The 70,246-nt window shown below is 37.7% G+C and overlaps 3 protein-coding genes across 3 annotated transcripts; 1 reads left to right on the top strand and 2 right to left on the bottom strand.

Moving 5' to 3' along the window:
• The first annotated feature begins 39,325 nt into the window (after positions 1-39,325).
• On the top strand, positions 39,326-39,898 carry LOC145776822 (kelch-like protein 3). The gene has a single exon (XM_082588044.1). The coding sequence runs from the start codon at positions 39,326-39,328 to the stop codon at positions 39,896-39,898; it is 573 nt and encodes a 190-aa protein (XP_082444170.1).
• Positions 39,899-41,823: 1,925 nt separating this feature from the next.
• Positions 41,824-48,413, bottom strand: LOC145777544 (DNA polymerase subunit gamma-2-like). Its single transcript, XM_082588950.1, has 8 exons — positions 48,144-48,413; positions 46,462-46,596; positions 46,136-46,232; positions 45,868-46,032; positions 44,430-44,530; positions 43,876-43,978; positions 43,313-43,492; positions 41,824-42,470 (listed from the first exon to the last, which is right to left on the bottom strand). The coding sequence occupies exons 1-8, from the start codon at positions 48,305-48,307 to the stop codon at positions 42,411-42,413; spliced, it is 1,005 nt and encodes a 334-aa protein (XP_082445076.1). The 5' UTR covers positions 48,308-48,413; the 3' UTR covers positions 41,824-42,410.
• Positions 48,414-57,590: 9,177 nt separating this feature from the next.
• On the bottom strand, positions 57,591-68,803 carry LOC145777664 (uncharacterized). The gene is made up of 13 exons (XM_082589096.1): positions 68,680-68,803; positions 67,666-67,787; positions 66,961-67,123; positions 66,225-66,385; positions 64,364-64,463; positions 63,534-63,679; positions 62,772-62,872; positions 61,780-61,887; positions 61,193-61,434; positions 60,865-61,023; positions 60,188-60,294; positions 58,993-59,121; positions 57,591-58,247 (listed from the first exon to the last, which is right to left on the bottom strand). The coding sequence occupies exons 1-13, from the start codon at positions 68,765-68,767 to the stop codon at positions 58,128-58,130; spliced, it is 1,746 nt and encodes a 581-aa protein (XP_082445222.1). The 5' UTR covers positions 68,768-68,803; the 3' UTR covers positions 57,591-58,127.
• Between the last annotated feature and the right edge of the window lie 1,443 nt (positions 68,804-70,246).

The raw sequence follows: 70,246 nt of genomic DNA, 5'->3' as shown, positions 1-70,246 counted from the left end.
ACAAAGACGGTTATTTTTCTTAAAATGTGTAACAAAAGAATTGAATCACAATTTTGTAAGAAAATACATATTGTAAGACTAAACTCGCCACCAGAACCAAACAACTTGCGGTTTGCCAGTCTGGCTATAAAGTGGAACGACACAAGCAACTTTGGAACGACATAAAGCACAGTTTTGCCTTCCAAAGTATGCGTAAGGAAAAGAGCATCTAGGAAAGAAAAGAAGGCACGATAGCTGGATGCATTTTTGCATCTTCCAGTTTGTAAGGCAAAACTACACTTACGAGAGGTCGAATATTACACCAGATAAAGGACGTTGTGGGTGCGCCTCTGGTTAAAGATGGATAGCCTACGATCTAAGTTCAATCAATCATTTTATTTTTCGTCATTAACGCGTCCGGGACAAAAAAGATACTAACTACAAAAATCGATATAGACTTACCAGCACGTTAATGAACGGGAAAAGGTGGCAAAATCTTGAAAGGTTTAAAACGTGCCTGAAGGAAAAATTATGTAGTAGGCTATATATCAGTAGTTAGCACGGCCACAAAACCCAAATTGACTTGACCAAGTTGACTTTGATGGAGATCGCATTTAACTCAACAAGGATCCACGTTTGAAAGATTTTATGGGTTTGGTTTTGAAACTTTTTTCCTCGGACTGACAAAGCCTTGATGGGTTATTCTTGGTAGTTTCGCATACATGTAAAGGCTTTTGACGCAAAAACCAGTTACTGAGATTGACAGAGCAAAGCTTCTGATTGTTGAAATGTTGTTGCCTGGTATTCCATCCACTAGGTGCCGCTAAATGAAAAGCATTCCTGAAATGCGTTGCTGAAGTGCACACCTCCAGAGCCGAACCAGCACTGCTTGATCTTTAGTCGGGCGGGCAACCACTGATCTAATGGGCGTTAATTATTTGATGTTATTTTATAATAAACTGATGTTATCCGTTAATTGTTTATTACATGGTTGACTTGTGTGACGACGACAAAGTATCAACGATAGACGACGTTGTATCAACGTAAACTTCAATGCTGCCGATAATGAAGTTTCAATGTGTTGTTAGCAAAGGATTGTGACGACCAGCTTAGAGGTCAAATGGTGATCACTTTTGGCTCTAGTGCTGATGGATCTGAGATAGATTCCAGGTCGAGTCAAACCGAAGACTTTAAAAGCGGTAGCCTACCAATTGTGTTCTTGTATAACGCAGTGAGAATAAGTCGCGTAATAATGTGATGACATCGTAAACCTGATATAAAATTAAAAATGAGCTCGGTCGCTAAAAGACTGTAGCTATTGTGGAGTGACAATAGCCTAAAGAAAACTATAACAGTATTATTATTAGCGCTGGGGGATAACCTCTACTTGAAGGTCTCTTCTACGTCTCTTCAACGACATCTAGTGTTGTGAATCAACACCCCTTCTTTATGTTCTTCAGCTTGAGGGAGAGGGGGGTAAGAACATCAATAAAAGTACAGTTTGTGTTGTAGTTTACATTACTTTACGTTAATTAGTGAGTAAAAAGATTATTCGAAGCTGCAGCTGAATGCTGTGCATGGAAAGGTTTTTTGTCAACTAGTTGGCTTAGGGGTTAGGGTTAGGGCTAGAAAGTAGTCATTTCATTGACGCGGGTTCGATTCCCACTACTGCTATTGCTCTTTTTCTTCTGTAATTACCAAATAAAGTTCAAAACAAGCATTAACTCTCTGGATGAGTGCTAGAAGGGTCACAATTGAACGGTAGCCTCTTATAACATGTTGTGATTGGTTGGCGGTTGCATTGTAGTCATTCGCAGTGGCAGAATTTCGACTTGTTAAAGTGGCTACCCACTCAAATGCACACTCCGAGAAACGAACCAGCTCCCTTTAGTCTTGTCGTTTCCTTTTAAATTCGGTCGCTTAACCAGCTGGGCTATCGGGCGGGCTGGTATTTAGCATTAAAGGGTGTTGCTCAATCGCCTTCCTCGAGAGTTGAACCCTGTCGTTGAGTGCTTGGTGAAAGAAGGAGTTGTTTTGTAGAACTAAAAATAAAAACTATTCACACGGCAAAACTTACTTCCAATCGAAGACGTAACCACGGGGAGGCTAACCACGGGGAGGCTTGGTGAAGCAATCGTCTACCACAGCATTTCTTCTTGCTCACTCAAAAAATACGTTTTTAATGCTATTACAATATTTTAATCTTCTTCTTCTTTCCTTTGAGACTAGATCAAATTTCAGGGCAGGTGGTGGACAGCCAGGTGAGTGTAGCTTCGTCCAGCGTTGCTATGCCATGCGTTCCATTTGGTGCCTTGTAGATGGGACATTCGAGAACGACATGGTCAGCAGTTTTGTTCCTCCGCGCCGCATTCACAGGCCGATGTGGGAGCCAGACCCCACTTGTGCATGTTGGAATGGAAGCGACCGACTCCGGTTCGGATTCTGTTGAGCTTGACCCAAGTTGGCCGAGGCAGGTCCATGTCAGGGGGGCGCGCCACCGGGTGGGGTATGAAACCATGTAACAGCATTGAATCTCCGGAATCCTCAGGAATCTCCTCGGCAACGAAAGTCAAGACACCCCTCTGTGCCAGCTGCTGTTGAATTACTACATCCATTCAGCGATCATGCCATCAGCGCAGCACACTTCATGGAAGACACTTGGAATGCAGCGTGGTGCGCCATCGACACAGCATTTTAATAACATTGTAGGCTATTACACGTTCAATGAAATGTCATAAATGTTTGGCTGCATTTAGTAGCTATATGGACTTATATATGGACTACGCTACTCTACAATGCAGAAACATGGACACTGTCATCACAGATGGTGAAACGACTTGAGGCATTTGAAATGTGGATTTATAGAAGAATGCTTAAAATTTCATAGAAGGATAAAATCACAAACAAAGATGTACTATCCAGAATACAAACCAACATGGAAGTTCTACAAACAATTAAATCAAAAAAATTGAAATATTTTAGCCACATGATTTGCAATAATTCTATTCAAAGACAACTACTAGAAGGAAAAATGAACGGCAAACGAAATAGGGGCAGACCACCAAGAATTTGGACTAATGATATTGAAGACTGGTCAGGACTTAACTACAAAACTGCAGTAGAAAAATCTTACAACAGAGAAACTTGTCGTCTCATTGCTTTCAACCCTCGACGAGAGGAAGGAACTTAAGGATGATGAGTAGCTATATTTTTAAGCAAACTCTTTATTTCAAACATTAAAATGTTTGCCCCTCAACAATTGCTTTTGGTCCCTCAACAAAGTCTTTCTACCTACGTCAAAACTTCCAATTGAGACACGACTAAATTTGCTTTTGAAAACGACATATATTTTTAGATCTGCTAAAATTAAATTGATTTCAAAACTATTAGTAGCCTACTGTTTGTTTCCATGTTGAGGTGACAATTTATAGTTTGTACTGATCTTAGTTAATCGGATTCGTTACAATGAAGAAACCTATTGCTTGTGAATTGAAGCTTGTCTGAAGATTAATTGTAGAGCAATTACAGCAATATGGTAATTATCAAATGTAGAGCACGAATTGCTTGAATTTTGGTTGATAAAATAAACCATTGTTAAAGATGTTTTTAACCCTAAAACTAACCAACAAACTACCACACGAATTATATTTGTCAAATTTATAAACAATATTCGGCTGATGTTATCATTATTGACATATAAATATCATTTGAATAAAACATAAAAAAGCAAAAATTGTTTTTTCTTTTGCCAACCGTTTTGTATATAAAGCTGACGACCATTCTTCGGAATCATTCAAAGCAGTCGTAGCAGTGAGAAAACATATCACAAGAACAAACATTGAAACTGTCCAACATTGAAAAGATGAATTTCCAAACGAAGATGATCAACTTTCTCCTTGTACTTTTCCTTGGAAGCTTGGCATGTGGTAATGAATATACGCCATCTTGTGGTGGTAAGTGAGATTACAATAAATTCAAATGTTTGAAAACGAAATGGTTTTGGTTTTTGAATCTTTATCCTCGGACTGACAAAACCTTGATTGATCATTCCAGGTAGTTTCGCATACTTGTAGAGGCTTCTGACTCAGGCCCGATTACCGAGATTGACAGAGTGAAGTTTTCGATTGTTGAAGTCTTGTTGCCGGAAAATTATTCCATTCACTAGGCAGGCCCGTAGCCAGGGGGGGTTCTCAGGGTTCCCGGGAACCCCCCCTTGAGCCGAAAAGGTCAACATTTTGGAGAAGTTGTAGTGTACATACGATCACAGGATCAGCTACCTATGATCAGCTGAAACCTTCCAGATAGTTCTGAATAAACATGTTAATATATTGTTGCTTGTTTAGAACAGGAGTCGGTCCGCAAATACTTGTTGGCGCGGACCAAATTTGGCTTAAAAAGCGAGTGGACCAAACTTGGCTTAAAGAAAAAAAGAAAAAGGGACAAAGAAAAAACTTAAAGAAAAAAGAACAACGGATAAAAAGAAAAATGGACCAAATTTGGCTTAATAAGCGAGTGGACCTACTAACTGTGGTCGTCGTCGTCGTGTGAACTTCTGGGACCAAGAATCTTTTCTTTTACCACCCCAGATTCACGATGTTCCAGGATTACACTGGAAGGCTACTAGACAGCAGACAGTCATTGGTTTCACCATCTAAGACGCGCAGACCTTCCACTCCGTTCTACAGTCATTGATGACGTGGTCTGCGGTCTGTTCCTCGGCAGCACATTTACAGAAGGAGGAAGAGGCCATTCACCATTGGTGCATGTTTGAGCGGAAAAGCCCGACGCCCGTACGAAGACTGTAGAGGCGCACCCATGCCTGTCTTTGTAGTGTCAGGCCTATGGAGCATGTGTCGGCGTAGATGTTTTGTTCATAAGCTTCGTTGATCAGAAGTTGAGCTGCTGGCACGAATGGGTGTCTTGATTTCATTCGACGGAGGTGCTCATTTGGAGAGCCGAGATCTTGTGGTAGAGAAGATGGTTAGGCTCCAGTGCTCGTCGACTGAGGGACAGAGTGGCTTCTTCACAACGAAGATCAACGGGTTGGATGCCAGCGAGAATGGGGAGATTGTCTAATGGTGTGGGACGCAGGCATCCAGTCACTGTCCGCAAGGCGCTGTTTATAGCTGTGTCCAGGGGTTTTTTTAAGGTTTGGTTTGGGTGACCGCTAAGTAGTTTTAAGAGACCGCAAGTGTTTCATTTAAATACCAAAAAATAGCCATATTTGCTTAAGACATTGCGAGAAACAACCATTACTTTTCTACTGTAGTTGCAAGTCCAAATTTTGGGAAACCGCTGGAGAAATTTGGGGGACCGTTTCGGTCCCCCAAAACACCTTAAAAAAAACACTGGCTGTGTCGATGTTGTGGCAGTGAGCACTGCAGCACCAAACAGGTGCACACTGCACAGTACTCTGATGAAGAGTAGACAAGGGCTAAGGCTGCTATAGGAAAAGTTTCAGCTCTCGCCCCCCAGCTGGAGCCTGCCAGGCGCTTCAGTAGCCCAGCGCGGAACGTCAGTTTCTTGCGCAGTGACACCAAATGGTGGTGGTATGTGAGCGATCTGTCTAGTGTCACCCTAACATATTTTGGTTCGGGGCAGAAGGACAGAGGTTTTCCATTGTTCTGAACATGTAGCTCACGATCAGCTTCCCGATGTTTTAGGTGGAAAGACGAAACTCAGTGCGTCAAAGAGTATATGATTGTATTTATTTTTGACATACAAGCTATGTTTATAGTAAGTTTAAACCCTTTTGCGACCCACTGTGGATGGTCTCGCGATCCAAATTTGGGTCGCAACCCACAATTTGCGGAACCCTGGTTTAGAACCTCGCATATCGTAGAAAATTTAGGCTAAAAGCGAATAGCAGAAATTGTTACATTGCAAAATGTGCAGTAGCTTACATGACCTTAAAAGGGCATCCGCACCCTCTGCCCCCCGCTTCCGGCGCCCATGTAGATATGCTATTGTTAATGTGAAAATTGTTTGCAGCCTATTTATTTATTTATTTCGTTTTTGTAATGTTGACAATTTGAAGTTTGTTTTGTTTGTTGGCCTATATATTACGTATTGCCACTTCCTATGTTTTGATTGCTTGGGGACACACAAAGAAGAAAGTGTTACCAAAAGGTCCATGTTTTTGGATTTTGGAACCCCCCCTTGAAAATGTCTGCCTACGGGCCTGCTAGGTGCCGCTGAATGGAGAGCAGTCCTGAAATGCGTTGCTCAAGCGCACACCCCGAGAGCCGAACCAGCGCCGCGTGATCTTGAACCGGGCACGTAACCACTGAGCTAACGGGGGGGGGACGAAATGAAAGAATGTGGTTGAAGTCTCCTAGCATTGTGTCTCGTGAACCATGATTCAATACGAGGACGATTCATGTCGTTATGTGACATTATGACAACACAATGTCATCGATGGATCCTAACGATGCAAATGTAATGGTAGAGTGTTGAAGACTTTGACCCTTCCTAGCGACAAAGCAAATAAACAATTACATCAGTTTTCTTTCTTCCAGATTGTAAGGACAGCAGCGATTTCTGCCATCATGATTCTGTGAACTCGCTTTGCAATGACACGTCATTTCAAGGAAGGTTCATCAAAGATAAATGCGCTTTGACATGTGGAGAATGCAAACCCTGCCCTGATACATTGGCACCGAGGCTTTGTGTTGTAGGTGAGGATAAGTTTGTTAGAAATCTTAATTTGTTGTTTTTACGAGGTAGGCCTATTTGTTTAGAGCGGTATGAGCAGTTGAGGTAAAGGAATACAATTAGTTTTATTAAAATAATTAAGAAAGTTCTTTTCAGAAGTAGTTGAATTGCTCATTTCTTATTGCTTTTCCTAGAAAAGTTAACTTTGAAGCAAAAACAATGCAACCTGATAGGATATTTACCAGCGATGACTTGACATGTTGTTAAATCTTTTTCAGAAAAACTTTTGTTACTTTTCTGTTATTGTTATTATCTAAACGAACTTATTCAAAGTTACCTCATGCTACAAAACTGATGCGTACCAAGACATCACTCCCATAAGTTAAATCAAATCTTTGACTGTTTATTATATTTCTCAATGATGCAGAACCATGTGAGGACAGCAACAAACGATGCAGAATCTTCTCCATCTTTGGATTCTGCAAGAGAGGACCTTGGGCTCTTCTGGTGCAGAAGAAATGCAAGAAATCCTGCGGAGTTTGCAAACCAAGCAACTGCGAACTTCCATTTCCTTCGTCGTTTCTATTTTAAAAAAGAAAATAGGCTACCCAAAGGACGCAAAAACCACAGATTAGCAGTGTTTTGTCGTAGAACGTATACAGATACCTTTAGTTTTTTGTACTAATTTTATTTATATTACAGTAGTTTGGCTTTCAAATAAATGAACATACTTTTCTTAAAAACATTTTTTTCAATGGGAATAATTTTGCATTTGTCGAACTGTACAGTATATTATTGGGAACTGTTTTTAAATTTGTAACTTTTTAACATGCTGGTGTAATTTATTGCTTTGTTATAGTTTGCAAATACAACATGTGGACATTTCAACTTTGTGATGACAGTTATGGTATTATAGGCTACTGTTGCCACCTGTAGGGTCAAATAGCCCTTGTGACTACAGTGCCTAACATAAGTTTAAGACCCCTCATACACTTAAGAGTTTTGCATTACTGTATCATATTGCAGCATTTCTTTGTCCTAACTGTATAATATTTGCTGTTTTTATTTCTGACGCTTATTAGGCATATTTTTTTATTGTTATCAATACTTAAATCGATTTATTTCGACTTTTACGCAATTGAATATAGTGAAAATGGGGCACAAAAAGTAAGGGCTCAAATCGTCACCCTACATGGTGAAGGATTATTATCAGAGCGGCAGATATTTATCACAATCAAGGTCAGCAAGAGCAGTTCATCATGCAACTAAGAAATTTCAACTACACTGCTCGTATAACAGCTAGAAGAGGAAGGGAAGACCCAAAAAGACCAGCATCCAGATAATCATTTGATAAATCGGACAGTCACCACGTCGCCAATGCGTTCTGTCAAGAAATTTTGAGCTAAATCTGTTGGAAAGTTGCCTTGAAACGGTCATATGCCTCTAACCATCAATGCAGCTCAAAACTCGCTGTGATTGGTAGGGTTGCCAGAGGTTAATATAAAAAAGAGCCCAAGCTTATGCAAAAAGTAGCCCAAAAGTAGCCCAATTTTTTGGGGGGTTCTAAAATAGAGCCCAAATTGGAGCCCAAGCAAAAAAATAGGCTATTATACAAAATTCTTCAAGAACGCTTGATCATCAGTCCCAAATTATAAGTGTTTTTCCAGTTCTTCACATCTTTCAGACAAATCAATCAATCAATCAATGTTTTATTTGTCAGTAACAGGAACATAGGTACATGTTTGAAATATGCAATTAATATACACAATGCAAAGTTACACAAGTTCCCATACCGACAGGGAGACAACGAAACGACCATACGGTCTACAAGTCAATTGCCACCCTACGGAAATGACGATTTTGCCATTTAAACTAAGCTTACAAGAGAAAAATAAAACGTTAAATAGTACGGTACAATTATAAACAATACGAATAAAATAGTACCATAGCTATCTAAATACCACAACAGACAGGAAGCAGCGAAAGACTATATCAGTCATCGAGTCAGCTGCTTCCCAGTTCTTAATATTGGGTGGCGTAGCGGTCAGTGGAGTGGTGCCTCACTCTACCGGCCCGCGTTCAATACTCGGTGCGTCACGGGAAGCCTCACTTAACTCTTAAAAAGATTGGCAAATGATTGGCAACCATGCATTCACTCAACTGTTTGTTAAAATAACTACAAACAAGTACCGGTTCCACACCAAGCAACACAAAAAATGGTTTAATTGCTTTTCGTGATGAGCTAACGCATCAAGAGTGTTCCCCTCAAGACCATCAACAATTTTGATAACCCACCTTGGTCGATTAACATAGAAACTATCTTTTTTTTTACTCATATAAATTGTTAAAAAAATTTCACTAGCCTTTCTTTTCTCATCTTTCTACATTTGTAAAAACTTTATTAAGGTGTTGCGACCATGCCATAACTGATTGTCCTGCTTTGGCGTCATGCACGTTATAGCGTCCGTGTTTTGTTGCTTCTACCTTTTTCTAGACCTTGCTATGTTTGAAATATATTGTTTTTCGTTGTGATCGTCAGAAATAAAAGCAAGCTGAACTGATGTCCACTGCATTTTCATGAAAATCTGGATCACTTTAAGTGGCCAGGATTGCCAGATATTAAAGCTTAAACATGCACATTTTTGAAAATTAGCATCTTTATACGTACCAAATTGGTAACCCTGCCTGACCGAGGCCTCCAAAAACGCTACTCCTCAATGAAATAACTATGAATTAGGTAAAAATCCTAAACATAATACAATTTTTACATAAAAAGTTATATTATATTTGTAAAAAAAGTAGCCCAATTGGGCGCCAACCAAAAAAGCGCGCTCAACGCGAATTTTTGGCGCCTGGAGAAATCAAAAGTAGCCCAATTGGGCGTAAAAGCGCCCAATCTGGCAACCCTAGTGATTGGCAGAAATAAAATAAAAACGAACTGAACTGGATTTACAATAGAATACAATACAGCTTTGTTTGGTTGCTTTGTTTTCACTGTTTCATCAAACAAATAGTATTATCTAAGCACAACAAGAAGTAGCATTGCAAATAAAGGTAACAATTAATCAAAGCAATAAAGAATGATTTCTACTTTTATTGCCTTTACGTTGAACTCGCCTTACCAAAACATGATTAAGTCAACAGAGTTTCTATTTTTAAAACAATAATTGGAACTATCTTTAATATTTGGGTTGTTTTTATACTTTTTTTTATGATAGAGCTTCGGTAGAGAGTTTGTCTTGTTGAACCATAAGCATACGAAGCCGAGCAACGTGATCAAGTTTAACATATTCAAGTTTATTACATTTACAGAAACACAAAACTACGCAACGAATTAAATATCGAACGTCTTCGACATCTCAAGATGTCCTCTTCAGGAATAATAAACATACAACTTAACTACGTCTGAATAAAATACAATGGTTAACTAAATCTATAAACAGGAAAAGACAAAAACTGCACAGTACTTCTGACTAGCTCAAACTCAACGATATAGGCTCCACGAGAATCAAAGTTAACTGCATCAAAAGGTGTTGAACAGATCACATGATATGGTAGAAAGGCAAGGTGCGAAAAAACTAATTTTTTTGTGAGTAGGCTACACTAAATTGTATGTTTTGATCCTGTCTACAACATTGCGTTGTGCTTGTGTACGTCATAGCAGTGTGTTTGTGTAAGTCATATTTACGTGTTTGTAAACATGATACAGTTGGAACGACTCGCATGCAATCGCAGCATTTTCAACGACATATCGCGCCAGGAGCGAATCTAAGGTCGGCATTTCCAGTGGGATGGCAGATGCACATCTGTGACCCTTCGCAACTGTCACGCCAAACCCCAACGAATTCTGAAGGCCGGGGGCACTTTACAACACAAGGCCCTGAACAGCTTGGTATCTCCTCATTTCTGGGTTGTGGCCGGCATTGGCAGGAGCTTTCTCCCCTAGCTTGGCAAGTCCCATTTGTACAGGACGATGTGCAAATATCTGAAAACAACCAACGAATTAACAAAAGAAGTTCAACCCTTTTGGTGATACTTGTAATTACCTTTTCTTCAAGAGTATTTTGACGCAATTATCACTTGTTGTTGATATATTATTTCTAAATGGTTTTACAGTACCTAGATAACCAAATTGGTAATTATTATATTTATTGAGCGTCTGCAAAATACGTCATTAAATTGCTTCAGATTTTCAACTTAACCTTTTCCAAGTATTTCGCAAATAAACAATGCACAGGAAGTGCAACCAGGCACCTCAAAAGATTTAAAATATTCATTATTCAGTCAAACTAATTTTTCTATCATGGATATCAGCACATAATTGCTGAATTGCTTCCTCATGACCAAAAGCACATAATTCATTAAATTACCCGTTTTTCCCAAAATGTGTGATTTATTGTGCGCTGCTGAAACACAATGGCCGTACTCACCTACAATATGTCCATCTATTGCTGTTTGAACCTCATCAAAGTTATTTCCTTCCATATGGTAGTGAGCCGCAGCGAATGTTGCATTGCCTTTTTTGAGCAAGGCACAGCCAACTCTTGTTGTTGATTTCCATATTAATTGAGTGAAATAAGCTGCAACATCAACCGTAGGTGGGACTCAGCATTTAGATTAATATTGGATTAGCGTCAGCACAGAAGATCGGAAGGGCCTCGGCTCAACACCTTCGAAGGCAAGTGACTGTGCTTTTGACAAGACACTTAATGACGTGATTGAAAGTGAACACAAGAATCGACTTCTTTGCTTTCTAGTCCGCTGAATCCAAATTTAGTAGTCTATTACTCATTGCCGAAACTTGCTCAGGAAAAAAATTAAACTCTTACTATTCATTACATTTTTCGCAAAAGTTTTTTCGTTTCTTAGAACGTACCGCAGCAGCTCTGAATATCAGAAAAAAAATCGCTTTTATTTTTTGAAGTTGTTTAAACGACTAGCGGTACTTACACGTGGATGGAATAATAACTTTATTGTTAAAGTCATAATCGACGCCTTCCCCGTACCAATCTGCCACCGCGTCTCCGATCGTGTAGTCCTCATAGAGCGGCCTGCCAAAAGCCAAGTTTTCTCCGACATTTGGAGGCCTTCCGATACCTGTATTAGGAAAGACTCTATAATAGCAAACTTTATGTTATGCGGTCAAGCCTCTTTTTAACTTCAAAATCTCTGCTTGCAGTTGCAGCAAAAATTTTTCTCACATTCTTGGTAATTTTTTGTTTTGATGATCAGAAATGAAATAAATTGAACTGAACCAGTTTGTAAATGTTGAAACATGGAAATAAAAAAAGTTCTGAGTTTTCTTGACTTTAATCTTTGTTTCTTGTAAATTGCGAATAAAACGTTGCACATGTCTAGAAGCTGCAGATTTTCGTCTAACTCTCTTTAGGAGCTATCATGGAAGCTATGTGCAACATTCTACTCGCAATTTTAAAGTATTGGATCACCAATTAACTCTTTAATTATTTCATGCAGCTTACCAGGTACAGACTACTTTATGCGTTATAAGTATTCCCATCAAAGGTTCTAAATCTTTTACCTGGCTGAGAGGGGAATAGATCGTAATCGCCGCTATTTGTGACTTCAGAATTGAGTCTGACGAGAGTTTCCAAGTATTCCTGAGCTGACTCTGCAAGGCTCTCATCGTATTTCAGCTCTTCCGCTCCATGGAGACAGCGGTAGTAGTTGTGCGAGTCCAGGCATTGTTGTCTCACAGAGTCCACTCCCTTCCCGGCGTAGTCACGCACACAACGCGATGATGATGATGATATTTCAGCTAATTACAAAAACAGCTTTTATTATGTTACAAGAGTTGTTTTACTATAAACACTCGAAACAAAGCAACAATACTTTATTTATACTGTATTGTATAGTGACACAAAAATTCTGCCAACGTTTTCGTCTATAGCCACATCTTCTACTCATGTTCGGGCATTTCAAAGAATGATTTACATAGCAATGAAATAAAAATTGATAAACAATGCTTCCACCATCATTCTCACAATAGCACAGAGCGAAACGAGACGTTAGTTGCATAAATTATAAAGAACAGGAAACCGGTTTAATACTTTGAGTTTATGGAGTGTTTGGCTGAGTACCTGTTGTCCTGGGGGAAGGCCGTCTTGTAGTGGTTTGTCTGGTTGTTGCTGGTCTTGAAGTGGTTTGTCTGGTTGTTGCTGGTCTTGAAGTGGTTGTTCTTCGTGTGGTAGTTGATGGTCGTTGTGTTGTAATTGTTCTCCTTGGTGGTGTCATCTCAGACATCACTGAGAGGAGCTGTGAGTCTCCTCCTCCTCCAGAAGATTGGGATCCATCATTACAAGGAGTGCAGACTCCACAAGACGCTTGACATCTGTTCTTTACATCTTCATTAAAGAGACAGAAAAAGCTACGTGCAAGTCCTCCACATCCTTTAAATTCATCTCCACATGCTGAAAGAAAGTACAACTCAGGTTAAGAAGTCATTAAACCTGACTGTTCTAAAGCTATTTAATTTGTGGATACAGTCTGGAGTAATCAGATCAGTTTGAAAGTTTAAACATAAAATAAGTTAAGTGTTTAGCTCAAGAGCGTCTGCGCGCGTCGGAAATTTATCCATCATCGATTGCATTCAACTGTTCGTGGTGTGACACAAGCGATAGGTCACACTCCGAAGAAACAAAGCGATTCTTGCATTGTACAGTAACTGCTTTCATATAATGTGACGAATGAAAGTAAAAACTACAAATAATACATTAGCTGTATTACCAACGTTTCACGCTTAACGAACTGGCGTCGGCCGCTTTCGCTCGGACATGCACAAGTGGGGCCTGGCTCCTTCATCAGAATGCGAGTGTGACGCCACAGAACAGACCCCAGACCATGTCATCCACCACTGCCTAAGTGCCTAACCCACCGTCTTCTACACGGTGCGCATGGTGTGAGGGTCCTGAACGACAACACTGCTGAGTGACTGATGATTTCTTGCCCTTCAATCTAGCCTAGAAAGACCTGCTCATACGCCGCCGAGGCTTGACGTCAATTTGCCTGCTTAGACAATCATAAAACCCCCACTACTTCGACGTCGAATCTAGATAACTTTTATCCAAATTCTTCGTCATATAACATTATTAAAGCAGATTGCATTTTCTTTTTGCCTACTAAGACGTCATAGATTTCTCAGATATCTTTAAATGGGCTTACTCAATCAAGAGCCCTTCAGCCTTCCAGGGCTCACTCGCCATGCATCACTACCACGTTTTGGGGAAAGGTTGTAGTTACAGGATACCGGAGTCCTAGAACCTGCTTTATTTTAAACAAAGCTTCCTTGTCATGATGAAGCAGAAGATGAAGTGCTCCTTCATCTTGCCTTTTCGACAAACAACATAACCAACACATTACAGAGAAGAAATTGAAAAGCAATCAAGCTGGCCTCTTACTTGGTGAACACGAAGGAACAAGTTCACGGGCGGAAATTGTTGTTTTGCAATGGCTGGGCTTGCACAGGTTGCAAGTTTTTTTGCACTTTTTTTCAGCGATATATCTGAGGTTTGGTTGAGTACACACGTTTATTTGTTTGAATATTTCACATTTCCTGTCGTCTATAGTGTTTTCACAAGAGTATGAGCCTGTAAATATATTTTAGCAACTATTACATTCATTACTTTAGATTATTTTAGATTTACACAATATTGTTGGTTTTCAATTTAAAAGCTAAATATTAAGCCAATCAAGCCTCAACTTATAAAAAACAAGTAAGTAGGAAGAGTTAATTTTCAAAAAACTATAATGTTGTTTATTATCATCATCAATACTTGTGTCCATTAGTCGATATAGCAGTTTATACATATATTCTATTGTACAAATTGATATACCTGAAGCAATCTGAAACAAATCAGAGAAAAGCTGAAGCAAAATGGAGATAGATAACATGCACTAACGTCATATCACTGAATGTCAACGTTTTGAATGTTCCAAGGGCTGTTTCGATTCTGTCAGAATGAGCTCTGTAGTAAAAACTATGCCTAAACATTTTAGGTCCTTGCTTTTAAACTTATGTCTAGCTATGTTTTACAAAGTCTATATGGGACAGCAATTTTACTTTTCAATTGAAATGTGTTACCTGGTGCACAAGATCTAGGGGAGATATCTACACAAGGAGTACACAGACCACACGTCAAACGGCAGTGTAGCTGTATCCATCCAGCTTGGAAGTCTGTCCCGTTACACTGCCGCCTATACTGCGGAAGACTGCACAAAAACTCTTTCGTGTCCGAGCAATCTAAGAAAAGATGTAAAGATAGCTTGACATCTTCTTTAGTAAATTTTATGCAATCAAATTGAAGGTAAGTTGTATAATATACTTTTCGTATTTGGAACTAGGCATGTACTGTATGCTCTTACCACACAGTCAAGCAGTTTACAGCAACGGAAACAAATTTTAAAAATATTTAGATTAAAAGAAATTGATGAAATTACTGAAACTGTACAGTAGTTTCGTGTTTACTAAAAATTAAAGTTAGATTATTGGTTTACATTTCTGTAATACAGAACAGCTAAGATGGAACGCCGCATGAGAAATACATTATCAACCATTAAATGACCATAAAAAGCCATCATTATGACGTTGCATTCTGTAGAAACGTATCGTTGAATAAACAACATAAGCTAAACTTACCACAATCATCTTGACCAGATGCCAGGCCTATCGCCACCAAACTCAATACTATGAGAGGCTTTATCATTGTGAATTTTCTTTTCCAAAATATTGCAGTGTAAATTTGAAGAAGTTAAATTTACCAACCGTCTGTGCTATGATCTCCCTTGAGCAAGATAAGCTAAGAGTGTGTTTGCAGAGCTATTTATGCAATTAGAAAAAAGAAATAGTTGTGTCGCTAGACCTAAAGAAGCACCACAAGCCAAGTAAGCATTTACATACTAACTTAATAACTTTTAAAAATAGTGAACAAAATAATAAACAAATTCTAGACTGTGAAGATCGGCTGCCGAGAAACAAATTCTAGACTGTTGTTAATCTCAGTGACGTAACAAAAGTATGGCCTTTTGGACGCTGATTGATTGCTATTGACGCTAACTGATGGGTTGCAATTAATTGTTTCGTGCTCACTTTGGCAGGCAACGTGACAGATCTGATAATAGCGAGACATGAATGGCTTTATAAGGCTTTGTAAAAACTTGTTACTTGCCCCATTGCAGAACAACCACGTGGGGTTATCCTCACCCAAGTAGTCTGATGAAAGAAATGCCAACATTAAATGTTATAAGAGCGAGTTAGTTTTACGTAGTTTGGTAGAGACGTCGTTATGATAAATTCAAAAAATATTGTAAACGTTGTTAAAAATTTTGCATCGTATATATAATTTTTGACTACTTTTTTATTGCTGTTTTTTCGAGTAACATCGAACTACACATTGATTTGACTTGTGAAGCACGGACCTAATAAACTCAGGATCGTGGGTTCGATCCTTGCCTTGTTCAAAAAAATTCTTGCTTTTTTTAACCACCCACAAATAGAAAATAAATAAATAAATCACAAATAGCCTTCGTTATTACGTCACAGTTTATCACTGTGCTATGTCCTTGCGAAGAACGTTACTTTCTACGTCACAAAATAAACTGAAATTATGCAGAATCTGGTAATACTGACCTAACCAATAATTAAGTGTTAAAAGCTAGTATGTCTTTTGAAAGCTCTTAGGAATTGAGTGAAATAGTTAGTCTACTAACTTACAGAACTTACCAATACCCGTCCTTTTACCATTTTACACAGTTTTTGGTAATCTCTATAAGCAGTAAACTAACTTTTTTTAGAATTGGTATTTACTTCAACTTTCCTTACTTTCCAACCATCAAAACGAAAAATAATATTTGCCATAACAAAGCAGGGGTCTAGAAAAAGTGAAAGCAAAGTAAAACGGTTTTGGTTTGGTTTTAAATCTTTATCCTTGGACTGACAAAACCTTGATAGGTTATTCCTGGTAGTTTCGCATACTTGTAGAGGCTCTTGACGCAGGGCCGGTTACCGAGATTGGCAGAGTGGAGTTTCCGATTGTTGAAGTGTTGTTGCCAGGGAATTATTCCACTCACTAGGTGCCGCTGAATGGAGAGCAGTCCTGAAATGCGTTGCTCAAGCGCACACCCAGAGAGCCGAACCAGCGCCGCGTGATTTTGAGTCGGGAGCGTTACCACTGAGCTAACGGGGCGGACTGTTAAAACGGACTGTTAAAACGGATCTAACACAATCGCTATTCCGAAAAAATATGAAAAAATATCTGAGCCCAAAACCTTAACCAATAAGTCATCTTCAAACTGGAAAAAGACCCAGAGACAATCGGAATGGATTGCAATTACATTTGGTTATTGTCATTTACTATTAGTTATTATTGGCCTATTGACTTTAGCAAACGTTTTAATTTTTGCTCCATGAGCAATCTTCAATAAATATATGTTCTTATTATTATTATTAATCAGTCCATGCACTTTTGGCTATATTTTGTAATTCTATCAACATGTTCTTTTGTATGACGTCAGCATAGTAGTTCTAGGAAGCCTGCCTACTTGCAATCAGTTCCAATTATTATCTTTGGGTCTTTGTCCAGTTTGAAGATGATTAATTTGTGGGCACTAATTTGTTTTAATAAAACAAAAAATAGGCTAATGTTAAATTGTGAAACAGTTTATTTCGCAAAAATGTGACAAATTTGCTTTGACTGTCATCTCGATCTTACAAGATACTTGGCTACCACTGTTGATCACATTGAAAGTCTTGCCTTAGCCATGGCGGGGTATTCTTATAGTTAACCATGGCTGAAAGCAAGAAGTAGCGTGTAAAAGTAATTGTAGCGTCGGCTACTTTAACCAGAGTAGCGAATTCGTAGAAGGTTACTGTTCATCGATATGTAGCGAGTAGCGGAGGGCCTCTTTTTTGCGCAGTGTAGCGGCAGCAAGAAAGCGCTACGTTTAAAGCAGTGGACGGCCATCTTTGCTCTAAATCCATTTCGGAGTTTCTATAAATTTTTCAAATTTGTGCTCAAAATATAAAAAACACCTTAAAAATCTGCCAAGCTTGCAGTTTATGTGATAAGAATACCACTTTTGTTTGCTTTGAGACTGAAATTTATATTTGATTTTCAAAACATAGTTCTCCCAGAATAGCCATGTCACTCTGCAGCAACTCTTCTTTTCAGCCATCCATGTCGTCCGCATTCAAAAACTTCCGCATTGAAGTCAAATAAATTTGACGAACAACTTCACATAAAAAGAGAATGTTTTGTATGAACTTGCTTAACACAATTTAAAAAAAAAAATTCAAAACTCTTAGAAAAGTTTTATCAAAGACACAGTTGCATGCGCTCGGCACATGTTGAACCTAGCTTGTTAAGGATGCCTGGTGATTATAAAAACTCAGGTATGCAGCCAACTGTTTTAGGTATCCAGGCTTTCGCCTTGTGTTTGATGGTTTGGATCAGTGGTTCTTAGCCAGGGGTTAAGCCCCCCTAGAGGGCTTCAACTAGAGGCTTACAAAAAGTCATGAAATTATTTACAGATATGAACGAAAACCTGGAAATCCATTAAAAAATTATTTAGAAGGACAAGATAATTTTTTCTTTGTAGTTCAACCCTACAGCCAAGTAAGACTAAAAATATAACTCAATATTATCTTTCTGTTTACACCACTTGCCTCAATTCAAGCCATTCAAATACTAACAGTGTCCGGATCCATACCTTTATATGAAGCTCATTTTCTGCTGCAGTTGCTGCCAAGACCAATGGCATCCTGAGAGTTGGACTAAACCTACGTTGCACAATTTCTGGTGACAATCCTTGCATTAATAATCTAGTTGCTTATAACCAATTTCAAGCCGCAATCTCACTAATCCATAGCTTGTCGTGATGAACAAAACAAAAATGGTTTTAGCGTTACAGTTATTCAAGATTGGGGGAGGGGGCGCAAAGCATGTGGCTAAAAAAAGGCGTGTCAGAAAAAAGGGTTAAAAACCACTGGTTTAGTTTAAGTGGACGAGAAGAAAGGGAGGCCAATCTTCGTGTCCACCTTCAAGCGTGCCTTTAAGTGTCCTGCCAAAGGCGCAGCCGCGTGCTCTTGAGCGGTTTCGAACCGGAGCCCTTTCGAATGTCGAACCAGAGCTTTCAACACTCGGGTACGCAGCCGAGTTTATTCATATACAACAAATAAAACGACACAAGAAATTAGACAAGCTCCATTTGTGATGTCTTATATAGTAGATACTCACAACCCCCACAACGGCGGCCACGGGTTTGGAAATGCGAGAAGAAGCACGAAATTGTCTCTAACAAATTTTAAACATTCTCATGGTGATATCAATTTCTTCACAGTACGCATGGAATGCTCAATTCTTACTTGTTGGACCAAACTTAACAATAGCACAAATAATGTAGATTTAATCAATTTACAACCACATCACTTGTTTTACAATACAAATAAATAAATACACAAAAATAAATATGCTAAAGCATGTCAGGTGATGAAAAAAATACGTTCGCATCTCTCACTACAGGAGCGGATCTAGCATGTAGTTTTAATGGGGAGAGATTTCAATACATCGCAATGAGGTATAGATCTTGCAAATACAACGACCTTGCACTATACAATGAATACAATTACTTTTCTGCGTTATAATGGGCCATCGCCCCAATTGCCCCTCCCCTCTCTGGATCCGTAGCTGTCTCATTGTCTGGTTGAGCTCTGCAAGACGCGAAATAAGAGGAATTTCTAAATTAATTATTTCATTATAAATTAGTAAGCTGCAGTTCAATGCAATGTGCTTGCAAAAGCAAGTCTTGATCCGGCGATGACTTCACCATGAAGGCAGCCTACTCAGCGAACTCACTGCCTTGTATCAAACTCATGGGATTAAAAGTTTGAAAAAGTTTTGTATATCTATTTGCTTTATTTCTTCCTTTTTAACTTTGGTACTGGCACCATTATCTCATCGTTCCCTGCTGGTAAGTTATCGTTGTTTGCTTGCCTTTGTGTGGGACAGGTGCAAAATCCGCACGTTCTTTCGCATTCGTGCTTCATTTTGTTGTAGATGTTAGATTTTGGCGAACAGTGGCCCAGTTGGGCCAGAGGATTGCAACGGGGATTCAAATCGGTGCAACCGTCAGGAACATCTGTAAGATGAGAATATGAACTTTTCATAGAACATCGACCGGTAGTTGGTTATTTGATGTACCTCGACGGGATTCCAACCAGTAACCTAAAGAACATCCGTAGGCCACTATCACCGCTTAGCTGGTGCAGTCGACTACTTTTAATACTGTACCATCAAAGTGATTGTAACCAAATAAATGCAGGAAATTTTGTTTTGATTTTTTTAACAAAATACATTGTAGCGACATAATTTGATTTATATGACGTAACAACGTCTCATGAACCATAATTTCACTAAAACAAAATTCCAAATATAAGTTTTCATCAACCTGGACACATATCGCACGTGCTTCTGCAATACTTCTCCATCATGCTCCGCATGTGTGTACACAGCCGAAACCTCTTCAGCATGTCGCAAAAGTTAATCTTGTCGTGACACTCGGGTATCTCTGGCCAACAAATAATTTTTTTTGTAAAATTGGTTACTGGGTGGAGAGAAAATACTTTTGTAAATTTAGAGACTCTAGTTTCAGATTTACAGGCATCGTCTAGTTTTTACTAATTCACAAAGTAATTTTCTCATGTAAGCGCCATTAGCCTACACCAGATTTAAAGTTTCCAAGCTTTCCCATATATTCAGAAACAACTACTTGACATGAAGGATAGTTGATGACATGTACTTTTAACGTTCATTACGTCATACAACGCCAAAAATGGTATAAAACCAATTGAAACGGATTTTACAAATATCTGAATTTTGAATACTGAAAAGTTTGGGTGTGAATGCAAAACAGCAGTACCAAGTTTGGGTGTTCATCAGAACATCTGTAAATTTATAATCACATTATTCGTTAAAATACAATTTGTGATTACAAGACAGAACTCGTCAAACATTTTTGATTTTATCTACAGTAGTAGCCTATATACGTTTCAAACTGCACTCTTTCAGAATAGCGCTGTTATTTGGCAATTGAATCGGGTACTCAATGAAGCAAAAACTCATTCACTATTGATTGCTGATCCTAACTGAGTTTTTTTCAAAATTATTTTACTGTTACAGCCAGAGTGTAACTAGACATCGGTCTGTGGTGTCATCTGACGGTCAAGCTCATCCAAATTAAATCTTATTAATGAGTTAAACAGTATCAAATCACTAGACTCAGTTTTATCAATAAAAAACTACTGTTCAGTTTTAACACATGGACAATCTTCAATGCCATTTATACTTTTTGCAATCATTTATTGTACAATTTATTTACCTTCATATTTTTTATTGTATTCATGTAAATGTAAGTTAAGTGAAACAGAAGTCAACTTTATGTCTACCTGGAAGACAAGGAAGCCAACTTTGTGTCCACCTTCAAGCATGTCAATAAGTGTCTTGTCAAAGACACAGCCGCATGCTCTTGAGCGGTGTCGAACCAGCGCTCTTTCGAACGTCGTACCCATAGGTTCTCACCACTCAGCCAAGCAGCCGACATATCTGTAGCGAACCCTCTTTAGTTTAAAGTGTGAGCAAACTGCAAAAGGAAAGATTACAATTACCTGCTTTGCACATCCTGCATGTTCTCCTGCACTGCATGTTCATGAAGTTGGTCATCTTAGTGCACATCTCAATGAGCTCATCACACCTCTCAAATTCATCCTTGCAATCATCTGTCTCAAACAAAGTTCAGCGAATCAAACCATGCTCAACAATTGAAGCAAACTCAAAGATGAAGAAAATCGAATGTAAAAAAGTAAAAATCATTCGAGTTACAATTGAAGAAAAAAGCAATTAGATTGATTCCTCATCAAGGTTGGGCTACATCTCAGGGAAAACGTGTAGCTGTTGGACGAGAAAGCAAGGAATTCAATCTTCCCGCCGACCTTTGTTATATCTTAGTTAGCAAATCAATGGTTCTACATCACTTTTGCAGACGTTGAATTAAGCTAAAAATTACTGGTTACAAACTGGAATATCTTGATAAGACTCCAACATGCTCTTACTGAGTGTCAAACCATCGCCCTTTTTTTCACCATTCTGCTATGTATTGGATTAATGAGGTAACTCCCGGGCTGGTACAAGTTTCACGTTTCATATCTTTCAGCGTCTCCAGACGATAAAACAACGTAAAATGACGTGGTGTGCTAACTACTATAGGTTAATATCATAAATTTTATCGCTACACATGTGAAAAAGTGTTATGTTTCGTTATCAAGTAAGATAAAAATGTACAGCAATGGAATAGATTCGGGTGATAATGTACTCAGTTGCGTCTCTATACGGCTGCATTGACATTGTCTGCTTTGTAAAGCGCTGAGGATCAACGCATTCTGCGATGGATACAGCGCTATATAAAAACTAACATTATTATTATTAAAACAATTACTGTTTCAACAAAATAATCTTAATTTTACCGCAACTGTGTGCAGCAACCGGGCACCGATGAATTGCACACGTGACGATTATCATGTTCAGAATCCACTTCATGTTGCAGGGTATTGCAAGCAACAATGCTGACTTTGCTACGAGGAAACTGAGTCTAATCAAGTAGCACGTGTCTTATATACCGACTCTGTATCTGAATGCAGACTGCTGTAGTCAGAAATATCCCAGATAGCAAATCAACAGCTTTTTACATTGATTCAACGTCTGCAGACGTTGAATTGATGTAAAAAACGGTTGATTTGCTGTCTGGGATCTATTGCAAAGTTAACATCTCACAGGAAAAAGTAAAATTGCAATGGTATCTAATTGCCAAAGTGGTAGCTTTCTAGAATTTTCTTCCAATGTGATTTCCAGTTTGAGACATTAAGATAGTTATTACTAAGTAATGATAAATATGGCATTTCATTTGTTTAAATAATAATGAACGGACATGAAACTGATTAATTTAACAAAACTACCCAAGTTATATACAAGCGGTAAATAAACTTGACCTTATCCCGGTAGTTTCTGCTTGTGATACATTACCACAAGGTAACATTTATAATTGCCCATCTTAATGTTTAGGTAGCGTACTTTGGCATCCCTAGATTCGAGAATAGAGGAAATAGAATGCTAAATAATCATGAAGCAACACTGTCAAATGTCACAACTATTTTAAAATGGGCACCGTGACATTTAGCGCGTGGCTTACGTGGCAAACAGCACTTCATGTAAATAATTACTACATTGCAACTTGCTGGCTTACTTAAAACTTTAAATGTTTACTTTTCAACAAGAAGCTCGCTCAATTAATTCCACAAAACCACCGCAGTATGAGATTGTCTTCCGATTTCAAATAATTCTTTTATTACACCATAATGTCACCAACATTCGATGCGAAACCTCACCCAAAAAAGTTCGCTGTCTATTTAATGCTTCCTCTAGAATCAAATCACTGATATTTAGATAAATTGTCCGCCCCGTTAGCTCAGTGGTTAGCGCGCCTGGCTGAAGATCACGCGGCGCTGGTTCGACTCTCGGGGTGTGCGCTTGAGCAACGCATTCAGGACTGCTGTCCATTCAGCGGCATCCAGTAAATGGAATAATTCCCTGGCATCAAGACTTTAACATTCGGAAAATTCACTCTGCCAATCTCGGTGACCGGCCCTGGGACAAGAGCCTCTACAAATATGCGAAACTACCAGGAATGACCTATCAAGGCTTTGTCAGTGCGAGGATAAAGATTCAAAACCAACCAACCTAAATAACTTAAAGCAACCTACTGTACTACCAACCATACTTGATTCCACTTTCTTTAGGAGGGAATGATTTAAAACAAACCATGTGATGTAGCGGATATTTTTCATGACCTATTCTCCATAAAATCTTCCATTTTATTTCTTACAAGGAACCATCTATTTCATAGGTAATAATTTTTACAATTTCATTCGTCAACTTCACACATGGCAGCTTTAAAATTTGGCAACCATTTGAGTGTGAGTGCTAAACATTATTAATTTTAAGAAACAAGCTTGGAAGCCCTGTCCACAAACAAGACAATTTCCAAAAAACAATAAGACTCTAAAGAAAGTGTGGTATTTTCTTTGTTTTGTCCCTCTGGAAAGATACCGGGTCCCTACAATTATCCCAGGCTCCAATCCAAAAGTACCCCTTGAACCCCTCGTCACTCCTACTATTTATATAGGCTATATATTGGACAAATTATCTCGAATCATAGGAAATAAGAAACAATAAATTGGAAGTGTTAACATTTCCTGTTGAAATTATCAGGAATTATTCAAAATTGTAAATATAAGCGGCGGCTTTGCAATGTAAAGAGAACAATAAAATGACCAATTATACAAGATGTATTGATGCATACAAGAATTCTTCCAAATCACAGTGTCCAGATTTAGCATAGAAAAAATGGTTGATTACCTCTTAACATCAACAACGTTAAATCCAGGCAGCAAACTAACCGTTATTACATTGATTCATCGTCTGCATACGTTAAATTAATGCAAAAATCGGTTTTTGCTGTCTGGGAAGTAGTACAGAAAAGCCAGATACCACAGCAACAATTAAATCTGTGTTAGTTGTAATTTGATGATTACAGCACAGACACCGACAACTGTTTGCCAAACAGCATGTAGTTATGGTTCTGTGTATTTACTGCTTGGATGATGTGCGCAAGAAAATTACAACATTTTCAAAACTATTCGTATATAAACAGGGAAAAAGTTGAATGACTGTCATTTGATCAAATAGATTTTGTTCCTCTGATAACTCACCAGTTCCAAGGTTAAGTGAGAAAACTGCCAGGTGAAGTGAAAGCACTGAAGATGAAGCGTGTCGTTTGCTTAGTAGTTGCACTATGCACTCGAACTGTCTTTGTTCAAGGGTTCACTTTTTTAATGGAAAATCAACAACAGGGTTGCAGTAAGTATACTTTAAATCATTATTTGATTTTGAAAATGCTTCCTTATTTTGTATAATTTTAACGTTATACGACGTATAGGCTTTGTGTTCCAACAACAACAAAAATAAGCATGAGCTTTAGATCTGGTTTCGGAGAAATCATTTCAACAAATATGAGGTTGGTTGTGAGAATCTTTCGTTTAAGACTGAGAGAGCTTCTTTATTAAAGGGTCAAAAGATATTTTTTGATTGCAAAATAAAATCTGAGGGGCGATTGCTTCTTCAAGCCCCCCTCCCTCCCCCGTGGCTACGTCTAAAGTTGAAACAGAGATTTTCATCGATGTGTTCAAAACTAAACAAAACGGCGAGTATCACGTTGAGTTTCATAACAATGAATTTTAGACATCTTTTTATATGAATCATTTTTGCAGATCCTAACTGTAAAGATTCTTCCAATAATTGCGTGTTGGGCTTCTCCAATGTTTGCTCGAATTACTTGTTGGCTGGAATGTGTGCTAAGACTTGTGGAATTTGCAAGAATCCTTGTGAAAATTATTGCCAATCAAGTAAGTAGCCTACTGTGAACTGTTAGGCTACAAGCATTTTGTCATAGCGCTGTTCAAAAGCATGTCTACCCAAACCAGGGATTTTTGGAAGTACGGGATGCAAAACTACCTTCACAAGAGTCGAGTGCGTTAAATAATAGTGATGCCAATTGTTTGTTTTAAACTACATGCTATTCTTCACTTGCTCAAAAGTAAATTAATGCTTGTTTGTTAAATCAATTCTAAAATCAAGAAAATGAAGTATCTTCTGACAGGTGTCAAACCCACAACAATGCTTGATATGAACGACTCGGTTACATGTCTTGTAATGCAAAGAAATTTATTCTCACACGAGTCAGTTCAATCATCTAGCTAAATATTGATTTCGATCAGCTAAAAGCTAGATCATCTTCAGTTAAGCTTATTCAAATAGAATATTCGATATTTAGCTATATATGATTGAACTGACTCGCGTGAGAATAAATTTCTTTGCATCAATTCTAAAATGTTATCACTCAACTAATCAACGATTAAATTAATCTACCCCCGAGTAAAGAGAGATTCTAGGCAAAACTTTTTAACTCTAACTTCTAAGCTACAGACATCTATAGTAGTTTTAATTGGATAAATTTAGTCAAATAGAATACAAAGTGAGTTTCTAGCACAACATAACACAGGAGCACAAATTAGGCTACGCTAAGAGCAACCAAAACAAGATGAAAAAATTGCAAAAATTTTCTGCGGGTAAACCTTCCAGACCCACCGTCCACTTTTTATGTTTTTGGTAAGTTATCAATATTTACTGTCTATTTAGCTTTTTGTGTCGTTAAAATGCTGGTGCCCTTCCACTTTTATTTCAAGATTTACTACCGGTACTGGATCTAGAAAGATCTACTCGATCTAGATTTTCTAGATCCGCTTATTTTTCAAAAATCAGCCACGTATCAAAGGTAGTTTTTTTTTTGGTTCATAATTTCCTTCTGACTACATTGCTGCGACAAGGCATGTATCCAACCCAAGTCCACCAAACAAAATGGAGATAGTTCATCGCTGTTCACAGTTCAGTGTGGAAGTAATGGGGTCGAGGTCCCGGGAAATTTATATCCACTTATATCATATATCATCTTAAAATTTATATTATCATTCCCGGTCGTGACCGATGACCCAGATAATAATTACATTCATTTTTGTTTTCAGTGTGTGAAGATAGTTACCCTGAAATGTGCAAGAAGTATTCCAGTCATTGCGAAGATCCACACCAACCAGGGTTAGAGAAAGTGATGAAAATGAAGTGCCGAAAAACCTGCAACACCTGCCCTCTTTGCACCAGGCAGAGAAGCCTTCCACCTTGTGTATACCGTATGTGTAATTCCTTTGTAGACTACCGTATTTTGAGAGTTCACTTCAGTGGCGGATTCAGGGTGAGGGGAGGTTGGAGTGATAGGGTGGGGGGCGATCGCCCCCTTAGAACACAAGAAAGTAACTTTATTCACGGCGTATTTGCAAGGTCTGATTAATGTACAGTAGACTTATACAATGGTTGTGCTTGGTTGAAACCCTCCCCCTAAGGCTACTGGCTAGATCCACCCCTGGCTCAAATCCAGCAACAAATTCTTTCTTCTGTATTTCATAACAGTTTCTAATATGTAGGCTATACGCTGTCCTTGCATTAGGTTCAATCAGATACCGTACGACGGAAGATTGTCGAACGGTCTTTACACTGCAAAGAAACGTCTTGCAATGAAATAATTAAAACTACTAAGCTAAAAGATAACTCAAACGAATAGAATAAAAATCTCTAGTTTTCAGAAACAGCTCAACTGATTTCCGAAAACACTATTCTAGAAGAAAATAATAATGGTGTGGCAAGCATCAGTGCTTTTTTACCTAAAAAATAAACAGTTTAAAAAATCAAAGACAGCAGCTTTGCAAAACATTTAGCTCCAGATTATTAAGTGAAAATTTGTGTGAAAACTTTTTATTCTGACATTTGTTTAGAGGTTTTGAATGCTCTTGAAAATTGTTTGTTACCTGGCACTTTGTTGTTTACAGTTTGTCACGACAAGTTCCCTATGTGTCCGACGTTGGCAAAAGATCCAAAGGCAGGGTGTGATGGGCCCAATGGATTCAAACATGATTGCCCCGTATCGTGTGGGGTTTGTCGGAATTGTGCCCACAAAACTACAACTACAAGATACATACCAAAGCCGGTTTACACCACCCAAGCACCAACACAAAAGCCTTCCAGTACAACTAACCCACAAAGTAAGCAGCACTTTTTTTTGTTGACTAATATACTGTAATTAATTTTAAAAGGTTTTGATTTGCATAGCCCATTTAAAACAATTAGAGCATACTCAGGCAGCAAAATCCGCTACTTTTACATTGATTCAACGTCTGCAGATGTTAAATCAATGTAAAAATAATGGATTTTGCTGTCTGGGTAGTGAAACAAAAGTACCCCAAGAATGCGATACCCTATGCTATATACATTATGTTATTATTCAGATAATACGAAACCAAGGAAGTTTCCAGAAATATTTGATAAAACTACCATTCAATGTTTTATAGGCAGAGAAAACTTTTTCTCGAACCGTGAAAATTTCATGATCAGATCACCGCTTCAATGCGTGATGGAAATCTACAGATAAATCTGCATCAGGCATTGCAGAGTGCAAAAACAGTGTTGCAGAACGCGTTTTCGAATATTACATTCTCATCAGTGCAACTACGTTTATGAACGCAATAACAACGGTTAAATTTAAACTCACTACAATACATTACAAACACTATAAGGACATATTCTCAGTGTTCAATTGAATATTAATAAATCCAGAGACATCAGAAAATCACTTCCCGCATGCAATTCCAGACCGACATTACTGGCTTAAGGTTTTTTTTGTTAAAACAAACTTAATTTTCAAAGCAAAAACAGCCATCACAATGAACATCTACCGAAGTATACTAATTTACAGTACTTAGATAAGCAATAAAAATTAATAGACGGTATTGTTATTAATATCAATTCAATATGATTTCAGCGATTATAATACAATGTAATACAGTAGGGTATCCAATTAATTAGCGACGACCTATTAAAGTACACTTTAATTTGGACGGAAATAAGAATTTATCAAAAGTCTCAGTCATTTTAAAAGATTTCACCACCGGTTACAGGACCATCGATGATCCTGTAACCATAGCTCTGGTGCTGGTGGATCTTAGATCGGTTCCAGGTCGAGTCAAACCGAAGATTTTAAAAACGATACCGATTGTGTTCTATCCTGCATAGCGCAGTGAGAATGAGTCGGGTAATAATGTGATAACATCGTAAACCTGATATAAATAAAAATGAGCCCTGTCGCTAAAAGACCTTAGCTGTTGTAGAGCGACAATAAATAAAACCATAACATTATTATTGTCTTCTACCAGCGTAGATGCATACAGCCGACAGTTTAGTTTTGTTGGTATTTTGTTTGCATGTAATCTTACCGTAGTTGCAAGCTTTAGTGTGTAATCTTCTTATTTAAGGTAATACGAACTACCTTATTATGTTGATGTTAACCGCTATGTTTATGTTCAGTCATATCGTGTTTTTTGTTTATTAAGCCCTAACTTTAGAATTTGTCATGAAAGAATATGCATTCATAACAACGGGTGCATCGTGAAAGAAAGGTACTGGAAGTATTTGATTCCTTGTGGTACATATTTGCTTTTGTTTTCAGCTGTTGCAACATTGCCTCCTACAACTGCAAAGACAACGAAATCTACGACAACTACCCAAGCAGTAACTTTTAAATTGTTGAATCCAAAGCTCACCTGCCACAGAAAGAAACAAGCCGGACAGGGATTACAATCGGATTGCCTTAACGCCCACAATTACTATCGTTGCTTGCACGAAGCTCATGAGCTTGTGTATGACCAAGACCTTGCAGATACAGCACAAGCCTACGCCGTCCAATTATCAACATTATCGGAAAAGAAACCATCTACCTTGGGTAATTTACGACAGAGCTTCCCAAACTATGAGTTGCGACCCCAATTGAGGTCACAAGTCGTAACTGTGGCGCAGCCAAAAAAAATTAAAAATTGGCCTACAGTGAGTGGGGTCGCATAGAAAACTATTTTTTGAAATGGAGTCTCACATTAAAAAAGTTTGAGAAGTCCTGGTTTACGATGTATCCTACACCTGCAGTTATTTTTCACAACGCACCAGCAAGCAGATGAAAATAGACCTTGAACAAATTGCTTTATTTGTTCTTTCAATGAAGAGTTGTAAAGTAATTGTTAGTAGGCTAGTTTGTTTCTTAAAGGTTAACTATACTAGAAATTAAAAACTTTAAAACTTACTTTTTGGGTTGGAAGCACCAGCAATAGAATATTTATTCACCGATTAAGCTAATTTGTTGATTAATCAAATATTTTTGCAAAATACTTTTTTCGCATGCGCCAACTGTAATGCGTTGATTAAAATGATCGTTTATTAATCTACCAATGAACTTCTTCGCACAAACTGATCCTCGATTAAATAATCCGGTAATAAGCTTAATCGGTCGCTTGCCTTTATATACTCTATTCAATTGGTTCATTTACCCTTCAAATATACGAATCTCGGTGCTTAAATTTTATGCACGTGTTTTCTAAATAAATGCACTCATGGAGTTGAACTAATAAAGTAAATTAAAACTTATCCGGTAGAAAACTACAGCTTTAAAAACTTTAAATATTTAATAGGGTCTGCATATCGTGCTCAAGATGTTGGAGAAAATATCGCTTGGAGAGAGAATGGTCCCATGAATGTGAATGACGCTGTTGTGGAATGGTACGCCGAAGGACTGGAATACGATTTTGACAAAACAGAATATGAGACTAAATCAAGTACGGTGGCTCTTGTTGATGGTTAATATGTTGATAGTTATAACAACTCTAATGCATGTTTTCAAATTGTAAGACTTATATTATCTCAAAAAAGCAACTGCGCTGGCACAACTACTGAATTAGATCTGTTTTTACATTGATTCAACGTCTGTGGAACAGGATTAATAACTCAATCAATCAATCAATATGTAGCTTGTAGGCTATGAGCAGAGCGAGCTATGGAGAAGTTGTTTTCTGCACCTGTATTCCGTAGAATAAACTATTCTCAAAAACTTTTCTTTTAATTCCACTCTAAGAATTTTATTGTTTAAAACCTGGTGTTCAGCTATCACTCGGTCAAATCAACAATTTTTTTTTACCACATAAAAGTAAAACTAAGCATGAATTTTGACATTGAAGAAATTATCCACCTAACTTTAGAAGTAACACAGTCCTTGTAGATAAAATTGCAACGAATAAGTATGGAAGTTCCATATTGAAGGAAGTTTCTTTCATTCCACAAATAACATATTTCATTCCACATTTAGAAAACACTCAATGTTTCCTATAAGCTTCTTTCCTGTCCCTAGAACTTGTAGAAAGCTACTAGATGTTGCTGCTTTGTCGTCTACCATGTTGGAACAGTTAAAGTTGCTACTTTGGATAAGTAGAAAATTTGATAAAAAAAGATAAAAATTTCGCTCAGACAGTCAGCAAAAGTTCGCACACTCTGCAAAAACCTGCAGAATGTAACAAATTATGCATTAAAAATGCATTAAACAAGTTTGTTTTAAAAATGCAATACATTGTTTTTACCAAAATAGATTAACATAAAAAAAACTAATGCTAAAACTTAATTTGATTTAACCACTTCAGCGAATTATTTTTGTCCCAGAACATTTCACTCAACTGGTTTGGTCCAATACTGTTTATGTTGGATGTGGATTGCACAAAGATGGCGACAGGACATTTGTTGTGGCTCATTACAGTACACGAGGAAATATTAATGAACCTTCTGAAATGTACGCAAACGTTTATCCACCAATGCAATGTAAGTCTGAGAGAATGTCATTAGTGATACACACAAAATAAAGTCTGAGAGAATACCACAAAATAAATACTTTTTTATTGATACATTTATTAAGTGTATAGGCTTACAGAGATGTCGGCTGCATAGCCGGGTGGGAGAGCCCTGGAACGGCAATCGAAAGAACGTCAGTTCGACACCGCTAAAGAGCATGCTTCTGTGTTTTTGGCAAGACACTTAAAGGCATGTCTGAAGGTGGACACGAAGATTGGCTTCCTTGCCTTCCCGTCCACTTAATCTAAATCTTCAACCACCGGGCGTAAGCCTATGGATACGACGAATAAACAGTGTACTGTACACTGAAAAATTTCGGTGTTTATAAGGATAATTATCGTTTTCAGCACTAGTTGTAACATTCATTCCTTCTGAGGATGCGCAATGCCATGGTACGCAAAACGTCAGTAAACCAATAAATCAACCTGTTTGTCTTTGCTTTTACTTTTATTAGATGAACAATGCAACCAGTGCTAGAAACGATTTATTAAGTGTGTCATAAGTAGGTACAAGATGAAAGAGTTTAGCCATTTGTTTTTGTTTTGTCAGACGAAGAAGAAAAAGTCTGCACCATGGAGCAGTGCACCCTCGGAAGTTGCTTATCTTATGAAGAAAGACCCAAATGCGGATGCAAGAAGGAATCATTAATGCGAGAGTATCCGGAATGTGATGGCCAATGCGTGATTTACTGCATGCGACCCATTGGAAATGTGAATCCTGTTTGGAGGAAGACATGCGAGGGAACAATATCTTGCAAATGTGACATTGATGGAGCGGGAGCAGTTTGTGAGACTTGATTTAAAAACCCGCCTGATTGAACATTGCATCGTGATGGCTATACTCACTTTGTTGGAGGAAATAGCAAGTATCAGTTTTCAAAGATTCGTTCTACTTTGACATCACAAACCCTATTCTTCTGAGCAATCACAAGAGTCGGTTTAGATATGTTGACTATAGCCAACAGCAAAAGTTCTCCTTTCTCTAATAGTAAATAGGCAGATCGACCTGTTTTCATGAATCAATCCTAACTATGCCAACTCTACTCGGTTGGTATTGACATGCATTCGCTCCTGGTCAATATCAATTGGAAAAGTGAAAGTTAAAATATGGAAAAGAATGGAAGTTAGAATGGATTGCGCTGTATATTATTCATATCCATTAGGCCAACAATACCGTATTGTTGGCCTAATCGATATGAATGATCGGACACTGCATGTGGGATAGGTTACTAGCCTAATACAAATTACTTTGCAGCAGGACACAGCAGCATGATTTGCCTGGTGCCGGTTGAATTCCCCGCTTAAGACCGGACTATTTGACTTGTCATCTACTGTAAAACAAAGTGGGCTTGTCAAGCTTTTACTACAATATTGCACTAATCTATTTACAGCCTTTTATAGCAAGAAAATGTTACATGCTGTTATCGGCAGTGATGGGCATTATCGGCGATAATTCATCGGCGATAATTATCGGCGATAAATTTTTATCGCTTATCGTTATCGCTCAATTATTTTTTCAGTTATCGTTTATCGTTATCGCCAAAGGCAATATTTGATTATCGCCGATAATTAATCGCCGATAAATTTTATTTCGGATCAACGCACAAGTGGAAAGACCATGAAAAGTAATATTTTTACTAGCCACCTAGTTAATGATACTAAAATTAACATCAGTTCTTCATCAGTGCCTGAAGTGTGTGTGCACAGGTCGTTATCAGGGAAGGGGGCACGCCCCCCTGCAGCGACGGCCCTGACAACACAATAATTTTTAGAGTTGCAAATTGCAATGCATGCATCATACGAGGCCGCTTTTACATCGGAAACATGGTCTTTCGCGCCACCTCACGATCAACTATTTTATTCTTGTGTTTTCTTGCTTCGTTGGAAGTGTTAGTTTTTAGTAATTGTCGTAAAAAAATAAAATCTCTTTCGTCAAAACATGAAACTTACTGTTTTAAGCGCATTAAATCTTTAGATGAGTAGATTAACTAAAATTGCAAGAACTTGCCTTGAGACGTGCGGTTACGTCACAAACGCAGAATAAAAGACAAAATTTACACACAATAACAACACAAGATCGGTTATAGACTGTAAGATCGATTTTTTTTCTAGCTTGGCGATATAACTTTAATCCAAAAATAATAACCGAATGCATAAGTGCTATTTAACTTAAAAAGTTAACCCATTTGTGCCTAAAGTGAAAGTACTTAAAAAAATTTTCGGAAAATTTAAATATTGCATAATTATGACCTAAAAAACATAATAATAATTATAATCATGCTTTTATTTGCGCCCATTGCGATAACATACAGTACACTGCGATCACAGATGCGATACAACAGACGACAGGAAGCAGCGAAGTGACATATTCTTCGAGTCAAATTCACAGAGTCTTCGAGTCAACTGCTCCCCTTATTTTGGCTTGCCTTTAAGTGTCTTTCGCTGAGACACAGCCGCGTGATCTGGACCGGTGTCGAACCCACGTCCTTTCAAACGTCGCGCAGACGTTCTCACCACTCGGCTACGCAGCCGACTTATCACATATCACAATTATTTTTTTCCTAATTGTGTTTGTACTTTTTGAGAAAAAAGCCGTCCTTTATATAAGACGCTAGACAAATCCGTTATCAAATTTCACAAGTTTCTTGTGCGTAATGCTTAAGCGTTATTACATTTTACTTATCGCTCAAAGTGATAAATGGGAAATGTCTTGTTCATGTCTTGTCATGTCATTATTGTCATCGAGCATTTTATTGAAATGAAAGTTAAAAAAATATGAAGATGAAAATTAGCAAAGTAACACAACATCACTGAAACAAGTCATTGCGGAATATGATATTGCTTGAAACATTTAACATGCAGACCGACATCACATTTTTTGCATCTTGTAGTAGTTTTTGCATGACAATAGGCGCATCGAGTTGCGTGGTAAAATTATGCTAAATACAGTATAACCTTTCTCATTTACTGTAGCCTACCTATGCGACATAGCCTACCCCAATCAAATATTTTTATTCCCACTAATACAGTGCCTACATTGTAATTCTTATCTCAACAACTCAGCGTTCTGCCATTGCTTTAATGATGGTGTTCACAAAAAAAACAAAAAAAATTATCAGTAAATTACGATAATTATGTTATTGTTCTTAAACAAACACGACTAATTTGACAAGCTTGATGGATTTCACAGTATGCACATTTTTACTACCAATGACGCTTAAGATTACTGATAAATTTTCAAGCATTTTGCGTTTTTGGGAAAATTTTCAATCATTGCTGACTTTGCTGTAAACAGCTCTTTAAGCAGAAAGCAAAATACAAAGTTTGGAATTTTTTATGGTATTTTCATTTGATTTAATTATTTTGCCTACTGCATGTAGGCTAAGCGGCAGTGTAACTCAATTGATAAAAGCATCCAACTGGTACTAGAAGGTATAATTATAAGCACGGCGGTTACCTCAGTGGTTTGATTCTGGATCAAGAGGTTGAAGATTCGATACCCACTGCCGCTATTGCGATTTTATTTATGCATAACTTACAAAAAGTTTGGTCCCTTTACAGTATATTATGTTCGATTTTTCGGCATGTTGATGAAAACAGTTCGTGCTGCATGGGATGGGGCAGCGCTAATCAAGAAAAAAAATTATCGTTATCGGACATTATCGGCGATAATTTATCGTTTATCGTTATCGCTTAACTTTTTTTTGATTTATCGTTTATCGTTATCGCTTTAGGCATTTTTCGTTTATCGATTATCGTTATCGCTTAACTGAAAAATGAGTTATCGCGCCCAACACTGGTTATCGGCTACCTTACGCTACATTGTTAGTTTGTTAACGGTTTGTTTTACGTTTGTTACCGTAAGCCCTCAGAGCTTTGACATTTTATGGGCAATGGAAAAATAGCTTTTCTTCAATAAACTGCATTCTCAAAATTAAACAAATCACACGTCATAATTATGCACAACCAAAACTGGAAATTCCGCACAAGGTGCAGTAGCCTATGTATAACCTATACGGTATGCTATGTAGGCTAATGTTCTCAAATTTATTCTTAATTATCAATGCAAAAAGAATGCTTGCCATAACATGAGAACAATGGCAAATCGGAAGTAATGTTATTATATCACTTTTATGTTTATCATCAACAGTAAGTGTAGGCGATCCCAAATGAAGTATTGATGAGCTTGCCGTTTTCATCAATCAATATCCAGGCTTGCACTACCATTCTAAAATCTTTGTATGTAATTTCAATTTTTTCTTTTTGTGATTAAGTTTGTTTCGTTTCCACCGAAGAAACAACGTCATTTTGAAAAGCACAGTTTGTTATAAAGTGACAGTTGATCCACCGCCATGGTTGATCACATGAAAGATTGACTGCTCTCTAGTAATATCAACACCAGGGTTGCTAGAGGATAAACCAACAACCTGAGACGCTCTAACGGTGAAGACGAAAAGAATTCTTTACACTGTCTTTGCAAGAAAAGCGAACAGGACTTTGTTGTAATTACTTTGTTTTTACAATTTTGGTAAATATTGATTTTTTTGAACCATAAACGAATGAAACCTAACCACAAGGTATTTAACATGAAAATAAACTAAAAGTTACGAACGTTTTCGGCCATACTCATGTTAGCCCTTATCAAGCAACCAACTGACTGCTGTTTTTCATAAAAACATTTTGTGCTAGCGAAAGAAAACATCGTCAAAATATATTTATACGTTTGTTCGATGTGTACATTTGAACTTTTTTAATCAATCAACAATTTGTTCTGGTTTCAGACTTAGAGAAGATGAACAATCCATTTTACGGAGCCTCGTCTAATTTAGCACCTTCCCTTCCTGGTTCCCAAGGTCACATGACTTAATATAATTTAACATAATAACATGAAAATAAACTAAAAATTACAAACGTTTTCGGCCATACTCATGTTAGCCTCTTTCAAGTAACCACCTGACTGATGTTCTGATCTATGTTAAAAAAATTGTTCTACATACACAAAATAAAAAAAAGAAACGCATAAAAACGAAACGGCAAGGCACAGGAGAGGCAAAATCCCATGACGCTTAATTGCGCAAAGAAATACATATTAAGGACGTAAAATTACGTAAAGACATTTAGCATATAGGAAGCGCCTGCGGTGAACAGCTGCCTATTGAGGCGAGGATTGCAGGATTTTTTTGAGCAAAGCTTCTGAATTTTAGTATCAAATTTGGTGAAGTATTTACGCACAATTCTAAAAGACTCCAGGGATGGTTTATTCTTTGAACAAGTTTGACAATCGAGTATATGATCTTTAATGGCACCTTTATTAAATTGAAGTTCAACAGTGATGTTATTCCCGTGCATAAAATATTTAAAGTTGGTTATTATTTTCTGCTTAAATCTGAGACTCCTTTTTTGTGTTGAAATGTCGTATAGGCCTACAAGTTCATTTGTTCGCAGGACGCGAACTGTAGAACTGTACATACTATGGTATGTCCACGCGAAATTTGGTCATGAGAGTGAAAGAGCATTTGGATTTAGCTGTTCGCAACAGAAAAAGTGCCATTAAAGATCATAATCGATTGCCAAACTTGTTAAAAAAATAAACCTTGTTTTTAGACGATAAAATATTTTCTATAGACTGTGCAGATAAAGTTTTTCAAAAACGCTAGATCAAAAACTTTACAGAAAAAATCTTGATCGCACGCTTCGATGCGCTTGTTATGCAGCCATTGGAGTGGATCGTCTTATCCCCATGCACAGAAATTGTGTTTTCTACTTTGCATCAATGTTTTCAGATATTAGAGCGATGTAAAACAGCAACAACTTATCTTTTGCGTCAACAACCTACAAGGTTACAACATAAAATTTCTTAGCTTCACTAAATTAGAGTAAATTTACGAGCTATTTACTGGTAGATGTTTTCATGCGGTTGGCCCTACTGGTTACATTTTGGGGCTTGGGCAAATAAAATACCGTGTTAAACCTTAATAAAATTTTACATATGTAGAATGTAGATACAACAAAACGAATAGTTTTAGCCTGATGCTGTGGTAGTAGCGGTGTGCACTAGCTGCAAAAGCGAAACTCAATCTATTGCAAAATAAAATTGTTATGCTAGGGGAAAGTGGTGTAACGTGGACCAGTGTGTAATTTGGACCAGTCCCCTAACTCAAAAAATAAAAATCGTTTTGTCAGTATTTTTGAACAGCTTGAAAGAAAAAATAGTAATAGCCCGGATGTGAAAAACTCAGCTCATTAGGTTTAGAAACGTGGACGGGAGATTGGAATTTGTGGTTTTGGGTATGCTGATGTTATTTTGGGGAGTTGATTGCTAAGCGCTGAGACGTTATTGGCATGACGTTTGAGTCTGATATGATGTTGGTATTATCTTTAACCAATAAGGAGATGTTGTGCTCAATTACAAGACTTGCAACCAAGTGTGGAAGTCATAGTTGGTAATTTTTAACAGTGCATGACAGTGTGTAATTTGGACCAGTCATCTCACCTATGCAGCATCGCGTCAGTTCAAAATTCCCAAAGCTGTAGTGTTAAAACATGTCCATAACAGGCTATCAATAAATATGCTACACAAGTGTCAAAAACCATTGGTCGACAACTTGATCTTTCCGAAAATATTGAAGATCAACTGGTCAAACATGTTTTGGAAATGGAGTGAAGATTTTATGGTTTAGGGGCCATAGATTTAAGAAAGCTTGCATATGACATTGCGTCTGCCAATAATATCAATACCCGCTTCAACAGTGAAAAGGGTCTGGCTGAAAAAGATTGGCTTAAGGGATTCTTGAACCGTCATCCAGAAATTTCATTTCGAAGACCTCAAGCAACTTCAGTTGAAATTACATACTCCAATGGTCCAAAATACACACCCCAATGGTCCAAAATACACACCATATGTGTAATTTGGACCATTTTTGAACATTTTTTATAGCTTAATTATTCTGTATTTTTTTATTGTATGTGATTTATATTTTCTACACTGGTTTGCAAATACCTAGACTGTATCTGGGTGAAAAATAATACACATTGACCGGAAGTTGGCTGAGTTGTGCTTATTTTTCTTTAAGGGGTTCAAAATACACACCTTTCCCCTACTATCTAGGCAGCAAAATCGGTCATTTTTACATTGAGTCTACGTCTGCAGACGTTGAATCGATGCAAAAATGACGGATTTTGCAGCCTGGGTATGTCCCATTGCTCGACTGTTTATAACATTGGTCTAACTCTAGTTTAAGTTGTTCAGCCTTCAGTGAGTCGGTCAGCCTGCTATCAAGATGAAGCGTAACTACATATCAGCTCAGTTAGTTAGCGCCTGATTGATTTTACAAACGAAAAAAATTCAAGATCAAACGGTGCTGGTTCGACTCTCGGGGTGTGCGCTAGAGCAACGCATTTTAAGGACTGTTTTCCATTTAGCGGCACCTGGTGAATGAAATAATTCACAGACAATAACTTCATTAAACAGAAATTTCCTACGCTGACGGGCCTGCGTCAGTGGTAGGCCTATATCAAAACCTCTTTCGCAGGTAGCCTATGCGCAACTGCTAGGATTATGTTAAGGCTTTCCAAATAACTTTCTCAGTCTAACCACTTGGTGCCGTCGAAGGGAGCAGTCTTGAAATGCGGTAACGCAGAGGCGCTACACTTGCTTCAGTCATGCTTCCGCTACATTCCAATTTAAAGAGGAAAAAAATAACTATTTATAGAGATTTTTAATGGAACACTATAATAGAGCATAACCACAAAATTTCACTCAAAACGTGTTTTACATAACGACGTCGAAACGGCGGTGTAAACGAATGTGGTACTGAAAGGTTAGCCTATATCAGTCGTTTCAACGTCATTTTGACTTCACAAAGTAGGTAATTGAATAGAGCTTTCCAGTGTCAGTTCAAGAAAAAGTAGCGGTAGCGCGCTACTTTGGGTCGGAGTAGCGGTACCGCATTACTTATCATAGATTGGTAGTGAGTAGTGGTAGCTCCGCTCTTTTGGTATATTGCAGCGGTAAGGATAGAGTGCTATACTTCCAAAGTAGCGGATGCCCACTTCTACAACTAAGTAGCTTAAAGAAAATTACAAATTTTCCTGGTAACTTATAGCCTACACTCCTACAGTACCGGTAGTCTTATTCGTAGCTGACCAGTTGAGATTACTTCATATTAGTCATTGTTGAAATTTATTATATAGATTTATAGCCTACTTTACTTCAATATTGCTTCTTTCACTGTAAAAGTAAATTGTTTAAAGATGGCTATCACATTGAGTGGAAGAACTATCCTCAAAAAAGTTTCCAGGAAAAGAGTTGCCACTGCCAATCTTTTAGAATTTGCAAACGAGAACAGAAAGTTAAGTTTATTCAATGACGTCATAATTCATGCAGGGAAGGAAAGTTTTGAAGCCAACAAGATGGTTTTGTCTTGTTTCTCAAGTTTCTTTAAAAAACTCTTCACACAAAAAGCCAAAGATGAATCTCAAAAATTGATTCAGATCGAATGTGTGGATGGGAACTCTATGAAGATTCTCATCGAGTTCATTTACACTGGTGATATTGATATCACCAATGATAATGTTTGTGACTTGCTTTCAGCGTCACATATCTTGACAATTCATGACGTCAAAGAGTTTTGTTTTGATTTTCTTGCTGAAGCTCTTAATCCAGAAAATTCCTTTGTCATTCTTGGCATAGCAGATTGCTACCAAAACAATTCACTAAAAGCTCAAGCTGTTCAAATAATCGCTGATAAGTTCGATCAAGCTGCAACATCTGTTGAGTTCAAGAAGTTGACTAAAAAGCAATTAGAAGCATGCATCAAAGAGTAAGAGAAAAAAAAAACACAGCGATGTCATCTCTCTACAATGCTGTGGTTGGTTGGATCAAGCACGATCAACAAAATCGTGTCAACAACTTTCCTGATTTGCTGCAACTCATCAAACTTGAACAGACATCTCTTGAATTCTTGGAAACCGTTGTGAAAACTGAAGACATGGTTCAGAACAACTTAATTAGCATACAGATGTTGTCGGATGCTTTGACTCATCACACGAAACAATTAAAGCTGGGAAAGCACGACTGTGGTGATAGAATATTGAGTTTGGGTGGTAAGGATACCTTGACTAAAGTTACTGAAGTTTACAATTGTTTGAATGAATGTGCAAAGAATTATCCTGATCTTCCAGATGGTCGATGGGGTGGCTGCTCTGTCAAGTTGAAAGATTATTTATATTACGTTGGAGGAACAACGTCAAATGAAAAAGCAACTTCAACTGTTTGGCGGATGAATTTAACTGACGAAGCTTTAAAATGGGAAGAAGTCAAACCAATGAGCAAGGCAAGGTGTGTGATGGGAGCAACTGTTTACAATGGAAATCTTGCTGCTGTCGGTGGTGAAGAATCTGGAGAGTATTATTCATCAGTTTTTACATCATGGCAGGACATATCTCCATTGCTACAAAGCAGAAGCGGAAATGCACTTGTCGCTTGCAAAAGTGGTTTATATGCAATTGGTGGATATGGCAATGATGGATATTTATCATCTGTTGAATGCTTTCGAAGTGGAGAAGGTACATGGAAAGATGTAAGTCCCATGCAAACTCCACGACTATGGCTGGCGGCTGTTTGTTGTGATGGAATTATTTATGCCATCGGGGGACGAACTGGAAAGAAAATAAATGCTGCACTAAAAAGTGTTGAAAAGTATGACCCCTTAACTGAAGAGTGGACTTATGTAAATGGCATGAATTTCAAACGAAATCGTTGTTCTGCTTGTGTGTTGAAAGGAAAGATATTTGTTGTTGGTGGAGTTGATGAAAAAGGGAAGATAGTAAAAGAATTCGAATGTTACGATCCATTGGTTGATCGATGGAACATTGTTGGAAAAACCAATGATGGACTTAACCATCATACACTTGTTGTTGTTTGAATGTATTGCTACATCAGCGCATGTAGAAAACCCAGTCCAAACGGTAACAGTCAAAACTTCATTTATCTGATGTGTTGGTATTTCTTCATGCATCACATCCCACTGTGTTATTGAGCCGTCTTCTTAATCCTTTAATCCGTAAATTTGGGAAACGCTTCTAAAATTCTTCAGCTTTAATGCCTTTAAACGGTTATAGGCAATTGTTCGTAAGCAATTGTTCGTAAGCAATTGTTCGTAAAACAATTGTTTGTAAACTGTTTTTCGTAAAATGAAACCCGTAAAACAATTCTTCGTAAAGCATTTCTTCATATACATCAAATTTTAACTGCATGCACGAAAAAATGCTTTAGGAAGAATTGTTTTACGAAGAATTAATTTTACGAACAATTGTTTTACGAACAATTGCTTACGAACAAATTGCTTTACGAATAATTGCTTACGAACAATTTGTCGGACACCCTTTAAACTATGTTATTAAATCGTCACGCGTTGCTTATTTCTGTTGGTCTGCAGCCAGCTACAAGAGATGTTCGGAGCTACCTTTTCCATGACCTGGGAACATCTCTGCTTCTGGGCAACCCTCATACACATCATCCTCATCATTTGAAAAAAAAGCATGAGTAAATTCTAAATGCAATCAAATCACACGTAATATTTATGAACAGCCAGTATAGAAATTATGTGTGAAGCATGTGCAGAAATTATATAGAAATTATACCTTGATGTATACTTTATATTTTGGAATTTTGGCCTAAACTTTTGGCCACAACAGTCAGGTTAAGTTTCTAGTTGCAACAATGCTTTGAAGAAGATTGAATGCGCAAATAATGTACATACGTTTTCGTTTTATTAGTGTCAAGAACTAAGTAGCAGTGGCAGCATACGATGCAGTTAAAGAATAATGACGTGATTATTAAAAAATGAAACTTTAAAAACACAAACAAGACTGCCACTTTATAGGTATGGTTGCTGCAGCGCTGTGTAATCACATTCTTTTTTTTCGAAAACCAAACAACAAAAGTGTACGCATATACGAAACAAAACTTCAGCTAAACAATTATTTCAAACTACCCCATGTTGTTTGCAATTCTCATAAATTTTGACTTGGATTAAATGTCGGATCTGCCGAACTTTTAGCAATGGCGCCGAATGTCAAAAGCGGCTTTCTCAAGGGATAGCAACGTGAAATAAAGATGGGCTATAACCAGGGCTGTGGAGTCGAAGGGATTTTGACGTGTCCTGAGTAGACCAGTTATAAACCGAGGGGTCGAAGCCGCATACTTTTTCGCTCGATTCCACAGCCCTGGCTATAACCAAACGCAAAATCTGCATATGATTGAGATGCATGGCACTTGGCAGTAACACAACAGTGGGGAGTGGATATAAGAGTGACTGGAAACTTGAGATTGTTGTCATCTCGGGTTTAAGTACAAATATAGGTGATCCTCCAACTCTGATATGTGAACTTGCATCTAAAATAACAAACAACAGAAAAAGGTGAAGGTGAGTCCCATACTTGATCGGCACTAACGAGAGTAGGGTGGCCAGTTTCTTTCTCTAGGCAGTTTTCCCTTCAGCAACCACGCCCACCCAGCTTCTTGCTCCCTGGGTAGAAGTGAGCGGTGTTTTTCAACAACCAGCTGAAGCCAGGAGTCAAACCAGGATTGCATGATTGGAAACCCAACGCATTATCCGTTGCGTTATGTCCCATCCTGTTTTATTATTGTTATGAAGTAAATAAATTATTTTGCGCTGTTTCCAGATAGCCCTGTTGAGTAAAAAATAGTCCCATATTCAGTTTTGAGCTTTGGGGAATGAAAACATAATGTTCGTATCACCCTAACCCTTCGACACTAATGAGAATAGGGCGGCCAGTTCCTTTCTCTCGGCCGCTTTTCCTTCAGCAGCTATGCCCAGTTGCCCACCCAATTTATTATACCCTAGGTAGAGGTGAGCGGTGTTTTCAACAACCAGCTTAAGTCGGGAATCGAACCAGGTTTGCATTATTGGAAAGTCAACGCTTTATACGCTGCGCCATCCCATCCTGTTGAGCAGTCATAAAAATGGCAGAACATCGTGATCTAAATCTAACCGTGCGTGGCTTAAAACTATAAAGTACAATCAGATCTATGCTCTGCCCACCTTTAAGCTGTTGTCTCTATTCCGAACTAGCAGGATTCCATCATCTAACGTTGTATCAGACAGGACTACATTTTTGGCATGTTTATAAATTGGCAGAAAAGCCTATGTAATTTAAATCTAATTACGCATAGCATAAAACTATAAAGTACAATCAGATCCATGCTCTGCCCACCTTTAAGCTGTTGTCTCTATTCCGAACTAGCAGGATCCCATCATCTAAAGTTGTATCAGACAAGACCACAGTGTGCACTACGCCACATTCGTCGAGATCGTTGTAGTCCAGCTCCATCTCATCAGCGTTCCAACAAGATACGTTCATGCCGCGTAGCATGGACACCATCTCTAACGTCAACTAATGAAAAAAAATATGACAAAAACAATTGGTTTGAGGTCGCAGTTGAGACCAATCAGCAATACTGTATTTAATAGCGTGAGCAATGCCCCGAGTGTTTGTTGGATATTTGATAAAACAATACAAACATCAACCATGAAAACTGATCTTAAGTATACATGTACCATTCAAAGGTGACAAGTTACATCCAGAAAAGTATGAGGCAAATATGACATTTTGATAAGAAAATCTTGGAAAATGATTTCTAGGTCCATTTGTCAGCTTTATAGAACACGTTTTTTTTAATTTTTTTCAGCTCACCCTAACATGTACCATTCAATGGTGGCCTGCTACGTGCAGAAAAGTATGAGGCACATATGACGTTGACGTGTGGTGGCTCCTACCTGCTTCAAGGAAGTAGAATTGTCCCCTTCAACAAGCACAGCGGCCTTCACTGGGGCGAGGTAGGGATGGATGCGTAATAGGCGGTGGTGGTAGTTCGGATAACTGCATGACGAAGACATTGTGTAAACATTATAATAACGTTTGAAAAACAACAAACGTTTTTTTAATCTGCTTGAAACTTCCTTGAATAAACTGGACCTACTGAAAATCTATTGATCAATGCCAGCGCACAGCTTGTGTAGACGATTGGACAGAATGAGCTATCTTGACTAGCAGTTTTTAGCTAATTTAATTCATTTACTTGGATTATGATGCTAACTGACTTTGACTTGATTGAATGTAAGTATGGTTTGGATTTGAGTTCAATTTTCAGTTGATGCAAGTTTGGCAGTTTTGATTATCATTTTGTTTAGAAAATCTAAAAAGAATTGTTCAATATCCAAGTCCAAGAAAAGTTACTATTTTTGCAAAACCCTCTTAAATTTTCAGACATCTCTCCCGGTTTCTAGGAACCCACTTTGTCAACTTTTGTATGAGAGCTCGCGCAACTTACTCTATGACGTGGTATGAATCAATGAGCGTCATCTTCAGCAAACCAGCCAAGCTGTGCTTAATCAGGAATAGAGAACAGTTAGCTCCATTTGTGAGATCATCCTAAAAAATTCTACAAAATTAATGAGCAATTCGAAAGGAACTATAATAGGCAATGTAACTGCAATCATAACAACGCATTCATTCATTCATAGCTTGTCACGCCAGTGTCGGAGCCAGGTAAGAGCATTGTTTGTGATGTTTTTGAGGTCGTTGTCATCACATGAAGGGCTAAGGGGGCAGTTGGTGAGGATGTGCTTCATCGTCTGATTGTCTAGGCCGCAATCACACGTTGGGTCAGGAGTCATCTTCCATCGGACAGCACAGTTGATAGAGATGATCGACAATCACTAGTTGTTACGTTACATCTAATGACATCATTTGAACCAAAAAGTTCCCGAGACGGAAGATATCTAATTCTCTTTTGGACATCATAGACAACTATCAATCATGATGAAGCATGAAATGTTTTTCTCATACAATATTCAGTTTACTAGCTTTTGTAGCTCCTGCAAGCTTTACGTACATCGTTTCTACCTTCTCTGACGTCACCAATTATTGGTGCTGAAATTTGTGTGACCCTGCAGGCTCTTTATGGATCATTCCTACATTTTTCTCACGGCTTGTTTGCTCTTTCTCACAACCCTCAGGGTTGGAATTCCAGAGTGCTTGGTCGCCTTCTCACAATCGCGTTACGTATACGTAGTTTTGCGTCCATCTATGTTGTTAGTTCGTTACGTGTCGCTTATAACCAATGTGTCGTAGCCACACGTCTTTAATCAAGACGAGTTTCTTGTGTTTCACAACAATAATTCAATTCACTATGTAACAATATGTATCGACATATACCAAAGCGTATTATATTTCAGCGTATCTAGATGGCAGTATGACCGTACAACAGTATACTTGCATGCTTTGGTATGGGTATCAGTTTTTAAGTTTGATTTCTATCAGCGTTCTGAAGTTCTGTTCTGCATTTTATTAATCTTTTAATTTTAGGTGTCAGACCGGTCACTCCTCTATTTGTTCTGATGATGTCAATTCTTCTTCCTACTGGGCCATAAACTACTACGCAGGAGTGTAGACACTGTTCTCAGGTCATCCCCACCACTACCGTGCTTGGAATGTGGCTGTACTAATCACAGCTGTGTATGGGCAGATTACTGGTGACTGTGCCAACATTTATAACAAACACATGAAAGTGTACAGCAGTAAAAATGAACTAACCGTTTGATTTGCATTTTGTTTTTCCTTGAATAGTGAACACTTTGCACGAAACACTTTCAAGGTCATACAACATTCTATAACCAGGTGTTGAAAAGAACTTCAGTAGAGCATTTACTTTAACCAAAAATTTTGTTTTTGTTTAGCAAAAAATTACATGTCTTCACGTCACTCACCCAATATTTAAATTCTTTCAAATGATCTGGATGGAACAGAGAGGACTGCTGCACCTCAAATTGTGTGTCATCATGTTTATAATGCGCCGAAATGTCTCTTTTACTTGTATTTGCTTTATTATTGGCACTCCAGTGACTGACCACTCTTGCTGGCTTTCTCAAATACTAAAAGCACATTTTCAGATTATAGAACAAGAAAGCCTATAAAATAAATAATGATCGATGCAATTTCTTGCCAACCCTAGTTTGATAATAGTAAAAGCCTAACCTTCTTGATCCACTGAGTCTTTTCATAATGCCAGGTTTCAAATTCTAAATCTGATGATGATTTCTTCACAAACAAAGCGAGGACAAGATTTTCATTTCTATATTACAAAGTATGCGATGTTACTCGAGAATATGTTGAACATTTTGAACAATTGAAGCAAGTTGATGGAAAAGAGCTAATTTCATAAGCAATAAAATAAAGCAACATCACAAAAACATACAACAAGTGTGAGTGTTTTCACATAGTAAGTTTCAAAGGCATTGATACAATTGCTAATTAAGTAAGGTGCCTTATACGTCACGATAAAGTAATTGTCTTCAACTTACTCATCATGATGGACACCATCTTCTTGTACTATATTAACAGCAACCCCGATTGGAAGATTGTTTGTTAAGTTTGCTTTCATTTCTATCAAGTGTTTAAAAATTACTTTTTCACAAATTTCTTTGTCATCAAGATAACTGTAAAATAATAATAAGATCTTATAGTATTCAAATGTTGACCATTTAAATCTCCACTATAAAACATAATATCATATATATAAGATATAAACTTGAAGTTGATTAAAGAAAATAGTGAATAATGAATAAGCTACAGCTAGGGGTGTTCAATTTCGATTATTTGAATATTCGAAATTCGAAATTCAATTTATTTTCGATTTCCGAATTTCGATTTCGAATATCACAACTATTCACCACACTGCAAAATGTGATTTTATTGAAAGAAACATGAAAATTTGCTAGAAAACGCGAAAAAAAGCGATGAAAATTTGCGAAAAAAGAACACAAAATAACGTCTACAGCTCCAGGCCCATGTTGGTGTTTAAGAACACAAGCGACATGGTCACCCATCAGTCGGGATCTCAGCTTCGTGACGGTCAGGCCAGCTTTTGAAAACGATCGCTCCGCTGAAGCCGAGGTCGCTGGGATCCCAAACACTTCAAGTTCATTTTCACAGCGAGCGATTCACTGCCGTGGCATTTCACTGCAGAGGTTTCGACTCGAAAGCGACATCGAGTATGTTTTCAAGCGCATAAAGCTAAACGCACACTCCGTCTACATAGCAAATTATGTTGTTTTTGGGTGTATTCAACATCTGATGACATTGAATCGACAGAAAATGGTAGATTTTTGCTATGTCCCAGGCAGCAAAATCAGTCATTTTTACATTGATTCAACGTCTGCAGACATTAAATCAATGTAAAAATGACAGATTTTGTTGTCTGTTGTTGGATTGTAGCATCGCAACTCGTTCTAGTGATTATTTATCGCGAAGCTGTTGCGGTTTGCATTCAAAAAGTGTTTTCCTGCTGCCGATCGCTAGTTCATCTATTGTTTTATGTATCAATACAGCATAAAAAGTTGCCCCCACACAGAAATATGCGTGGGGGCCTGGCCCCCACGCAGGCCCGTAGCCAGCCGGGGGCCTCGCCCCCCTGAAAAAAATTTCGCCCCCCGTCTTGGCAAAATCTCAACATTCTCGAGCAACAGCTACAATTATAATGATTTTGCTCATTTAAATTTTTTCGGCCCCCCTAAAAAAAAGTTGACCCCCCCTTGCTGTGCGGTCTGGCTACGGCCCTGCCCCCACGGCTTAGGCGCCTGTGGATTCGGTAAAAAATGGATAAAACTGCGACAAAGCTCAGCTTACACTTTCTGCTATTGCACAACCTAGCTATCTTCATTCTTGAGAGAAATTTGGCATTAAAAATGCCAACCTGGCATCCCTGGTGCAGGACTGGCCGTTGGACCCGCGAGAGCGTGTGATAGTCACGTGATCGACGATGCGCATGCGTCGAAGTCTTTTTTCGTTTGCAAAATGTCACAAGACAGATTTCGCGCCACTCGAGTTACTTTCAACCGCGTTCAGCCGAAAGGGCGGCTATAATTTCGAATATGTCCGATACGAAAAACGAATTTCGAATATCACCTTAATCGAAATCGAAAATCGAAATTGAACACCCCTAGCTACAGCTCATCATCTATGTTTGCAAAATTATTTTTCTTACTTTTTAACAATTTGCTTGTCTTCAATACCAAGAACATGATTGCTACCAAGTATATTGCATCTCCACCACTCTGACCGCCAATTACTGACAACTTCCTTTCCCAATAGTCCAATATCACACTTCTTTTTATCAAGTGATGACAAATAACGTCTCTTGAGCAGCATTTCAAATATGTCTCTTTGAAAATCAATGTTTGAATTGCATGAAAGCCGCAGAGAATACAATCTCTGGCTTATGTGAACATATTTTGAATACCATTTTAATAACAAATTCTGCATAACTGCATTTGACAATCTATCTGATGTGATATAGATCTCTAAAATAAAATTGTAGATAAAGGAAACAGTATAATATAATATATTGTATAACAGTATAATATATATTATTTTATAATCAATAAGGCTTGCTACCGTACGTGATGACTTGCAACCACAAGGAACATGGGTAAAGTGGCAGATTTGTTTCACAAGTGAAAGGAAGAAGATAAAGCTTTCCGTTACCATTAAGTCAGTTAACCTTTTCCCTCATGTGTATCACGATCTGAATCAACTGAATAAGAAATCAAGGGTTTCACAGAAGGGGATACAAAGACTTGTAGCGATTGACTTATTCTCTCAACACTACCGGGTCGAGAGAATAAGGCAATAAGTTTGTAGCGTGTTAAACATGCCTCTTTTTTTTAATTGCAGAAAGTTTTGTAATGCAGCTGGTACAGTCAGCTACAAACGACAGTTAGCAAATGTTACGTAGAGCATATTTGATTTGAAGAATACTTGTTTGGAAAAACAGTTGAAACGTTACGAGTAGGCTGTTTTTCTATGCAGTTTCGAACAAAGCTTTTGCAGTAGGCTAGATGTAAAACAAGTATACTGGTAGCTGAATTAATGAATTAACAAGTAACCATGAGCATGCAGTGAGTATTCAAGCCTGGTGGTAACAGCGCAATGCAAGTTATCATAACAAGATTATTAAACTAATCAATGCCCATTGTCATTTTACAATAAACAGAGATTATTTACGATAAAAAAAGCCCTTCTATTGTCAGACGTAATAAAAGCCTTCATATCATCTTCTTCATTTTCTTCAGAAACTGCCAAAAACTAATATCTCTGGTTTTAGTATATATTATATACAATTTACAATCTAATGAATGAAGTCGGCTTTGCAAACAAGAAGAAAATCCTGACACAATTATTCGATTTATTCCTTTGAGTAGCATATTATTAACTGATGGTTTCACTGAACATCAGGTAGGATTTGGTTTGGGATTTCGAATTTTGATGTGCAAATGATAGATAAGTTAATGCAGTATGCAAACCGGCTTCATCTGTATCAATTGATATAGCTGTATTTTGACAGAGGTGGGCAAAGTTACTTTCAAAAGTAACTGAGTTACAGTTACAGTTACTTGGCCAAAATAGTAACTGAGTTACCGTTACAGTTACCGATTTCAAATATGTAACTAGTTACAGTTACTAGTTACAGTTACTAGTTACTTTCAGTTACTCATAAATCTCAACATAAACGCTGTAATCCAAATTTAAACAAACAATTATTTGCGGGAAGCGCATCCATTCTCCTCAACATTTATTAGTAGGGGGGTATGTTAAAATTAAAAAAATCTGAGTACCCCCCAAAATTGTGCCACTGGGTGTAAAAAAACATATTATGAAAAAATTTTGGGGTTGCCCCTCTGGGAACTCCCTGCTACCGGGGGGTCTAACGAGCGATTTCCAAAATGCATGGGATTTGACACCTAACTTTTGAATCGGTGGCCATAGAAAGCTGGGACTAGTCCTAAAAGTTTCGTCTTGAAAAGTTAAGATAGAAATGTAACAGTTTCAGAAGTTTGAGGTGTATAGTTTGGCCCGTACAAGCCCATTTTGGCCCAAAATGATCCATTTAGCCTACTGCGATGGTACCAAATCAAAAATTTGGCAATAATTGGCCTTAATGAGTTGGAAATGGGCCTAAAATTTTTGATTAATAAGCTATGATAGGGTTGCAATATTTTTGCATGAGTCATATATGCCCGACTTGACTATGCTTCAGGCACATCATTTCCTGCAAACATCAGAGTGTGTTACTTCTTTTTCGTCAATTGATATGTTCAAATCGACATTACCTAAACCAACAATTCTCAGCTCGATCGATGTTTGCTTGCAAGAACACTGTAACGAAGTTAAGAGCTTGCTTGCTCTATTCCTTCAATCTTTTGCAAAAGGCTTGGCAATTCAAAAAGGGTCTCTGTTTGGTTTTGGTCCTGCTGCAAATGAGGACACAGGATCGCTGCTGAAAATTGGATCGGCAAGTGATGATGTCCTACAGAAACTGGATAATCTACCAGTTCACAACCTGGGTGAAGAACGTAGTGTCGGATTAGTGAACTACAAGATAAATATTTATGATAAAAGAAATCTTGATACAGTCTCCAGAAGTGTAATTCTCAATAAAAGCACGGATTTACTTAAAAATATTCAGAAGATTGACAAAAAGAAATGGGAAAAATCAGTACAAGACAGCAAAGAAATTAGACTACAATGGAAGGAAAAGATGAAAGCTTATGAAGAAAAAGATTACTCTGAAAAAGAAGCTCTTAATATCAGAGCAGAGCAAAGTAAACTTGCTGATTTAGATTTCCTGAAAGCGCAAAATCCACCAGGGCCTTTCACCACTTCTGAGGAAGTGAGTGCTTACCTTCTAAGTGATGTTGTATCAGATCACACATAAAGAACAAAAGACTTTTCACTGAATTTCGCTATGCAAAGAAGACATGCCACTCCCTAAAATCAAGTGCTTCAATATTGCGACTGAAATGACACTATAAAAATTCCAGATTTGAAGACTATGGCAACAACCTTATCAGCTAGTTAGATAATCCACGTTCATGTGCAACTATAACAATGTTAGACCTCCAAAGTGTGCTTTCTGCTATTCATTTGCTTACAGAGGCAAATTCAAGCTCCACATCAAATGACCAGGAAGCTGATTCTGCAGCACCAGCCTATCAAGTTGGTGAGTTCATAGCTGCCATCTGGATTGAAGGAAGCTGATAACACTGGTACTTTGCTAACATTGTTGAAGTTGTGAATGATGATGCCTTACTACTTACATACTTCAAGAAGGTTGGCAACAGTAGACATGGAGAAATATGGATTTCCCCTGAAAATCCTGAACTTCTTGTTACTGATACTTATCAGATCATTCATAATAGCTTGGATGTGTCGTATGTCAGATCTGCCCGTATCAAATGCTATGTTTCAAATGAAACAGTTCAACTATTGAATGAAGCTCTTAATGAAAAGATAAAAAACACTAACTAATTTGATATCTAGAACTACACAATACTTCCATAACATTGGACCTTTGAAACATAACTATGATTATTCTTTATATGAGTCAGACAAAGCTGTCCATATCCAAAACAAAACAACAAAATAATACACAAACTGCAAATGCACAAACAAACAAACTATCATTTAATATTACATAGCAATAGCCTCCTGTTCTTATTATTTTATCAGTATATATACTGAATATTATATATATATATGTATTATACGTCGTATTGGTAACTGACGCGTACATATATTTATATTTTAAAAGAGCAAACATGGGCAAGAAAATTGAAAATGCTTTATGATGACTGGCTGTAATACCTATATTTCAATTTTTATGACACTACCCAAAATGTCTCTGATTTTAAACGTAATGACGTCATATAATCAATCAATTTTTTACAACTAGACATGCATATGATTCATTTGAAAGTACTAATTCGAATCACAACGTTTTCAACAAAAAAATATCCCGATTTCAAACTTATTAAGGTAAAATTTTGAATTTCATACAATCACGATAGGCCAAATACGCCGTTTTGGACCAAAATGGGCCTGTCCATACACCTGACACTTCTGAAACTGTTACATTCCTATCTTAACTTTTCAAAACGAAACTTTTGAGACTGGTCCCAGCCTTCTATGACAATCGGTTCAAATTGTAGGTATCAAATCCCATGTATTTTGACAATCGCTCATAAAACCCCCCGGTAGCGGGGAGTTCCCGGGGGGGCAATCCAAAATTTTTTTCATAATATGTTTTTTTACTCCCAGTGACATAATTTTGGGGGGTACTCAGAGTTTGTACTCAAAATTCGTATTTTAACATACCCCCCTATTATTAGATGTATCACGCACCCTGTGGTGCAAATTCTTTTCTAGTTACGCAGTTGCCTTTTCCTAATGTAGTTTGTTTTCCGTTTGTCTGTTTTCCACACTATTGCTTATAATCGTTGCGTGTTTCTTGATGCTTATAGTCAGTTAGTTATATAGTTACTTTCAAAAAGTTTAAATTTATTACAATTTATACATATTTTCAGATTCCTGATGAGAGCTTAAGTTAAGCCGAAAACGTTTGACTGTTAAACTACTTGTAAATATGTAAACTATATTGTTGTAATGCTCAACCATGTGGTATTGTTGTGTTTTGCCTGTCTTTGGTACAAAAAAGAAAACTCTCTTCCGAAACTATATTCTCTTTAAATTCTCGAAACAAAGGAAATAATTTGTTTTCCCTGCTATGACTCGAAGTTACTTAGACATCGACTTCCAATTTTGAATCGAGAAAACAATGATGTAATAAGGTTGCGAACAGTGAACTTAACACCGAGACTCCGGGTCCTAAATACTCCAAAAATACGACTCCTGTACACCTCTGGCAGCTATACGACAAGCATGAACTGAGCTATCAAGTGTTGCCAAACACTTTTGCTAAACATTGCATAGAAAGTCACATATTGATCAGTCACCAAAAGCAATTAATTTAACCAAATCAGTTCTCAAAAAGCGCTAAAAAAGAGCCAAATCGCCAAACCATAAATATGAAGCCAAACGTCTTAAAAAATCGCCAGATTTCTGGATTTTGGCGATGAATTTGCCAATATGGCAATTCTGCTCCATAAGATCACAAAACAAGAGCGCCGCGCATGGGCAGTGCTGCTCCGATACAGCTGCGAGAAGAATGCATTATTGAGCAACGCGTAGCAAACACGCATAAAGCATGACACAAACATGTGCAGAGTAATGGACGGCAATTAGAAACATAAATTTCAATACAAAAGTAACTTGTAACTGTAACTGTTGAAAAAGTGCTAAAATAGGAACTAGTTACCGCGTTTCGTTACTTTTGGAAAATAGTAACGAAGTTACCGTTACAGTTACTCAAAAAGTAACTAGTTACAGTAACTAGTTACTTTTGTAACTAGTTACTGCCCACCTCTGTATTTTGATAGCCTACAAATTCATTGTGTGATAAAAATTTTTGTAACAGATGACATTTATACCATTTTGATACAAATTTTCTTAACTTTAGATTGCCTTTACAACATGTTAATGTCATATAGCCCCTAGGATGCATTTGGTACTGGTACATGAGTGCTACAGGTATTGATTTTGCAGTGCTTCCAATCTCCTGTAAAAGCAGTTTTATGGAGCTATGTTTTTCGTATTGAATACATTTGTAGTTCTCACACAACAGACAAATTTGAAGAGGTTCATCTCTCTGGTCTAGCCGAATGTATAGGCTAATTAATAGCAGTAGACTATCTCAATTCACAATCAAAACGAATAACTAACTTGCTTTTGCTTGTGAACTTTGCGGTTTCGAATTAGGGAAAAACCGTACCAATTTAAATCAGAGTTGCCACGCAAAAAAATCTACATAACTTTATTTTTTTGTTGTTACTCATATCGATAAAATTAGTTGCGTTAACATAGGTCTACCATATTCAAGAAAAACTGTATATCGCGATTTCGGGTATTGAACCCTCTTCAGTACAACTTTATCAACAACATAGTACAGTAAAATTTAGGCTACAGCAGTTCACTTTAGAAAATGACTAATGCGATATACAACAGAAGAATTTTTAATTGGAAAAATGCAACAGAAGAACTTTAAATTGGACTTTGTCTTACTGTTATGCTTGTACTCATACAATTAACATGTACTCTAAAAGGTCGTCGTTTATATTACACTAGCCTATTCATATTTTCTTAAATTTTGACTCTTTTGTAGGCTATCTGTTTTACGAGGATTGACTTTTCGTTGATACGGGTTTAAAGTAATCGCTCCCTTTTTTTAATAATTATTTTTTTTGCTTATATCTATTACAACAGAATTTTATTTTTATTTGACTTTTCAGGGAAAGCCTATGCACTTAAGCAACGTATTTCAGGATTGCTCTCCATTCAGCGCCACCAAATGGATGGAATAATTCCCGAGCAACAACACTTCAATAACAAGCGGAAACTCCACTCAGCCAATCTCAGTAACCGGACCTGCGTCAGTGGTTTTAAAGTTCAAAGCCTCTACAAGTATAAGAAACTGTCAGGATTAAGCTCTCAAAGAAGCTTTCCCAATCCAAGGATGAAGATTCAATCAATCAATATTTAAAAGTCGTGGACGTTGTTACGGCCAATCTCTGTACAAATCAAACGTCATATAAAACCGTTCAAGTCTACTGAATATTACGTCATGGAAATTCCTAAAGCATGTGCCAAAATTGCACCATCGTTCATAAGACCTGTTTGGACCTGTTTGGGCCTGTTTAAACAGGAAATATTACATCAGCTTAAACACCTGTTGGAATGACTTCATAATTGTCTTTCATTTATTGCGTCACAGTTACTTTCTACGTGAATTTGAGATATTGATATCTATTCTGGTCATTCGTAAAATGATTGTTTGAAAGTTGGCCGCTCATTTAACTGTTGGCTTAGTGCTTGCTAGCTGGACAAAAGTTCCGTCTTTTATCCAAGTAATCTGTTGTGTAGTGACAGTTTAAGTGGTGTAGGCGTTGCACCCCCTCGTTTTCGGTAGCCTCGGGCTAATTTTACAGGAATACACTGTTTGAAAAGAAGTTCAAGTGTGTGTTTCTTCGGTCATTATATACAGACGAACGGATTAGGGAACTTTATGTTAAAATTTTCCCAAGAAGAGATTATGGTTTACCGCTGTGACCAGACGTACAGACGTTAAAAACACGTCAATTGACGCGTCCCGTCCTTCCAGAATCTAGTGTTTAAGATAAAAATGATGGCATTGTAGCTCTTGCGGGATTTTCTTATATCACTTTTACGTTGCGTTGCTTCCCATGCTTATTGCTGCTGTGAAGTCTGCGTACCGTAGCCTAGCCCTTAGGCTATAGGTTGGTCTTTTAAGCCATTTTACGTTTCCTTTGCAACAACGCTTCAACAAGCGGAAACTTCCCTCTGTCAATCTCGGTGACCGGGCCTGCGTCAGTGAATCAAAGCCTCTACAAGTCTACAGTATGCGAAACTGCCAGGATGAAGTTCTCTAACAAGCTTTCACAGTCTGATCCTGAGGATAAAGATTAAATCAATCAAAATGGCCCAAAGTCTGCCAAAGCTTGGTTGCTAGCTTAAAGCTACCGGTAATCCAAACACTAAAGTGACTAGACGTTTCGAATGACTTTATAAAAAAATAACAGTTTCGATAAGTATTAGTTACAAAATTTCTGCAATAGACTGAGTCTAAGCCAGTAGGGGAGTCCGGGGAGGGTTGTAATAAGGGAGGGTTGTTTCAGTGCTTTTAACTTTTAAATTAGTTCACATCAACCGCTGGAATTAAGTTTTTTTCTTTCAGGTTTTTAGTTTCCATGTGCAAACGAAGCTTCAGCCATTTTGAAGGCTGCAGTAGAAAATTATTGATGAAGAACAGTTTTAGGGTATGAAAAGTAAATTTTTGCTTTGTCAAAGAAAATGTTATTGCTACAAAACTATGAGTGATATTTAACTGGCTTCAAAGTTAAATCAGACTTGAAGTGCAATACCTTTGATTCATTATAAATATTTTAAAGCTGAATGTCACATGTTTGACATATGTTGATCTTATTCAGCCAACTACTATTGGGTTGAGTTGTTACACAGTGTAATGCTTGCTCATCCCAACTGGAAAAAGTACTTAATTTGGTAGGCTACTCAGATAACAAATTTTGTATTATTTAGAATAGTTGATTACATTTTTAAGTTCTACTAATATCTGTTGTTGCTGTAGCTATCTGTGCCTCACATACCAAAAACTAATAAAGGGTGCCTTATTGAGGCCAAATACCATGAATGGTTGGATGGAGATGATGTGTTTGCAATCCTGGAGACAATGCATTGTCAATAATGATGTTATTTGCTTGTTCATGATTTTTTCTGTTGAATTTAGATGTTCAATAAATTCAAGAATGCTGTGTTAACGTATTCCATCAGTTTTAGGTAGGTTCAGTAAGAAAAATCAGTTAATAGAACAGCCTATTTGAAATTGTAACATTTCACCCCATACGGTGTAACAAGTCACCCCGATACTGGGGTGGCTTGTTACAACTGAGAACTGACTCATTGATATATTAATGCAAATATTTTCCTGTAAACATAACTTTTTTATATTTTTAAGTTGTATTTATAACAACTGGTCATGTGGCAAGATTACATAAATTTTCAGCAACTTTGTGCAAATATTGAAAGAGAAATCATAGATTTATTGAAAATTGTAACAACCCTCCCCGGTCTCTCTTAAGCTTAGCTATTTATTCTTTAGCTTATTTTGCGACAAAATTGCGGTAGCCTATTTGCAGTAAAACTTTGGCAAGTGGCTCTATTTCAACACGCCTGTCGCTTTCTGACACAAATCTATAAACAAACCACTGGCAAGGGTAAGCTAAACATGGAAGACTAGGGTATCAATCAAAACAACAAGATGCACATCTCCGTGATATTCGCCAAGAAATAGATCTTTGTGTAAAGTACCGTAGCTGTAAGCTTACCAAAGCAAGGTAGCAATTTTGCAAGCAAACTGCTACAAAATTGTCTTACAAAAATATTTTTGATTTCACAAGCTATTTTAAACACTAGATATCTTTAAAACTCCATATTTCCATCACCAAACAGAGTTAAAAAACTACCTTTCTTGCACAATAAAACTTCAATTTAAAACTTCAACTGCATTCTTCTACATAAAATTTTTAGATATAACTTACCGGTAGCAAAAACTGGCAGTTTTCTAGATGTCTCTCATTGAAATTCGGGGAAACATCGACTAAGAAATCGAGAAAAATAAACAGTAGCGTTGACAAGGGAATCCAGGGGTACTTTTACACCCGGGATGATTTTAGGGGCTCGTAACCTTTCTAAAGAGCCCGGAAACATCAAAAAACACCTCGTAGGCCTATTGTTTGAATATAGCCTAGTGCGTTTTTTTAAGTGTCTTGATTTGAAGTCCGAGGATCTTATTGGGAGGCTACCGGACCTAAATTATCCTCTCAACGGTCCTGAGGATAAACCTTGGCCACAAACGAAAATAAAGAAACTCTGACTTTAGCTATTATTTTGTTATGTGCGACAGAGTTAAACACACTATTATCCTGGCTAGTGCAGGAGGTTACGAGAATTATAATATGCTCAACATTAGATTCATAAATACGAGGCAAGATATTTTTCAAACCATGGCTTGCTCCGTAGTTGATAGATATTGCAAGTCCAAGTTCTATTGCAGGAGAAATATTGTTTCTCTTAAAAATTTGCGTTGCTGAAAAAAGATTTAAAATATAATTTTAAACGTTAATTTAACGTTTATTTTATGCAAAGCTAACTGCAAACAAACCCAGCCTACAGTAGGTCGTCACTCAAGGTAGGTAACACATTCTTACTTCTGCTAGAAAAGCGTTTCTCAGCCTAAACGATTGGCGTAAATTAATTTAATAACTTTAAAAAACAACAATTTTTATTGAAAAATGTGCTTTAAGTTCAATGTTGTCTCATATGAGTTCAATCGCATTTGGCAACATTAAAGTATTCCTGTTTATTTTGAAGGTTGGGCAACGTAAATTGAAAACTAAAATACATTTAACAACGGTAGTCTTAGAGACCTTAGTGTAGTTAGGCAAGCGTCTTGAACGATTGTGTAAAGTTTGAAATAAGGCTATAAATTATTTAGCGTGGTTGCGTCTTTACTCCGTTCCAAGTTGGGAAGGGCGTATCGGACTTTGTCCTTGAATCTGGCTTTTGACGTAGTTTCTGTCCATTTGATTTTTCGACTCGCCTGAAAGCAAAAAATAAAACAAAACCATTTTTTCCAAAATAGGCAGCAATCATTAAAGGAAGCTGTTGTAAAAGGACCAGACCTAAAGCTAGCCGCAGAGATATGCTACTAACTTCTCTTTGTGGAAATGTCATGCTATGCTACAAGCACGATACCGTAGCCTATTAATAATAACTAAATAGCCGGTTTATGAAAAGTCTCAACGTTATCAGAGAAAAGGATGTAAATGTTTTGCGAAAGTACAATGCTTCAACAAATAGGTCTAACCCTAAGCTCTCGGTAGGCTACAAAACGTCTAAATATTTCTGATTCAAACTTTCTGACAAAGGCAAAAAACTAACGTCATTTTGGAAAGGTAAAGACATCGTTGAAACAAAATGTCAAAATCACGAATTGTATAACAAGATCTAACCATGATTATTTGTAATTTAAATTTTCTTTATTATCTTCTTTGATTTTATTTTTATGGTTCTTTTAATGAAATAAATAAACAAATCGAAAGCCACCAATGCACAAACGTGAACAGAAATATCCTCTGTCTAAACTTGCCAAATGAAACATATGAAAACGCCTGTCAGCTTTTGGGTCTTGTATTGTAAACGACAAAAAGAACATTCCCTTATCCGCCCCTTTCTTATGACGACAGTATTTAGAAGCTATCCTATATAGAGAGGGTAGGCTACTACACGGGGTCATTTGACTTAGATTTTGGTCTACGTCTACTGTGTATGAACAGTAAACTCACTTTTAAAGCTTCTCGAATTTCCGAAGAAAACTGTTGCTTGTTGCCAATGCTCTTTCTCAACGCTTTGTGGAAGCTCGGCGTAGTTATTATGATAAGCTTAATCTGGTTGTCAAGCATCCTTTTATAAGCCTGTCAAAACAAAAAAAACACTGTTGCAATTAAGAGCAAAAAAAATAACGAAAATTTTTTTGTAATATCCAGACTTAGGCTACCCTGTTGGTTAAAGATTTAGATGAAGTGAACGGGAAGGCATGGAAGCCAATTGTCGTGTCTACCTTCACACGTGTCTTAAATGTCTTTCCAAAGACACATGTGTATGCTCTTGAGCGTTGTCGAAGTAGAATCCTTCAAAGCTCCCACCATTCGGCAATATTGGCCCGCAGTCTAACCCGGATACACATATTTAGCCCGTCAGTATGAAAGGTTGCACACCCCTGTGTTTGCACACCCTTATCGAGTACTGAACTGATTCAAGATCGAGCAGTGTTGTGGAAAACTGGTTCACATTTCCCTACAACGCTTAATGAAAATTAACTCAAGGGTGGAGTAGTTGGTGTCTTCAGGATTACTTCCGATAGATTTGGTTTGTTTCCAGGTCGAGTCATATCAAGATTTTGAAAATCGATACCGATTGTGTTCTTTCTTGTGTGAAGTGATGAGGATAAGTTCAGTTACCGATGTAATCACGTCGTAAATACGTCACAAAATTGAAAAAGTAGCCTACAGTCCCTAAATGAACTTAGTAACCGTAGAGCAACAATAAACGAACCTTTGGTTTATGATACCGTTTGACGAAAAAAGTTCAGAACGTTTATAGCCAACTAGAGAACACGAAATCTCGCTTATCGCCCTACACGAAAAACCAACCCACAAACCAACTATTTTTTACACTTAAGAGCAAGATCTTTTTCACCTTAAACAGTTAAATGACTTAAAAACAAACTTTACTGGGAAATATTAGCAATGAAAGGGCGAAAGGCACAGCATGTTGTAATGTAGTCAACAAGATCATTTTAGGATGGCAATTAAATTAAAAATAGAAAGTTTGATATCCACTCATTTAAAATTCATATTTTTAAGTAAGTTGCATAAAAACGTCAAATTGCCTTAAAATATACATCTTTTGACTTTAAATACTTGTACACTTTTTTATGCAAAAAAATGCAACGGAATAGATACCTACATTTGCGCCTACCTGATATGCCAGAAACCGTGAATTGTGATCGGTTATGTAACTGGGAGTGAGAACCAGAACCGCCCGATGACTCCTGCTTAAATTCGCTAGAACGACTTCAGGAGCGTCTGTGTGAAAATGCAAGTTATAAAAATCAAGACAAATTTAAAGCCCATCCTAAATAACTTACTCAGAATGTATTGGACCATGACCATGAACCCTCAAGAATGAGAATAAAATAAAAACTATTATGGCCAGCAGTAACCTATTTGGCGTAGAATAAGGTCAAAAAACTTTAACTATTAAAATACTCGTCCAGATTGTTCACAAGCCATTTATGACATCACATGTGCATCTGTTCACCGTGGAGATACTTTATTAGATACGCACTTTCACTCTATGCTAAGCATAGGAGCTATCTCAGGCAGTGACGCAGCTAGAAAGAAAATTTTAGGGGGGTAGAGGCAGCATTTGGGGGACAAATGTAATTCAACATAAATTACAACGGTATAAAAACGCTGTAGCCTAATCGTATTAAAACATACTGTTAGGAAAACTAAAAGTTAAGGGAGGGACGAATTTTCCTCAAGTGCCCCCCCCCCCCCCCCACGCAGCTACGTCAAAGACCTGAAGTAAACGCACCAAGACAAACTTTTAGAGAAAAATCTCATTCCGCTGGTAAATGACAATCAACTTACATCCTGGCTGGAAATTTTCGTAGCTGTCATAGAAGGAATGATTTTCCTCTTTCACTAGCTCTTTCAACCAACCAAGAATCTTCTTCGTTGAATGAAGATCTGATTGGCTAGACTCTCCCGAAACACAGTAAGAGAAGTAAACTACATACTCTTTTTGTTCTGAAATTAAAATAGATAATTAGTGATCCCGATTTACTGCGTAATCCCAGAGCCATAAAACTACGTACGCAATGTTACATATACCTCAACCAAACGGAAATTGGTTAATTAAAAACTTTATTGACGTTTACACAATGTGGAAACTTAATGAACGAGGATACCTGCATACCTTCATCATATGCACCAAAGTGTCTTCTTAGAAACAGCAAGATTTGGATTCGGTTGTACCACACCACAAAGGCAAATACAGCAACCACCACCAGGGCGACAAGAGACGCAACAAGGATGTGTATGATCTCATAAAGAGCTCCCGATTTATCCAGCTCCACACTAAGCAACGTGCTGTTAGCCCACGCCTTTCTGTAGCGAAGTTCCACAAAGTATTTTCCAACATCATCAACCTGTGAGCCACTACAAGATAAAACAATGATGAGGAAAGTGAACTATAGGCTGTTCAAAACTTTCACTGAAAGTGGCGGAGTGGTATCGCGAGACGCAGGTTCAATCCCACTTGTGATGTTTATTTTACGTAATAAATAGCCCACTATCACATATTTCATGCTTTATTACAAAGGAAAACTGTCTGCTTAAAAAAACTCATGCAAACAATGCAAAAAAGCTCCTTTCACGCCTCCCTGAAGAGAACACTCGGCAGCAACGAACACTGAGCTGAGAATCAGTTAAAGGAGCCATTGCGAGTTCGATTTTCGTCGTATCGTCATTTTCTAACCCTTACACATCCTTGTGTTGACGTACCTTATGCGTAGGGTGATGCCAAATTTATTTCCTTCCATTTGAAGAGCAAGCTCATTGCCTGCTGGGATATATGGAAAGCATTTTACGGAATAATTGTGGAAGTTTATTCTGAAAGCAGAATACAAATAAGAACGAAGAGCAAGTCATAAACTAATTTAATTTATAGATTTACCAGCTGTATTTTTGCTGGGTTTTTCTTTTATTCCAAAAGTTAAATTACTAGGTGTTTTAAAACATGGCACCATTTTTTCTTGAATTGATTGGCAAGCAGGCCTATTATCACTATCCTCATCATTTTCGGCCTCCGGTAGCCTACTATAGAGCGAAAATTTTTCTCCTTTCTTGCCAATCCAGTCGACCGTGTATTTTTCACACGCTTTTTGTACCAGCGTTAGGCCTACAGTCGAAATGAAACAAACTAACCCATAAAGTTCAGTGTACTGCACGTAATGAAGCACATTACGATTCTGATATGAAAAAAAAAACGTTTAAATGTAATATCATTTTTAGTTTAATCATAGTAAACGTCTTTGTTATTACTCTATTTGAATAAGTCAGGCAAGTTGATCTTCCAAGCTGAAATTAATCAAATCTTCATGGGACAAAATCAGTGGCCTTCATCCTTTTCTGCCTTATTTTGAAATTATTCATAATTTTGAGCCAGCATGATTTTGGAATCTTTTTAAAAAAAATTAAAACGCCCCCCAACTCCCAACAATAGTTATAATAATCGCCCATTTGTGTGCAATGTTCCACTTCGGGGAGCAACATCACCTCTGGTGAGAGGGTGAGAGAGAACCGTAGACTGAACGTAGGCCTACATGAACCATCTGTTGAGAGTACTTGCTATTCAATTTGCAAAAGTAAGCATTTTATAAAATCGGCATGTATTTATGATAACTACGTCTATTTAGCATTGCCGTGGGTTTGACTTCTGTTGGAAGTTGTTATTAATGAGAAAGCGCGGCACTGGTTCTTCACTACATACTCACAATCCACAAGAAACTCTCTCCGGTGTTGTCAAAGACACTTGATCGGTTGTAGTGTTGACCAAAGAACAAACTTCACCAGGTTCCTCAGAATCGTAGCTTTGCTGAAGAAAAAAAAAATATTGAATACAGAATAAATAATGACAAACTGTTGCTGCTGTAATCATTAGGAAATACAGGCCGATAGTGTCACTAGACATTCAGGATTTCAGCATCAAACAATATCCTCTTTCAAGCGTGCCTTGAAGTGCCTTGTCAGGGCACAGCTCATGGGCTGATCCACCAAGTAGCCTTATGGGGAAGGAGTGAGGGACGATTCCAACAAAACATACAGATGTGTACACAGTAGCGTTGACAAGGGGGTCCAAGGGGTACTTTGGGACCCGGGCCTGGGAAAATTTTGTGTCCCCTAACCTTTTCAAGAGGCCCGGGACCATGGCTTCATGAAGAGAAATCTTTGTGTCCACCTTTCAGCATGGCAAAAATAGGGAAAAGCTAACTGAAAAGGCGATCTGGCACGAAGACACTACCTCAAATGCAAGAAGCTGTTGTGAGTGATAGCGTAGCGGCCCTAGCATAGTGATTTCGAGGTAGAGATTCCACATACAAAAAACTATTAATTTTGTTTTCAGCATGGCATTGTGCCCTGACAAAGACAAGCTCCCGATAGGTGTCGGATTGACGTGCTTGTGAGTGTAAGCGTCATAAAAGAATTTTTATCACTCGATTACGTAACCGACATTGAGTGTGACAATCTTGACTCACTTTTCTCCAGATAACTTCAATGTCGTCAGAAGAAATCGCTCCATTGCTCGAAACAACTTCGCAATTCAAAGTTATAGATTCGCCCTTGGTGAAAAGCGTTCGAAGACTGTTGCAATTAATTGTTGGTCCGTCATTTGTAAAGATGTCTGTGAACGAACGTTCTTTATCAGATACGTGCAAACCACGGCCCGAAGGCCCAAATACGGCACTCAACTCCCATTTAATGTGACTTCTCCCCGGAAAGAATTATTCACCACCAACCAAATGGAGTAGAAAGTATGTAATAAAGCAAAATATAAATATTCAAAATTTGATGAGGATTTAAAACACATTATGGGAACTAAACGACGCCTCAGAACTAGCATCGTGGGATGCACATACGGTGATTTGCCGACCGACAGAGCGGTTACTATAATTGTATTAAAATAATAGTAATTCGCTAATATTTTGCAATAATACCTACTGGTAATAGTTTCGTATTTATAATACTTATAAAAGTAGGCCTGTGCTGATGGCATTGTTTTTGTCTTGTTATTGTGAAGTAACGTTGGCAGGCTCGATCAAAGTTCAACATAGACGATGCTACGATCAAACCTACGATCAAACTAACCGCGAAAGACAACGAATGCAGTGCTGCCAGATATTGAAAGCTGTTTGTCAAAAACAGTTAAAAATGTTCACTAGATGTAAACTGTGGTAATATATTTTCATGTCTGGCGAATCTGAATTACTGGTCAAGCGTTAATTTGTAACTCAGCTCCACCAAAAAAGATGACTCAATATACCACGCTGAGATAACCTTTTAGACGCTATTAAAATAAACTGCTTACTTTCAACGCAGACCGAGTAATGGACAATGAAAGCTCTTTTCTTTTTATACTTTACTCTGCAGCTGTAGACACCGGGAATGGTGTAATCTGCTGTAGCGATCTGCAAATATAAACAAAAGAATAACAACAATAAAACAAAAACGCAAAGTTTATGAGATCAGCCATTTCACCAACCGGTCAACTTAATAGCCTGGCGCTTTGTTAGGCTAATATCAATTATATCATATAGCAGGGGTTCCCAACCTTTTTACGATCTCGTACCACTTGGACACTCTGTACTGCCAAGCGTACCACTTCTTGCAGAACAACTAATTTGATCGAATCATATTTTATTCTGAAGAATAATATTGGCGTACTAAAATAACACTAAAGCACCACAACTAAATTTAATGAGATTTAAGTTTTTGTTTACTGTCCACCAATTGGTCGATGCACGGTGTAAATTTGCTAACAGCGCAACGAAAGTCATTTCAGGGCGCATCTAGTCGGTTTCGATTTTTTGACTTGATGTTCATCATGACTGAAAATCCCTGCTCGCATTCAGGCATTCCCACGTGGAAGGGAAAATCAGTAGCTGTGGAACAGCATGGGAAGCTAACGTTGAATAAGAAGAGGCCCTACTGAGCCAGAAGTTTATTGGAGAACATTCCTTGTAACTGTTGAACATTTTATTTCGATCTACTTTTAGCTTACAACTAGCATTATTCAACGCTATTTGTAGCTTAAGCTATAAAACAGTAGATTTTTTTTTTAGCAAAAAAACGCCAATTGTCCCACAGGGTTGTAAGGCTTTTCAAAGCAACTGCGCTCCTTGACGTCCTTGTTGACAATTGACATGACCTGTATTTTAAAGATCGTAATGTTACGATACAACAGAAATAGTTACGTAACAATAAGAATAGGCTTGGGGAATTTTTTTTTAGAAACAAAACCAGATAAACAAAATATGAAGTAGTGAATCCAGGTTTTTGTGAAAAAACGGAAGCTACACCCGTACCACCTGAAAAACCTTCGCGTACCACTAGTGGTACGCGTACCACAGGTTGGGAACCCCTGTCATATAGTTTAGGATACACAATGGCAAGATGTTTTAAGTGTAGAGATTTGCATTTATTTCAAAATTGGGTCTGATTGGCAAAACGCCGCCAAGTAAAAAGACAATTTAAAACCAAAAACATTTTAAAAAACAAGTAAAAACTTTATTCTGTCAACCTCGGCGGCCAGGTCTGTGTCAGTAATTTAAAACCTCTACAAGAGTAAAAACCTGACAGGAATAAGCTTTTGAAGCTTTCTCAACTTGAAAGTAATAATCTGACAATTAAATCAATAAACAAACCAATACTCAATCGATTCATTGCTTAAAGCATGTAGTTTAGGAATGAGACGGAGATCTGAGGTAGGTGGTTCTGCTCATGATTATGATCAGTTGGTGATTAATAGGGCAACGAGTCGTGTAGCGTGACCATATTTTGGGTGTTCATTTTTCGGGCAACTTTAAGCATGTAGTCTACTTGTATTTAAAAACAAGAAAAGGGCAAATACTGAACGCCAAGGCTTTTTTAAATACAAAAAACTAAAGTTTGCTGAAAAAATGAACATCCAAAAAAATGGTTACTGTTTTGTTTGTCGTATCCAGGCTAACACCCGGTGGTTGAAGATTTAGATCAAGTGGCAAGGAAGGCAAGGAAGCCAATCTTCGTGTCCACCTTCAGGCATGCCTTTAAGTGTCCTGCCAAAGACACAGCGGGATGCTCTTGAGCGATGTCGAACCGGCGCCCTTTCGATTGCCGTTCCAGGGCTCTCACCACTCGGCTATGCGGCCGAGTGGCCACTGATGGTAAAAGATAGATTTAAGAATTACCTTGAACACGGTGCTTGTATCAGATGGAAAGAGCATTTCAGGGGTTTGTCTGCAGATGCCGTTTGTCTGCAGCTGTGTCGGTTCATCTTTTCTTCTCTTGCTTCGTTTCCACATCACAGTGGAGCCAACAGGGGGAAAGATCGCCTCATCAATTTGGTTTTCTAAATTGTGACGAAGCTGAAGTGATTATTACGTCACTTGCAAGAAACAGTTCAAATATGCAATATGAAGGGTCACAAGTGTGTAGCTTACGTCGCTATGAACATTATAAAACTTTCAACAAACGAACTAATGTCATTTAGATTTACTCGATAATATGGTGGGACCTCATCATTACCACAATTGTAAGAGAACAGAGCTGAATCAATTCAGGAACAAAATGCAGTAGGTAAGAGAACACCATTTTCAAGTTTTACTCACTTTAGTAAAAGATACGTACATCACCAACATACTGTAAATTTTGATGTGCTTATCTGTGTGTAGACTATAATTTCATAGTTGTCAACTGAATATATGATCATTTCGGTTTTCGTTTTTGTAAAACATTATATCTTGAAGAGCTATTAGAGTATGTGGGAGTCAAAGCTTCTTAAGTTTTCGACTCTGCCCTACTGCCACCAATGTGATAAACAACTGTAGCCTACATCCAGAGAGAAAAATCCGTCATTTTACATTGATTCGACGGATTTTGCTGTCTGAGAAAGTAAGCACATGGCAATGGTGAAGTAACAATAACCTGGTGGCTGGCAAAGCAAGAGCGCAGATGAGAACTTTGTTATCGATGTTTGGATCACGTTGACGTCATGACGGACATCACGCGTGATGTCATCAATGCAAGACCGTGACGTCACTTTAGATGCCGTGATATTCCTGGCTTTCCAAACGTTGTAAGTGACATTCTGGAAAAAAAATGCATTGTTCAAACGATGTAAGATTTAAAACAATAATGGGAACATGACAGCTAAAATTTACTCAAATAGACGCTTCAGTGCAATGGCCACCACTTGACCTCTTTTGTGTGAAAATGTAACATGTCAAAAAGTTGGAAAATGTTTTGATATATCACATTTTGACAGGTCTTAATTTCCGGTATTGTGGTAGTAATATAGCACACTTATGCAGAAACTCGATAGCCTAACTGAAAAATCACAAAATTAAAAATCTAATCGAGAAATGTGAAATCGCAGTAACAAGTAACATATCACCTTTTACTTAGCACCAAACGCTTAAATTTAAACCGCAACTCAGTGATGCCTCAGAATCAGACCAGCTCATACATTCCTTTGTTAAATCATAAACGCTATGAAGATAGAACGTTTGTATCTTTCCTAAGTGAAAACTAATTTAACAGTTTTAAACTTACAAACGCCAGAAACCATCGATAAACAAAACAAAAATATTTATACATGTGTCTTATAAACACGATTCATAAGTATTTTACCTTTATATACTGCCCAGTTATTCTTTCGTCATAAATTTGGGTGCAGTTTAACCTGATTGGCCAATCTTCGTACCCCATCTCGATCAATGCGTCGTTCACCGATCGACAGTTTGTGACTTTGTCTAAAATAGATAATGAAATAGATATCTATGAAATAGATAATGAATGACTGAAGTAACCTACGGATGCACTTAGTGCCGTAATTACAGTTATGCGCCTAAGAAAATGATGAATGATGTGAACATTTGAAGGCACAAAGGGGGATTGTATAATTTTTGCATTGTTTCAATTATTTTTGTTTATGCGTGGCTTTGCCAGTAACGTTGACAGGTCTATGGGGTAGTTTTTGGCCCGGGCCCGAAACATTCTCAAGGGGCCCGAAATATGAAAAAAAACACAAGGTATTCTATGAATGCAGTGCGTTTTTCTTGAAATTATTTTGATTTAGGGCCAAAGGATCCCATTGGTACCGGGCCAATGGTACCGGGCCCAATTGGTACCGGGCCCATAATACCCCCTCAACTGCCCTGGGCTTATGCATATTATAGCTTTTGCAAAAAGATGTCACAAATAATGACTTACCTCGTTACCATGCATTATTTATTAAACAAAGCGACTTTTTCAAAATTATAATCTATTCAAGTGCGCGCGCCGCCAGCCTACAACCCAGACAGTAAAATCTGTCATTTTTACATAGATTCAACGTCTGTAGACGCTGAATATATGTAAAAAATGACGGATTTTACTGTCTGAGAAGAGGTAAAGTAGCAGGTAAATTTAAAAACTGGTTCCAAGAGCAGTCAAGTTGTGTATCAACAACGCTGCAATGCAGTGGCATTAGTTTACGATAGGTTGGCACCCAGAAGCAATTTAATTAATAAAATAAATTTAAAAATAAAAATAAAATCGAAGATATCGTTAAAACAAAAGCTCATAATTTTATTTTAAGGACACCAAACTAAACATGGCTATAATGTAACAACCTTATTTCCAAACGACCAATGCGTAACTGACCTGTAGAGAAAGAGTTCTCTGACTTTACATTGTGCATTACACAAAGCATTGTGATCACACAATGAAAAGTATACTTCCTCTTTTTCATTATACGAAACAATGTTGTTAGGCTAATTCTGGTGATTTATCTGAAATGCATCAACACCAATATAAAACAAAAACTTGTCAATAACATGAAAATGTATCGAACAAGCCCATTCTTGTCAGCACCAAAGCCCTGACAACCTACACGTTGCAAACGTCAGAAAGTTTTGAAATTTGAATTCGAAATCAGCGCGCTACAACTATGACGTAATGCTTGGAAGTTGTAGCTAAATACCTTAGTGAGCACATTAAATTTTCTGAGTTTATATTAATTGCTTACGTAACGAGGTCTGGTATTGTCACATCACAGTTCTTTTGAGCATTGTGAGCAACGTAGCTACATTATCTTATCAGCCATTTTTACATTGATTCAACGTGACCAAACGTCTACGGACGTTGAATCAAGCAACAAAACTTATGTTCTGGTTGAGTATGTCCGTGCAACTTCAATGGGCAGCAAACAATAGATATCACTTCCTCACCTCAAATGTACCCTGCCAGCCATCCAATCCTTTTTTACATTACTTTAATGTCAGCGTACATTAAAATTGATGTAAAAACAAGAAAATATTTGCTGGCCAAGACGCCCTCCATAGCTGTGAACTTGTTTCACGCCTGAGGCTCCTGCGGGTAGAAGTTATTTAACGTGGTTTGTTTTGACTTGCTGATAAAGTGCTAAGAATTACACATATGGTATGTAGGATGGGGGGACAACTATCACATTCATATAAGCATGGCGTGTGTTGTGAAAAAGAGAGAATGTTTGAAAATTTTGTCGCAAATTTATTTTGTGACGATTTCCCTTTGAATGATTGTAGCTTTCTCAAAGAATTTTTGCAATACTCCGAAAATCTATGTGGTCTATACTAGTGTTTCCAGTTTTGGACAAAAATTTCAAAACCCGGGTTTCGAGTATTTAAGAAACAAGAACTCGGGGAAACCCGTTTTTTTTCGGGTTTTCAATATACTGCAATTTGCCCAGACATTATCCTTATAAGTAGTTACAGTATACAAAGACAATAAACAATAGGCTTGACAGAATCATTAAACTATTTCAGATAAACATCTTTTTGACATTTTGTTCAAAAACCCGGGTTTTCTGATTTCAAAACCTGAGTTTCGGGAGCAAAAATACCCAAAAAACCTGGGTTTTGGGTAACCCGGGTTGGAAACTAGCTATACCCCACCCACCCGGCACCCCCTGTGGATTGATGTAACTTTCTCAGGTGTCTCATGAAAGACAGAAACAGGTGACAAAAACCGAACATGTTCTCAAGTTCTCAAATTGTTGTACTTTGCTTCGGCCATTGTAAACCACAGAAATTTTTTTGCATATGACGTAGTAGCAGTCACGTTATTTCGTGACAATGAACCTCGCACTTGTCACAAACGTCCTGCAATCTGTCATCCAATCACGACAGCATAGCTCACACAAAGTTAGGAAACTGACTTCTTATCGAATTAAATATTTCACTGCTGAGAG

Source organism: Aplidium turbinatum, chromosome 9 (genome assembly GCF_918807975.1).
Source record: "Aplidium turbinatum chromosome 9, kaAplTurb1.1, whole genome shotgun sequence".
In the NCBI taxonomy this organism is placed as follows: domain Eukaryota; kingdom Metazoa; phylum Chordata; class Ascidiacea; order Aplousobranchia; family Polyclinidae; genus Aplidium; species Aplidium turbinatum.
The sequence above is the reverse complement of the archived record's forward strand: the minus strand, read 5'-3'. Positions and strand labels throughout refer to the sequence as shown.

Excerpts from the sequence above, each read along its gene's own strand:
- LOC145776822 (XM_082588044.1), top strand. The coding sequence starts at position 39,326 with ATGGCTATCACATTGAGTGGAAGAACTATCCTCAAAAAAGTTTCCAGG.
- LOC145777544 (XM_082588950.1), bottom strand. The coding sequence starts at position 48,307 with ATGCTGCTCAAGAGACGTTATTTGTCATCACTTGATAAAAAGAAGTGT. Across the intron at positions 46,033-46,135 it reads AGACTCAGTGGATCAAGAAG|TATTTGAGAAAGCCAGCAAG; the intron begins GTTAGGCTTTTA and ends ATGTGCTTTTAG. Across the intron at positions 44,531-45,867 it reads TGAAAGAATTTAAATATTGG|GATGATCTCACAAATGGAGC; the intron begins GTGAGTGACGTG and ends AGAATTTTTTAG.
- LOC145777664 (XM_082589096.1), bottom strand. The coding sequence starts at position 68,767 with ATGAAAAAGAGGAAGTATACTTTTCATTGTGTGATCACAATGCTTTGT. Across the intron at positions 61,435-61,779 it reads GGCATCACCCTACGCATAAG|TGGCTCACAGGTTGATGATG; the intron begins GTACGTCAACAC and ends TTTATCTTGTAG. Across the intron at positions 60,295-60,864 it reads CGAAAATTTCCAGCCAGGAT|ACGCTCCTGAAGTCGTTCTA; the intron begins GTAAGTTGATTG and ends ATTTTCACACAG.